Source organism: Cricetulus griseus, chromosome 4 (genome assembly GCF_003668045.3).
Source record: "Cricetulus griseus strain 17A/GY chromosome 4, alternate assembly CriGri-PICRH-1.0, whole genome shotgun sequence".
In the NCBI taxonomy this organism is placed as follows: domain Eukaryota; kingdom Metazoa; phylum Chordata; class Mammalia; order Rodentia; family Cricetidae; genus Cricetulus; species Cricetulus griseus.
The window spans coordinates 114,594,147-114,665,198 of NC_048597.1; the positions used below are offsets into that span (position 1 = coordinate 114,594,147).

General features: G+C 46.4%; 3 protein-coding genes across 4 annotated transcripts in view; 1 reads left to right on the forward strand and 2 right to left on the reverse strand.

Moving 5' to 3' along the window:
- Window positions 1-7,784: 7,784 nt before the first annotated feature.
- Ccl26 (C-C motif chemokine ligand 26) lies at window positions 7,785-10,432 on the reverse strand. Its single transcript, XM_027416269.1, has 2 exons — window positions 10,356-10,432; window positions 7,785-7,911 (listed from the first exon to the last, which is right to left on the reverse strand). Exons 1-2 carry the CDS (start codon window positions 10,430-10,432, stop codon window positions 7,785-7,787), a joined length of 204 nt encoding a protein of 67 aa, XP_027272070.1.
- Window positions 10,433-21,921: 11,489 nt separating this feature from the next.
- On the reverse strand, window positions 21,922-24,057 carry Ccl24 (C-C motif chemokine ligand 24). The gene is made up of 3 exons (XM_027416283.2): window positions 23,985-24,057; window positions 23,684-23,801; window positions 21,922-22,087 (listed from the first exon to the last, which is right to left on the reverse strand). Exons 1-3 carry the CDS (start codon window positions 24,055-24,057, stop codon window positions 21,922-21,924), a joined length of 357 nt encoding a protein of 118 aa, XP_027272084.1.
- A 37,948-nt stretch (window positions 24,058-62,005) lies between these two features.
- Window positions 62,006-71,052, forward strand: part of Rhbdd2 (rhomboid domain containing 2) — an 11,146-nt gene continuing 2,099 nt past the window's right edge. The window contains exons 1-3 of one of the 2 annotated variants that reach the window (XM_027416186.2): window positions 62,006-62,275; window positions 65,370-65,777; window positions 68,611-68,761. In XM_027416186.2, the coding sequence (XP_027271987.1) occupies window positions 62,098-62,275; window positions 65,370-65,777; window positions 68,611-68,761 (737 nt within the window). In that variant the 5' untranslated portion in view covers window positions 62,006-62,097. The remainder of the gene's footprint in view (window positions 62,276-65,369; window positions 65,778-68,610; window positions 68,762-71,052) is intronic. The other variant, XM_027416187.2, reaches the window with a different exon arrangement.

Genomic DNA, 71,052 nt, shown 5'->3' on the forward strand with positions numbered 1-71,052 from the left:
GTAGAGCATGTTGACTGAGGGCTGGTTACATAGACACTAATAATATTGTGGTTTCTGCAGTGGAGTGTTAGTAAGGAATGGTGGCACACTAGGAATAGTGGCCAGAAAGTAGAGTCAAGAGGGTCAAAAGTTCCACACCAGGCTAGGCAAAAGAATAAGACCCTATCTCAAACAAATATTGTTTCAAATTTCCTTTCCTTCCTTTTTCCACTCCCCCTTCCTTCTTCCCATATTTTTTGTAGAGTCTTCCTATGTACGGTTGGCCTGGAATTAGGTATAGTCCAAACTGGCCTCAAACTCAGCATCCTCCTGCTTCAGCCTCTTAAATTCTGGGATTGCAGGCAAAAGCAGTCGCACCAGCGTGCTTATAAAAAGTGGCCGATAGGTGGCAGTGGTTAGCTACTTCTGTCAACACCATAGCGAGTGACCCTGGCCTTTTTCTCACTCTTTACAGGTCTCATTCTGTAGCCCAAGCTGCCCTTGATCTCATAATCCTCCTGCCTCAGCTTCCTGATTACTGGAATCATGGGTGTGTGCTACCATGCTTGACTGGTTTTGTCTTTTCTTGAAAGAGCTTCAGGCTTTGGTAGCAGACAAGAAAGATGTCAAGTCTGGAACTTTCCCAGAACTAAGTGCACACCGGCACCTGGCCACGTGTTCCTCGGCTGAGGGAAGCTGCACAAGTAGAGGCAGCACAGACTTTGGAATGAGCTAACCGGGGGTCCAATGTTAGAATCACGTCTGTATACTTAACATCCATGACCCTCAACATTCTCATTACAGATGGCTGTGAGCTACCATGTGGGTGCTGGGAATTGAACTCAGGACCTCTGGAAGAGCAGCCAGTGCTCTTAACCTCTGAGCCATCTCTCCAGCCCTGACCCTCCACATTCTCATCTGTGATATGGGTATTCAACCCATCTCCACCTCAGTCACCTAGCAGATTAAAGGACATGATGTTGTAACAGATCCATCTTAGTGAGTCTTCTGCTTACATAACAGAACACCAAGGGCTGTGAAATGGAAAAAGCAAAGTTTATTTCTCACAGCTCTGGAAGCTGGGAAGCCCACTATAAAGTGATGGCTCTGATGAGGTGCGTGGCAGCACACTGAGAAGCAGAGTGAGCATGCTAGCTCAAATCTCTTTTCTTGGGAAGCCACTAATACCATGATGGGAAGTCCAGCCTTATGACCTCATCTACCCTCGATTACTTCCTGCATTTGTTATTTTTTATCTTGCTGTAGCAAAATATCGGATGAAAGCAAATTACAGGAGTACATTAGTCAGGGTTCTCTGGAGGAGCCAAACTGACATAATGAATACATGTACACACACATATACATCATATACGTATACACATATACGTACACACATGCATACATACACACAAATGTTGTCTAGATATGTATATGGGATTTATTAGAGTGGCTTACAGGCAGTGGTCCAGCTAATCCAACAATGACTCTCACAGTGGAAAGCCAGGAATCCAGTGGCTGCTCAGCCCATGAGGCTGGCTGTCTCAGCTGGTCTTCAGTGTCCACGGGAACCCTGAAGCAGTGGGCTCTAATGCCTGTGAGTCAGAAGAGCAAGCAGGCAAGGAGCCAGGGTTTCTTCCCTGTGCTTTACACAGACTGTCCTAAGAAGGTGTGGCCCAGCTTTAGGGTGGGTCTTCTGACCTCAAATGACCTGAATTTAAGAAGTGTCTTTCTATTTCAAATGATCCAGCTAAGTAAAAATCCCTCACATGTGTTCCCAGTAATGTGGGTATTCGATTAATTCCGATGTAGTCAAGTTGACAACCAAGAGTAGCCATCACAGGAAGGAAAGGAGTTTATTTGGTGCTCAGTTTGAGGGGCTACAGCCTGCCATATGGGAGCTGCCAGAGTGTGAGGCAGCTGGTGGCATCAACCCTGAAGTCAGGAAGCAGAGAAAGAGGTTCCAGCGTTCACTTTGCTTTCTCTTCTTATTTATTTATTTATTTATTTATTTATTTATTTAATACTTCGAGATAAGGCTGGCCACAAAAGAGGATTTTGAACTCCTGTCCTCTGCCTCTACTTCCCAAGTGCTGGAATTTTAGACAGGAGACTCAATTGAGACCACCTGTCAATGTGTGCCTTGGCTGGCCTGTAACTTGTTTTGTAGAGCCTCTGCGTCATGGGTGCTGGGATTCAAGGTGTGTATTACCATCTCTGGCTCCTTCTTGTTTTTATTCATTCCTGAATCCCAGCCCCTAGAATAGTGCTGCCCACTCCCATCTCATTTAAAGCTCCCCCAGAATTCATCAGTAGCCAATAGTTTAGCATGGAGAGATAGGGTCTCCCCATAAGCTCTCCCACAACCTTGACTATTGACAAGTCCAGTCATGTGCAGTCCCGGGTTTTTGGTGTGTGTGTGTGTGTGTGTGTGTGTGAGAGAGAGAGAGAGAGAGAGAGAGAGAGAGAGAGAGAGACAGAGACAGAGAGACAGAGACAGAGAGACAGAGACAGAGAGACAGAGACAGACAGATGAAGGGAGGGAGAGGGAAAGGGAGGGAGGGAGTTCACTGTGTAGCTCTGTCTGGCCAGGAACTCACTATGTAGACCAGGACTTGAACTAACAGTTCCACTAGTCTTTGCCTCCCAAGTGCTGAGATTTAGCTTTTAGTTATGAGCCACCACATCTGGCTTTGTTTTGTTGTTGTTGTTTGGTTGTTTTTTGTTTTTTTTTTGTATTTTTGTTTTTGGTGTTTGTTTGTTTTTTCAAGATAGGTTGCTTTGGAGCCTGTCCTGGAAATCGCTCTGTAGATCAGGCTGGCTTTGAATTCACCTGCCTGCCTCTGCCTCCCGAGTGCTGGGATTAAAGGCGTGTGCCACCAAAGGCCGGCTGTTTTTGTTTTTTAAGAAAGTGTCTTACTATATAACCTTGTACCCACTACCCTGCCATGGCTCCCAGTGCTGGGTTACAGGTATGCAGTACTGTGCTGAGCTAATCGCTGTTGTTCAGGGGCCGTCCTATGAGGAGTGTGTGTGTGTGTGTGTGTGTGTGTGTGTGTGTGTGTGTGTGCCTATGCGTGACATTCTGTCCATCTCCACCTTATTTTTGAGCTTGCTGAGTTAGCTAGACTGTCCCACCAGAAATTCCCAAGGCACCCCCTGTTTCCACCTCCTCAGGGTAATGATTACAGACATGCACTGCTACCTCAGCTATTTTATGTGCATGCTTGGGACCCCTGTAATACCAGCATTATGGAAGATAGATACATGGAGGTCGCTAGGACTTGCTGGCTGCCAGCCTAGCTCCCAAGTTCAATGAAAGACTCTGTCTCAGAAGAATAAGATGGAACAGGAGACCCAGCACCCCTCTGTGGCCTCTGCTTGTGTATGCTCACATGACACACACCAAGAAAAGAAACAAAACAGGCTGGAGACATCCGTGATACAATGATTACTTAGCATCGGTGAAAGCTTCCACCCCCATGACAGAATAAACTAGGTGTGGTGGCATACACCTGTCATCTCAGGACTGGGGGGATAGAGGCAGGAGAATTTTACAAGTTGGAGTCCAGCCTAGTCTATATAGTAAATTCTAAGCCATCCAAGACTACATTGAGACATTGTTTCAAAAAACAGAAAAACAAAACAAAGAAAGCCATAGGAAACTGCTTATCCATGGAAGAAGCAATTGCTTCATAGCACACAGACAGTAGAAACCAGGCATGCAGAAATAGGGACTCCCTCATTCAAGCCCCCAGGCTTTGATGGGCTTTGCTGGTCAAAAATGGATGAGGCAGCAACACACCGCAACCTGGGAAGGCAGCTGCTGAGCCAACCCAAAGGGCCTCCTTGCCAGCAGTCTCCACTCTAATGCACTGGATAGATGCCGGTTACACCCAAGGGAGCCTTAATGGACTCCTCAGCTTGGCCTCCACTGAACTTAATGGATTCCTAATGGAGGAGACAATGTCGTTACCAAATGGAATGGGGGGGCAGAAACGAAAAGATTTTGGTTTCTCTAGGGAACTAGCAACATTCAGCACATTCTCGGATTTGGGTTGTGGGCAGGGTTTCATATAGCCGGGTCTTAAACTCACTGTGTAGCTGAGGATGACCTTGAACTTGTGACCCTTCTGCCCCAAGTGTGACCCTTCTGCCCTTATGACAAGTGTGCACTAGCATACCTGGCACCAAACCTTGGCTCTTAAATCCCCAACTATTTCTCTTGTGTTCTGGACACGGTCGTGTCTACTGAGGCCTGAGCCCATCTATCTGATTAGGTACCTCATTGCCTGGCATTTGTCATTTTGTTGTGAGGTTTCTTAGTTACTTTTCTCCTTGCTTTGACAAGCTGATAAAAGCCACTTAAAGAAAGAAGGGTTTGTTTGGGCTCATGACAAAGACAAAACAATAAAAGGCAGGACAGTCCATCATGGCGGGGAAGGTGTGTCAGCAATCTTGTGAGTGCCAGTCACACAGCACATGGGCAACATTCCAGATTCATCCTATAACTCCAGTTGACGGGTACACCAGCAAAGGCAGCTTTTAACTGTAATTCCATATATGATGTGCTTGCCAGGCCTGACTGACAGCTCCAATGCATGGCTGGAGAAGGTTTATTGTAAAGATGAGGGAGAAAACAACCAGAGGCATCTGGAAGAGTCCAGAGTGAACAAGGCCATGAAAGAAAAGAGAGAGGGGGAAGGCTGGGGGTGGGGGCAAGCCGACCAAGAGAGATCCAGGAGCAGAGCCAGACAGGATACCAAGAGGCTAAGAGACTGCATAGCCAAAATGGCTGAGTTTCTATAGGAAAGAGAAGCTGGGGTAGGGGAGAAGCCCAGCTCTTGGGAGGGAGATGTTTAGGGCAGGGTAGGGGTGAGAAACGCCAGAAAGGAGCCACAGGTACTGAGTGAGACTTGTTCCAGGTATCTTTGAGACCCAACACTGATTATGACCTAAATAAGCCATCAGCTGTCCATAGTTCCTCAGTTATGGGTCAGCAGTTCTGAACCTCTTCCCACATCATGTCAAAGTGAACTTGAGCAGCTTTTGTGCAGGAAACCACAGCAGCTGTGATGTGGGCTCGTGTGTGCCTTGGCCCTGCCATATCTAGAAGTGCTTCAGCCTGGTCCTCCCTCTCTCTGACTCTTACATTCTTTCTGCCTCCTCTCCACAGGGGTCCCTGACCCGTTCACAGCCAACCACTCCACTGGTGTTTATTTTCCACACTCCGACCAGTAGTCAAGTTCTACATTAATCACCACCCACTGCACAAAGAAATTTTTCTGATAAGACCTGAGAGCTGCACTAATCTATGAGGAGAGAGAGAGAGATTTAGAAGCCAATTTTATACTATGCCCATTTAGCAGAATAATAGTAATAGGTTACCCCTGGGGCCAGTGATCTCCTCATCATGGATTCTTAACCAGGTCAACCGTATCAGGAATGTGTTTCTTCCAATGCTGAAGGGCAATTAAGGAAGTCCACCAACACCCAAATAAAAGAATAATGTATTAATTTGGGGAACATTCATGCAATAAAGGTAAATAGCCACATCGGTCTTCTGACCCTGGAGGTGCAGGATGCTCTTCCTTATAAGTGATCATGTCCACCCACTGAAGCCACACCCGAACTATTGGCAGAATGATTTCCCACCACACAATGCAGCAGGCTTTAAATCTAAGCAGAAAGTGACTGGTTACCCCCACAATGTCTATACCACTATTGCACCTATGGGCATTTACTTTGCTGAAGCAGCATTAGTGTTGTTCATTCAATTCATAGCTGAGTAAGACTGTTGCTAACTTTTCCTCCCCAGCAGGCTACATAGCACATTCCAGTGCCATGAAAGCTAACTCAGCAGGGAGGATGCTTCTAAAAGATTTTTTAAAATTTCCATCTATGTGTATGTGTGCATGTAAGTGCAGGTGCCTGCATAGGCCAGAAGAGGGTAAAATCTGGAGTTACAGTTCATTGTAAGCCACCTGATGTGGGCTCTGGAATCTGAACTCAGGCCACCTAGAACAGCAAGTGGTACATGCTCTTAACCAATAGGGCACATCTCTGGGTCCTCTTGTTTTTTTTCTAATTATTCAGTTTTCAAGGTGTCATGTAGTTCAGGATGGCCTCAGACTCTCTATGTAGCTGAGGATGACTTTGAACTCCTTTTCCATTTAAGTTTTTATTTATTTATTTATGTATATGATTGTTTTACTTGTGTGATCTATGCATGTTCACTACGTGTATGCCTGGTGCCTGTGGAGGTCAGAAGAGAGCATCAGATCTCCTGGAGCTGGAGTTACAGGTGGTTGTAAGCCACCATGTGGGGACTGAGAGGCCCTTGCAAGAGCAAGCACTCTTGACTGCTAAGCTCTCTCTCCAGCCCCAGGGACCTTGAACTCTTGATCTTCCTGCCTCTACCTCCCTAGGTACACCAGTCGCCACATCCATTGTATCTGATTTTGGGGATAGAACAGGGCTTACTGCATGCTGGCAAAGCACTCTACCAGGAGAGTCCATCCTCAGGCACATCGGTTTGGTTTGGTTTGGGTTTGGGTTTGGGTTTTTGACGGTGGGTCTAGTGTGGCCCAGACTGGCTTTGAATTGATGGTGTAGACTTACACTCCTAATCTGTCCACCACCATCTCCCGTAACTTGCCTGTTCACACACATTATTACTTCTTTTCCTTTCTTGTCTCATGTCCCTACTCCCTACTGATGTCCTCTGGATCAATTCCAGAATTTATGATATATAAACTCTTACCTCAATATCCATTTCCATGAAACTCATGTATCTCAGATAAGAACTAGGATCTTGGCCAATAAGTACTTTCTTAAGGCCTAGTGAGAATAGCCGTTATTCATTGTTAGTAAGAGATGCTGAAGAAAACAAACAAATGGAAAGATGTTCCAGGTTCATGGTTCAAGGAACTGGTAGTATTAGTGTTCACACTCTTTGTTTTTGCTGGTTCATTTTATTGCTGTTATTGTTGCTGTGCTCACGTAATTCCAGATGGGCAAGGTGGCCTGCCTAGGATTCCAGGCATAGAAAGTGGATATAGGGAATCCCCGAGCAAGCCATATTGGTAAGCTCTGGGTTTGATTGAGAGACATTTCGTGTGTGTGTGTGTGTGTGTGTGTGTGTGTGTGTGTGTGTGTGTGTATTTGTGCTTGTGTGTGCATATCTGGAGGACAAAGTTTGTGTTCCTATTTTAGTCTCTAAATCATCATCATCATCATCATCTTGAGACAGTATCTTATTTTGAAGTCCTGGAAGACTTGGAACTCACTATATAAACCAAATTGGTCACAAATTCAAAAAGATCTGCCTGTCTCTGTCTTCCAGGTGCCAGCATTAAAGGTGTATGCCACTATGCCTAGTTAGTCAAAATTTTTAATTGCATTTATTTATTCTCTCTCTGTCTCTGTCTCTGTCTCTGTCTCTCTCTCTCTGTCTCTCTGTCTCTCTGTCTCTCTGTCTCTCTCTCTCTCTCTCTCTCTCTGTGTGTGTGTGTGTGTGTGTGTGTGTGTGTGCGCGCGCGCGCACGCACGTGTATGCATGTACCATGATGCACACACAGAGGTCAGAGGTCAACTTTCACGAATTGGTTTTCTCTTTCCATTATGTGGGTTCTCAGGGATTGAACGCAGGTTGTCAGTCTTGGTGGCAAGTGCCTTTACCCACTGAGCCATCTTGCCAGTACTAGTGAAATCAAAGCTTTATTTTAAAAACATGCTCTCCTTCTACCAGGACTATGAACCGTCTAAAGGAATTTGTCAGGCTCTGTGATGACAGAGGAGAAAAGAGCTCAGTTCAAAGATCCTTGAGCAAAACCTCCAGCACGCTTATGGGCTTTCAACATAGAAATGTATCTCTGCACCCACTTGGCCTGTGGTTGGACACAGATTTTCTTCTTACCTCTTTTTGTAGTCAATCTGTGGGAAAGAGATAAGAAGTGAATGTCGACACTCTTGACTTAAGAAGCTATGGAAGAGGAGAGTGAGTTAGTGTGACCAGTATTCTCCCCTGTTCAACACAACAGCTACACTCCCATCCTGTCCCATCTCCTGCTGATCCTGCTTCTCCTTTCCATTTCCCCTGGGATCCACACACTCTCAGGCCCACAGACCCCAGGAATCATGTCTCAGAAGGTCTAGTTGCCAGACAGTAATCTGTATTGTGACCCTACCTTTCCTTTCTATATAACAGAGTTATTGAGACATAATTCACACACACTATGAAGCACACATTTGGCATGATTAGGGATGATGATGATATTATAGCTCAGCTGTAGAGCACCTGCCTAGAATCCCCCACTGAAGGGCTGTGGTGTGGCTCAGTGGTAGAACCCTTGCCTAGAATCCCCCAGTGAGGGGCTGGGGTGTGGCTCAGTGGTAGAGCACCTGCCTAGAATCCCCAGTGAGGGGTTGGGATGTGGCTCTTTGACAGAGCTCCTGCCTAGAATTTTTCAGTAAGGAGCTTTGGTGGAGTTTGCCTCAGTGGTAGTACATTTGCCTAACATGTAGAAAGCCCTAGCTTCAGCCTGTCAGTGGTGGTGTGTACCTTTAATCCCTGAATTGGGGAGGCAGAGGCAGGTAGGTCTCTGTGAGTTTGAGGCCAGTCTACAAAGGGAGTTCCAGGACAGCCTGGGCTGTTACACAAAGAAACCTTGTCACCCCCCCAAAAAAAAAACAAAAAAAAGCCCTAGTTTCAATCCCCAGTAAGGTAAATAAACAAATAAACTTAAGCATCTGCTGGTTAATAGGTCAGTGTAGTGATAGACGAGAGAACTATTTCACCCAGACATTTTTAATCTTTCGTGTGTGTGTGTATGTTCTGAGCGTACAACCCAGAGCTTCATAATAGTAAATAAACCACCAAGTTACACTGCAGCTCTGCACAAGGAATTTTAGAGGACAGAAAGGAACCACATACAAATATGCCACTTCATTTTTTATACTTTTAAATTAAATTTTATTTATTGTAAGGGGGGAACACACTTGCTATAGGGCATATATGGAGTTCAGAGGACAATTTTCAGGGAGTTATCTTTCTGTCTCCCTCACAGGGAACCAGGAGAGTAAACTCAGATGGTTGGATTTGGTTGCCAAATTCATAATTTCTCATTTTTTTGTTTTTTGTTTTTCAAGACAGGATTTCTCTGTATGGCTTTGTAGACCAGGTCTTGAACTCACAGAGATCTGCCTGCCTCTGCCTCCCAAGGGTTGTGATTAAAGGCGTGCACCATCAATACCCAGCTTTTTTGTTTTTTAAACAAGGTCTTACTGTGTAACCCCTGTAGACCTCAAACTCATGATCCTTCTGCCTCAGCCTCCTGAGTTCTGGGATTACAGATTTACACCAATGTGTTCACCTCTTGCTTTTATACCCAGCTCTGAGAGCATGGCCTGCTACGTGGTACAAAAGTCAGAATCTAACTATCTCAACACCACATGTGTTTCTGTAGAGAGAGGGCTCTAACCAGCTTGGCGGTTAGTTTTAATTGTAAAGAAGTCTCTGTGGGGGACTATCTTGAATGTATTAATTGAAGTAGGGAGACTTGCCCACTATTCTTTAGGCAGGGACTCTGAACTGTATAAGAACAGAGAAATAAGGTGAGCATTAAGTCATTGTTCTCTGCTCTTGAATGTGGTTATAGTTGTGAATAGCTGCTTCAAGATCTTGCTACCTTGCCTTCCCAGCAATGATGGATTGTATCTTAGTTTCAGCTTTCAAAGTAGTCATAGCCTGGGGTCATCTAAAAAACCTCAATTAAAGAATTATCTCAATAAGATTGATTTGTGGCCACATCTGTAAAAAATAGTTTTCATTGATTGATGTGGGAGAACCCAGCCAACTATGGGTGGCATTATTCCCTAGACAGCACCATTGTTAGGCAGGTGGGCCTGAACTATATTAGAAAGCTGGCAGAGACCATGAACCACAGAGCAAACCCAGTTGATTTTGGTGATGACAATTATCATAGTGACAGAAAGCCAAGTGGATCAGACTGTAACCTGGAATTTCTTCTTTAAGTTGCTTTCATCCCAGAGACAAGACACAAAACTTAGCTGCTCACTTCCCAGGTTCCCATCCCAAAGTCCAGTCTGGCACTGTGGACATCTACCCAGTCCCTGCCCAATGATGCGGCAGATGTAGCAGGACCTAACACTCACATCAGGACCTTATGGGAACAGCTGTCTTTGTGGAGCTCATAGGAGTGCACCCAGTTCCATGGGATCACTAAGTGGCCGGAATATTGGCAGCAAGGCTTGGATATGTCACTCCCACCTAAAAAACACAAAGGAGAATAACCTTGAAGAGTTCCTTTCAGTGGAGGAGCTTCAGGGGGGAAAGGGGAGAGGGTCCAGCTATGTACATATGTGTGACAGTTCCAAGGTGGACACTGAGGAAGAAGGCCAGGAGAACAATGGGACTCAAAGAGAAGGTCTTCATAGTCCATTGACCTGGGCTCTTCATAGATGTCTTCTGAATCCTTCTTGTCTTGTCTTCTGTGAGGCCGTGCAATACCTGAAGAACATCCCAGAGGATTTTGTGGTTGAAAACAAAATAGCATGAGGGAGGGGAGGAGAGGGAGAGGCCCGAAAAGAGCATTGGATCCTCAGGAATTAGAATTACAGATGGTTGTAAGCCACCCTGTATAGGTCCTAAAAACTGAATTCAGATCCTCTAAAAGACAGTAAATGCACTTAACTGCTGAGGCATCTATCCAGTCCCTCATCTTGGTTTTATTGTTTTGTTTGTTGGTGGGTTTTGTTGTTGTTGTTGTTGTTGTTGTTGTTTTGAGACAGTGTTTCTTTGTGTAGCCGCAGTAGCTGTTCTGGAACTCTCTTTGTAGACCAGGCTGGCCTGGAAATCACAGAGATCCGCCTGCCTCTGCGTTCTACGTGCTGGAATTAAAGGTGTGCACCACGGTGTCTGGCTCCCTCACCTTGTTTTTGTAGGACAAGGCATATCACTGGGGGTTTGAAGCTTGTCAATTAAGCTAGGCTGGCTGGCCAGTGAGCCCCAGGGATGCATTAGTCTCCACCTCCCCAGTGTTGGGGTTACAACTGCATGCCACCAAGGCTGGTATTTTTGAAAACATGAGTTCTGGGGATCTGTCTTACGCTTCTGTGTTCTCGAGGCAAGTGTTTTACTGACTGAGCCATTACCTCGGCCCCAAAGTAGCTTTTTGGAGAACAATTTGCTTCCTAAGAGAAGGAAATATAGACAACTCCCAAATGTATCCCAAGAGGCAGAGGAGCACCACGTCTCTCTTCTTATCAGGTGAATTAACACTGTCTTATTTGAAAATGCAGCAGTATTCTAGAGCTAGGACCTGAATGACCTCACAGGAGAAGCAGTTGTTCATACAGGATGCTGGGCTGATGAGCAAAATGTTGGGAACATTGTTCATTTTGGGTGGCTCAGGACCATATGTAACTGGAGCTTCAGGAGATCCAGCACTCTGTTCTAGTCTCCACAGGCATCTGCACTCACAAGTCCATACCGCCTCTCCGCACACATGCACGGAGTTACAAATATTTAAAATAATCCTTTTCTTAAAATAAAGTTAAGCGATATATAATGTCCCATCTCAAAACATATTTGGTAATGAACACCTGTACCCAGTCTTCAGGATGTTAAGGCAGGAAGATCACAAATGTGAGGCCAGTCTGAGCTACATAAATTTTACCTTAAAAAATAAATAAAGCCCAGCTAGTGTAAAGCCTTGGGTTCAGTTCCCAGGACCCAAAGCAAAGCTTTTCTCTACTTGAAGAACTCCCTCTCAGGTTCTGAGAAGATGATGAACTCTGGGGGAGAGGTTTAACCCAGTATAGATACATCTCAAAAATACTCCCCAATCTATCCATTGGTTTTCTTTTTTTAAAATTTTCCTTTATTTTTATTTTATGTGTATGAATGTTTTGTCTGCTTGTATGTCTGTGTACCACATGCATGCAGTGCCCACTGAAGCCAGAAGAAGTTGGCAGATAACCTGGGACTGGAATTATAGACTATTGTGAGCTGTCCTGAGGGTGCTGGGAATTTTAGACAGGTACTCTGAAGCTAAGCTCCCCTCCTCAGTCTGTCACAGGGGGATTCTAGATAAGCATTCTACCACTGAACCATACCCCTGCTTTTGGTTTAAAAATAATTTACTTCTTTATTTATGTGTGTGCTGTTGTCGTGTGTGTGTGTGTGTGTGTGTGTGTGTGTGTGTGTGTGTGAGAGAGAGAGAGAGAGGAGGAGAGAGAAGAGAGAGAGAGAGAGAGACAGACAGACAGACAGACAGAGAGACTACAAAGCACTTTTGCCTGCTGAGCCATCTTGCCAGCATGGCCTTTGAGCTTTTGAGACAGGATCTCACAGCCTTCCAGCTGACTTTAAACTGCACTTTCCTTCCCCTACCCATGTGCTAGGGTTACATGTGTGCCATCGTTTTACTACGGTTCTGTCTATGGCTGTCCTCCTATGCTTAGTGATCATTGTAATTCCTTTATGAATCAGAACCCTCCGGTGGGTGTGTCCATAAATGGGCTTCTGCTGGAATCTACCTTCTCAGCACTCGTGCACAATGCTCTGTCCAGGGCTTTGAGGTTGTCCTCTTTTCTTTCATTCTTCTCTGTTTGGTGCAGGAGATCCAGCCCAAAGCCTCACACTACACCCTGAGTCCCGAGCACATCCATCATTTCAGTCCCTCTGGGCCCTGTTCTGTTCCCAGCTGCCCCTCCCCTACGGTTAAATTCCCTGCTGCATACCCTCCACGTTGCTGGCTGGGATCGGGCTACATTTGTATGGATGTCCCAGAACCCCCCATCTGGGATGTTTCCCAAGGTCTGGTCAGCCATTTGAACTTCTGCTGCCATGGATACCCTTCTAAAAATTCTTCTGTTGTCATGGTCACAGTGATGGAACAGACTGGCTCACTTGTCCAGGCTTCCTTCCTCATGTCCTTTGTGATGTAGACTGGTATGTTCCCAACCCCCAGATTCATATGTTGAAGCACTAACACCTCAATGGGCCTCTGTTTGGAAATGAGAACTTTAAAGATTCATTTTATTTTTTCAGATAGGGTCTCACTATATCGCCCTGGCTAGCCTGGAACTTACTATATAGACCAAGTTGTGTAGGGAAAAAGATCTAGACAAAGAAACACACCCTGAGCAGAGCCAAAGAGACACACTTTGACCCAGCAACCAGAACCAAAGAAATTCACCCTGACCCTGAAACTAGTGCCAATGAAACACATTTTGTCCCTAGAATCAGAGCCAGTGAAAGAAATACACCCTGGCCAGAAAGCCAAAAAGACCAGTAAAAGAAACACACTTTGGCCCTGAAACTAAAGCTCAATCTGGCCCTAAACCCATGCAGAAAACTAACCAATCCTTGAACAGAGAGCTAGCCAATCAGTTCAGGGATTCAAATTGGACCAATCCCTGCACTCTGGAGAAACTATATAAACCCTGTGTCCCCATGGAACTCTTAGGAGGAGGAGGAGGAGAGGGGTGGCAAGGAGGAGCTGCAGAGAGGGGCAATGGCTGAGAGAAGCTGCAATGTTGTAATGCTTCTGTCAAGGGAAACCTTGACAGAGCAGGGTTGTTACACTCCGGGGGACTGGAGCCGAGACAACTTCACAGGAGAAGCCCTTTTCTGCGGGAGCAGAGCTGACACACTGGGGAAGCCCCCCTTGAAACAGGGCTGTGAGCTGCTATGCTTACTGTGGCCTGTGGTATTCCTTGGCTCCTGAGCTCCAGGATCCCTTTCCAACTGAGCTGTGTAACACTCAGTATCCTGTGACTCCCGAGCTCCAGGATACCTGTCCCAGCTGAACTGCCCAAAACGCCTTACAAGTTGGCCTCAAACTCACAGGTCTATCCACCTCCTCTGTCTCCTGAGCACTGGGATTATAGGTGTGCCCCACCAGGCCTATTTTTATGTTTATTTCTTTTTATTTTAAATTATGTGTATGTGTATGTGCACATGAGTGTAGTTGCCTGTGATGGTCAGAAGAGGGAGTCAGATCCAGCTAGAGTTATAGGAAGTTGTAAGCCTCCTGAGGTGCGTTCTAAGGACTGAACATGGATCGTCTAGAAGAGCAGTAGGTTGGTTCTTAACCACATATTGAGATATCAAAAAGCAAAGACAGAGAAGACGTGTATCCCTACTATGGTCTGGAAAGCCCAACTCTCCATTAAACTTCTTCTTCCAGTTAGGCCCTACCTCCCAAAGGCTTCCCAGATCTCCCCAAAACACCACCAGCCAGGTACCCTGTGTTCAAACGCATGGGTCTGGGGGTGGGGAAGGAGCATCTCACTTTCAAAGCAGCACAGTCCACACACTTGCTTTCTTTGAGTTTGGTTTCACTATTTAGCCCAGGCCGGACTTGAACTCAAGATGCTCTTACTTCAGCCTCTTATGTGTTACCAGATCTAGCTAAAGACAGAAATGGCTCAGCAGTTAAGAGTGCCTGGTGCTCTTGTGGAGGGGCCTGAGTTTGGTTCTCACTTGGGGTGGCTCACAATCGCCTGTAACTCCAATTCCAGGGATCTGGTGTCTCCTTGGCCTCTGTGGGCACTGAAACACACATGCACACACTCAGACATACACATACATATAACATAAAATAATTAAGAAATTTTAATGACAGACCTTGTTTGTTTCTTTCAAGGTACTGTGTGACTCTTCAAAGCAATTCTATGAGGGAGATTGCTATTTTGAAAAACCATTTTATTATTTTGTGCATGTGGGTGTTTTGCCTGCATGTATACTTTGTGCATCAGATGCATTCAGAGCCCAAAAGAGGGTACTGGATCCCCTGGAATGGAGTTACAGATGGTTGTGAGTGGCCATGTGGGTGATGGGAATTCAACCCAGGTCCTTCGAAAGAGCAGCCTGTGCTCTTAACTGCTGAGCCATTGCTCCAGCCCAAGCTTGTAACTTTTTAATCCTTCTTGTCTGTCTGAGAAAATGAAGATCCAGAGAGAAGAACTGATTTATCCAAGGTCAGAGCTAAAGGCTGAATGTGTCATCTGTCTTCTCTCTCATTCTGAAGAGACTCAGGGACAAATCTTTTACTCTGAGAACAAGCCTCCAACTCCATTTCCCCCAGGCTGCATCCACAATGGTAAGTGAGGATACCAGAGCAATGGATACATCACAGTCGAGTAGACAAGAAGAGACACAGTTGAAAACCAGAAAACCATGTCCAAATTTTCAAGAGCCCCAAAGGGGAAATGCAAGTCTAGAGATTGCAACATCCACAGCATGGAAGCATACTGTCAGTTGTCTAGGAGACATGCAACTGTTTTCAACAGACCACTCCGGTTCTGAGACACGATCCCCCAGGCAAATGTGGCAGCCTTGCAATTCCCATGGCCTCCTGGGTATGTAAATGCATTTCACTGGTTTTGAGATTACTTAGGAGTTAAGGCTGGGGATGTGTTTCAGCTGGTGAAGTTTGCCTAGTGTCTTAGTTAGAGTTTCTTTTGCTGTGAGGAAACACCATAACCAAAGGTAAGTTGGGGAGGAAAGGGTTTATTTGGCTCACACTTCTGCATCACCGTTCATCATCGAGGTAAGCCAGGACAGGATCTCAGGCAGGGCAGGAACCCTGAGCAGGAGCTGATGCAGAGGCCATGGAGGGAGCTGCTTATTGGCTTGCTCCTCATGATTTGTTCAGACTACTTTCTCTCAAAACAATGTTTGCTAGCTGGGTGTGGTAGCACACGCCTTTAATCCCAGCCCTTGGGAGGCAGAGGCAGGCAGATCTCTGTGAGTTCAAGGCCAGCCTGGTCTACAAAGTGAGTTCTGGAACAACCAGGACTGTTACACAGAGAAACCCTGTCTCAAAAAACAAACAAAAGCTTATTTTATTTTTTCTGCAAATTGTTGTTTTGCTTGCATGTATGTCTATGTGAAGTTACAGACAGTTGTGAGCTGCCATGACGGTGCTGGGAATTGAACCTAGTCCGCCAATGCTCTTAACCACTGACCCATCTCTCCAGTCCTCTCAGATTTCTTTCTTTTTTAAAATTTTTTCCCATTTTTTATTTAAATTAGAAACAAGATTGTTTTACATGTCAATCCCAGTTCCCTCTCCCTCCCCTCCTCCCCTACCCACCCCCAACACCCTATCCCATACCATTTCTGCTCCCCAAGGAGGGTGAGGCCTTCCATGGGGGCTCTTCAGACTCTGTCATATCCTTTGGGATAGGGCGTAGGCCCACCCCAATGTGGCTAGGCTGAGAGAGTATCCCTCTATGTGGAATGGGCTCCCAAAGTCCATTCCTATGCTAGGGATACTCAGCTTGATTTCTTATGGAAGGCAGTACCACCAGCTCAGGAATGGCCCCACCCACAGTGGAATATGTATGCCAATCCTAATTTTGTTTGCTTATTTTAACATTTATTACTTATTTTATTTACCTGTATGTATGCCAACATACATGTGTGCACCCATTTCTTTTTTTTTCTTTTCTTTCTTTTTTTTTTTTTTTTTTTTTTGGTATTTCGAAACAGGGTTTCTCTGTGGCTTTGGAGGCTGTCCTGGAACTAGCTCTTGTAGACCAGGCTGGTCTCAAACTCACAGATATCTGTCTACCTCTGCCTCCCAAGTGCTGGGACTAAAGGCATGTGCCACCACCACCTGGCGTGTGCAACCAATTCTGAGAGAGCCCCCAGAGGCCAGGAAGAAGCATCTGATGCCCTAAAGCTGGAATTAAAAATAGAGCCACCTGACATGGGTGCTGGGTACTGAACTCAGGTCCTCTGCAAGAGTAGCATATGCTTTTAATCACTGAGTCATCTCTCCAGCCTCGTGTTATTTGTCTAGTGAGAGCCATTCTGATAAGAGTAAGATGGAAACTCACTGTTTGGATTTTCAGTTCCCTGGTGGCTAAATAAAGACATTGAAATTTTTCCATGTGTTTTTTGGCCATTTATACTTCTCCTTTTTAGAACTGCCTTTTCAATTCATTTGCTGGGAACTTCTGTTTTTCTTTTTAACTATTGGAAAATCGCTTTTCCGGGTCACGCAGTTGACATAGATCAATGGAACCCACAGGAATGGTGACTAACTTTGAGAAGTGGCAGGGGCTCAGTCCATTCCTAGTAAGTTGAGCTCTGCCTTCCACTATATCATGTCTTCTTTTTGTCTTTACTTTTATATTCTTTATTTGTTGTATATGTGTGTGTACACATGTGTGAGCATATGTGTGCACAAGTGCACATTCATGTCTCCACCCTAGTATGTGTGAGTGTGTGTAAGTGTGTGTGTGAGTGTATGTGTGTGTGAGAGAGAGTGTGAGTGAGTGTATGTGTGTGAGTGAGAGTGTGAGTGAGTGTGGGTGTGTGAATATGTGAGTGTATGTGAGGGTATGTGTGAGTGAGTGTAAGTGTGAGTGAGTGTGTGTGAGTGTGTGAGTGTATGTGAGAGTGTGAGTGTGTGAGTGTATGTGAGAGTGTAGGTGAGTGTGAGTGTGTGTGTGAGAGTGAGTGTGTGAGAGGGTGAGGGTATGTGTGTGAGTGTGAGTGAGTGAGTATATGTGAGAGGGTGAGTGTGAAAGAGTGTGTGAGTGTGAGTGAGTGTGTGTGAGTGAATGTGTGTGTGTGAGAGTGTGAGTGTGTGTGAGTGTGTGTGTGTGTGTGTGTGTGTGTGTGTGTGTGTGTGTTTATCTTACTCCCTTCAGATAGGATCTCCCACTGAACCAAAGCTCGCCCTTCCACCTGGCATGGCTATCTGGTCAGTTGGCTCCATGGCCAGCCTGCCTTGGCTCCAGCAGAGGCTCCAGGTGCTCCCACCAAGCTTGGCTTTTACGTGGATGCTGGAATTTTTATGTGGAATTTAGTCTCAGGTCCTGTCTTGTTAGGGTCTCTATGTTGTGAAAGACGCCATGACCATGACCACAGCAACTCTTATAAAGGAAAACATTTAATTGGAACTGGTTCACAGTTCAGAGGTTTAATCCATTATCATCAGGGCAGGAAACATGGCAGCACACAGGCAGACATGGTGCTGCAGAGTGGCTGAGAGCTCTACATCTGGATCCTCAGTCTGGCTTGAGCTTCTGAAACCTAAAAGCCCACCCCTAGTGACACACTTCCTCCAACAAGGCCACACCAATTCCAACAAGGCCACACCTCCTGATAGTGCCACTCCCTATGAGTCTATGGGGACCATTTTCATTCAAACTACCACAGGTCCTCATGTTTGAATAGCAAGCACTCTTACCACTGGGCCATCTCTCTACTCCAACACCTTTTTTTTTTTTTTTTTTTTTTTAAACTCAGGGTCTCTTCTGAATCTGGAAATTGACAGCAGGTTAGGCTGCGTGGCTAGTGAATCCTAGGATCCACTTTTTCTACCTCCCCAGTGCTCAGATTGCAGGCTTGTGCAGGGGTTTTTATGTGAGTTCTTGGATTGGACACAAGTGCTTCACCAGCTGAGCCATGCACCCAACCCTGTCTATAATTTTTGAGTTCCTACCGTATTCTCCTGCTGTTGCTCCCTGGGCCACTGTACCCCACCCCACCTGTGATATCACATCTGACTTCATGAGGTCTGTACTTTTGGGGAAACAGCAAAGTTAAAGGGTCTTTGATGGGGAAGTTCTTCTTTATATATGTTTGTCTTATTGGTTGATAAATAAAGTACTGTTGGCCAATAGGGAAGCAAGTTAAGCAGGACTAGGAGTTGAGGAGGATTTTGGGAAATGTAGGATGATGATTCTGGGAAATGTAGTAAAGAGAAGTCTTGTGATCCAGGCAGGAAGTGACATAGCAGGCAGACTCAGAATATAAGCAGGAAATCACTCTCTTCCTCCTCCTCTCTTCTCTGTGGAGCTGCCATGTGATCCCAGGAAGAAGATGCAAGCCGCCAGCGTTCTCCATAGGATAAGTCTTTATAAATATATAGATTTATGGCTATGGTTGATACTTAAGACAGAGCAAGCATATAAGAAATCCTAATTATTGGCCAGCAGCATTGTAATTAATATAAGTCTCTGTGTGTTACTTGGCGCCCTAACGTGGTGGTGGGCGGAACTCAGGCAGCTAGCAGAAAGATTTATCCTTACAGGGCTTGTCCCCATTTTGCAAATGAGTAAAACTGATACTCAAAGAGGTTAAACATTACTCAGCCCAGAGCATACACTTATCCTGGGGATATGGAAGCAGGGGAATTCCAAGTTCAAGGTCACTGTGGGAAACTTAGTGAGATCAAAGTTTACAAAGACACAGTAAGAAGGGCTTGGCAATGTGCATGGGTAAGACACTAGGCACAATGTCCTGGCTTGAAAAGAAAGTATGTGTCATATTAAAGGCAGACTATGGGGAGAGGGCACAGGGGCAGGACGGTGGGTCTGGGAGGAATGGGAAGTATTTTATGAACTTCCCAAATAATTATTAAAATAATATGTTGTGGGCCGGGTGTTGGTGGCGCACGCCTTTAATTCCAGCACTCGGGAGGCAGAGGCAGGTGGATCTCTGTGAGTTCAAGACCAGCCTGGTCTACAAGAACTAGTTCCAGGACAGCCTCCAAAGCCACAGAGAAACCCTGTCTCAAAAAACCAAAATAATAATAATAATAATAATAATAATAATAATAATAATAATAATAATATGTTGCAACAATAAAGGTGGACTGTAAGAAGATCTATATATCTATGTATGTTTGTATGTATATAACCTCTGACCCCAGTTTCTGACACAGAACTTTAAGAATTTCCCAAGAGATGAATGTAAGGAGCCTTTTACACAGAAATCCTAGATTCCTTGAAACTTCCCAAGTCTTTAGTCCAACCACATGACTTTTGTTAGGCTCTTGAATGGCTTATACCACTGGGGGATTCTAGGCAGGTGCTCTACTGCTAAGCCACGTCCCCAGCCCCTCACTGGGGATTCTAGGCAGGTGCTCTACCACTGAGCCACACCCCAGGCCCTCACTGGGGGACTCTGGTCAGATGCTCTACCGCTGAGCTGCATCTCAAGCCCTTCTGATCTTTACTCCAGGGTTCTCAAAGAAATCCATGACCTTTGCAGGATGCTCTGGGCTCTCATCCCCTCCCAGCCACGGAGTGTCACCCAGGAGCCTCTCTGGAGCACTCCTCCTCTCTTCAGAGTCAATCATGTTCCACAGAGAGTTGATGACAGGGAGGGACAGCCACCACAACAGAAGTCACATTTTCCTTGGCTTATCGAGGAAAGTGATGTGCCCAATGTATCTCACATAGTAAGGAAAACACCTTGGGGTTGCTCTCCTCCACCAGTTCCCACATTATCTTCCCTTTATCAAAATGTAGGGAGAGCCCAGTGTTAAAGACACAGCAACTTCTTTTTTAAAAAGATTTATTTATTATATACACAGTGTTCTGTCTACATGTGTCCTTGCAGGCCAGATCTCATTACAGATGATTGTGAGCCCCCATGTGGTTGCTGGGAATTGAACTGAGCTGTCTCTCCAGTCGCTCATAGCAACTTCTTGTCCCCCATAGCAGCAAGGAGCAAGCTGTGTCACCAAGTGGAAGTGAACCCTTATCCTGGCCTTTAGATAGTTTTTTTTGAGACACAGTTTCTCTTTGTAGCCTTGGCTGTCCTAGAACTTACTCTGTAGACCAGGCTGGCCTTAAACTCACAGAGATCCACCTGCCTCTGTAGATACTTTTTAAAACTAAAACTATATATTTTACCTCTTTTTCTTTTCTTACTTTCTTTGTTCCTTCACTTCTCTGTCTGTCTGTCTTTCTTTAAGGTAAGGTCTTGCTATGTAGCCCAGGCTAGTCCTGCCTCAGCCTCCTGAGTGCTGGGTTTATAGGCATGTGCCATTATGCTCAGCTGTATGCTTTTCCCCTTTCCCTCCCCTCCCCTCCATTTCCTTCCTTCCTCCCTGACAAAGTCCCATGTAACCCAGGTTAGCCCCAAATTCACTATGTAGCTAAGGATAGCCCTGAACTTCTTTTTGGGGTGTTGAGGTTTGAGGGAAGGTTTTTCTATGTAGCCCTGGCTGTCCTGGAGCTCAGGATGTAGTTCAGGCTGGCCTTGAATCCAGAGATCCTCTGTCTCTACCTCCTGAATTCTGGGATTAAAAAGGTGTGTGCCACTGTGCCTGGCTAACCTTGAAAATCTGATCTTCTGCCTGGATGCTGGGATTACAGGCATGAACCATCATGCCTCATTTTTACAGTGCTATGGTCAAGACACAATGTCCTAGCCGGGCGTTGGTGGCGCATGCCTTAATCCCAGCACTCGGGAGGCAGAGGCAGGTGGATCTCTGTGAGTTCAAGACCAGCCTGGTCTACAAGAGCTAGTTCCAGGACAGCCTCCAAAGCCACAGAGAAACCCTGTCTCGAAAAACAAAAAACAAAAAACAAAACAAACAAAAAAAGACACAATGTCCTGTGCACAAGGCAAGCACTCCATCAACTGACCTACATGAGATTAAAGATGCCGCCATCGGGTCCTCCATTTCAGTTGAGTTTTTATTTGTTCAAAGTTCTGAGGTGAGACCAGCCTGGATCCAGTACCCCCAACATGCTTGGGAGTTACTACTGTTGACAGAGCTTCACCCACAGGTGGACAGACAGCCTTCCCTCAAGCCCCACCCCAAGACAAGGAGCCCATTGAAGCCAGCAGCAAACAAGGTCACCTGCAGGTACTCGGGTCTTATGCACCTGGGCTCTGATGATGCCTTTGAGCCACCCAAGAGGAGAGCACAGAATGACTAATGCCGTTCTTCTAGATCCTTCTTCCTCAGCACAGGAAACACCAGAACTCTGGCACGCCTGGAGCTCCCTCGGGTTATCACAGAATAAATGCATTCCCTAATAGAAATGCTGAGAATGGCAAAATGAACTCAGGCCTCATCCTAGCTGGTGTGCCAGTCCCATAGCAGCCTGTTAAGGAGTCAAGACCAATGTCCAAGTTCTGGGACAGAGGAGAGGCAATTAAACCCCAGTGCTGTTGCCATGGTGTCTCTGGATGGAAAACTTGCCCAGTGCCTTGGCACCTGCGGAAGGCTGCTTTCTCTTGGCATCCAGGTTCCGTATGTGCCTCTGGACCCACGGCAACTTGGGGTCACCACAGAATTTATGGCCCCTCTTGGTGATGAAGCTGTGGGGGGAAAGGCAAGGGTTGAGTCTGAGGTCTGGCAAAAGTGAGTGTGGGGGACCAGGAGTCTCAGCTGCTCTTCCTTGGTGCTAGGATGCTTTCCCTCTGTGCATTCTGGGTTTTTACCATGGGGGCAGGGGCAGGAGGTCCATAGAGTGTAGGATGCCATGCTCATTCTATGGAGGCCCTGCTTTTGAGTTATGCTGGGTGTGGCAGAAGATGTGGTCTCTATCTAGAGCGAGGAAACTGAGCCAAGAAGACAGCTCTGCTGGAAAAAGTCTGCCTTGAAACTGTGAGAATCCAAGTTCAATCCTCAGTCCCACTTTAAAAAATCTAGGCACAGTAGCGTGTGCTTGTAATCCCAGCACTGGGGAGGCAGAGACAGGTGGGACTTGCCAGCCAGTTAGTCTAGACTACTTGTTGAGTTCCAGGCTAGCGAGAAAGCCAGAGTGATGGCTCAGCAGGTAAAAATGCCTGCTGCCAAGCCTGATAACCTGAGTTCTATCCCTAGGACCCACAGGGTAGAATGAGAGAATTGGCTTCCACAAGTTGTCCTCTGACCCCCACACATGTGCTGTGGCATTTGTGCATGTGTGTGAACATGCACACCTGTGCGCGCACACACACAAATCTTAAAGTGTGTTTTTTTTAAAGACCCTTATCTTGAAAGAGGTACATGACATCCTTGAGGATGACACCAAGATTGGCCTCTGGCCCCCATAGGCATGCACACACACATGTACATGCACACACATATGTGCTCTACACATATACACACCTTTAACATTGTGCATGGAAGCATGTCTCCTGGGCATGCTATAGTTGGGAAGGGAGCCTGGGATGATCCCTTCCATGCCTGCTCTCAGAACCAGTCTGATGCCAGCTGGGGAATATATTAACATTCCCATTGTGCACCATCGCTTGAGACGTAAGGTCATGCTTGTTACCCCAGGTGAAGAGGTGGCTCTGAAGCTATTTGGAATCTAGAAGTTTGGTTGGTCATGTGACCTTGAGCCTCAACTTCTTTCAGTAAAAGGGAGAAGTCTTATGTTCTCTATAAGATTGTTTTTGTTTTTACCATTTTGGGCTTTGTGCATGCTAGGAAAGCACTCTACCACTGAGCCACACCCCAGCCCCTCACTGGGAGATTCTAGGAAGGTGCTCTACCACAGAGCCACACCCCAGCCCCTCACTGGGGGATTCTTCTAGGCAGGTGCTCTCTCACTGAGCCACACCCCAGCCCCTCACCAGGGGATTTCAGGTAGGCTTTCTAGTATTGACTTGTGGAATTGTTAAGATTAGTTAGGATAATGTCATAGCATTATTTCCCTCCATGAACAATGCCTTGCCTGCATTTCGTACTTCATGGATGTTCTCAGCCTTCTGAATGTTGCAATTACTGGCATCTACCATCATGTTCTGGTTGTTATGTGATGCTGGGGATTGAACACCAACTGACTACCTCCCCCTCCCTGCCTCTGTTTCCTCCTAGCTTTATGGGTGAGGAAGCTGAAGTCCAGAGAGGTCTAGTCCACTTTCAAAAATGCCCAGGGCTGAACCTCTTCAGGGACCCTGGCGGTTCCTGGAGTAGATACTCACATTACTCCTGCCTTGGGGCAGACGCTGCCGTTGGCTAACTGGTAGCTAACCACTCGGTTTTCTGGAATTTCCTTGGCAATAAAGGACATACAGCAAGAAAAGGGAATGGTCACAGAGTCTAAAAGGAAAAAGGAAAAATCTGTGTCGGCTTTCAGCCTGCTATGGCTCTTTCTTAGCTGCAATTATACTCCAGGCCACTTAGTGCCTTCCCCAGCCCCAGGCTGCTCGGTTCCCTCACCCTTGATTGTGTCAGTGCCCTTAGAAGCTACCAGAAGCTCCAGGCTGGGCTCAGAAATCTCACCTGTAGGGCAGATGTAGCACATGCAAGCTACCAGGAGTAGAAGGCTGGCTACGATGGTGGTTGGGCTTGCCATGTCTTGGAGATTAGAGGCCTCGGCTCAGAGGTCAAAGCTGGGGTGCAGAAAAGATGGCCTGGAGATATGAGGACACCCCAACCTCCCTCCAACTGGCCTTTATATGACCAGCTCAGGAGATACACACACTGGAGTCCCTCCCTCTCTGCCACAGGCTTCCTCGGAAAAAAAAAAAAAAAAAAAAAAAAAAGCATTCTGTGGTCTAAAAAAGGGGGAAGTTATTGTCCACTTCTCGTCCAGCTGAGTCAGGGATGATCTGGGGCTCTAGCAAGGCTCTAGCTGGGGGAGGTTTGCCATCCTGCCTGGGCCAAGGCCAAGGGCAGATGTTTCAGATGACTTGGTTCTGCTTATCATGCGAGGTCCTGGGGGGGTCACTTAGTTTTCTGAGCCTCTGTTTTTGTAGATGCACAATGGGTAGAGTCGCCATATTGGCCTTCCTTCCATCTGTCCATCTATCCATCAGTCTACCTGTCCATCTGTCCATCCACCCATCGATCTCCCTGTCCATCCATCTGTCCATTCAAAGGAAACTTAGAGGGGCAAAAACAGGCTCCCTGAGATGATGGTTTGTTCCCAGAAGGCACTGGGAGGATAAATGGTGGGAAGTCACAGGGGTGATTATCTAAACAGGACCAATGGGGGCAAGGGGAGGACCCTGCAACCCTAAAATACCCAAGCCAGCATTCATTTAAGGACTTTGAACCTTAGGGTCCCTCACACCCTCAAGGGATAAAGTGGTTACTTTTTCTCTATGGCTTGATTTTTCTGTCTTTCCCTGAAGTTCAGTTTTTTTTTTGTTCATGTGGGTAAACAAACTTGGGGATCCTCTAGATAACTACCACTGACACACACCCATCTGATATATATATATATATATATATATATATATATATATATTATATCCCCCACCCACCCATCCACTGTTCTAACAATCCACTCACCCACCCATTTTTCAATCACCTATTCATTTATTTATCCATCAAACTTTTTTTAGTCTTTTTCAAGACAGGGTTTCTCTTTTTTTCTTGGGGGGGGTAGTTTCAAGGCAGGGTTTCTCTGTGGCTTTGGAGGCTGTCCTGGAACTAGCTCTTGTACACCAGGCTGGTCTCAAGTTCACAGAGATCCGCCTGTCTCTGCCTCCCCAGTGCTGGGATTAAAGGTGCCACCACTGCCAGGCTAAATGCTTCATTTCTATAAGCAGCGAGGCCCTGCAGATGCCACACAGGGAAGCAAACTGAGTGAAGAGATGAGAATGAAAACCCTGTGTATTTGTCAACCTGGATCAGAATTCAGAGAATCTAATACCCCGTGGTTCATTGTCAACATATTTAAAACCCACTACTACTACTAGAACAACTAAAACAACTACTAGAGTTGGGAAAAGGTTTCCAGGCAACAGTCAATCTAATTCCAGGTGCACAATAAAGTTTAAGGTCTGTCTACATAGAGACAGGCTCTTTTACAAAGTACAGGTGACCATAAGGGTGGGTTCTGTAGCTAAAAGACCTAGAGTCTAGTGTGGCCTCAGACCAGCAGCATAGAGGTCAGCAGTACCTAAGGTACATGTGACATCCACCCTAAGTTTAGGTAAGGGTCTAGGGGGGGAAGAGTCTGGGATAATCATTCTGGGGTATTCGGGTGAGGTCTAGCTCCATAGATAACAAAAAGGTCACCAGGTCATTAACAAAATCCACTCCCAGCTTTCTGGATGGAATGCAGGTATTTGGGTTTTACCTCTATCAAGGAGGCACTGTGTATGATTAAAACATTCCTGGTTCTTAGTGCTTCTCTGAGAGTACAAGGAACTCAGTGCCCCCAGTTGCCCATCAAGTGCCCAATGTGCCCAGCATTTTTAGAATCACCCATCATGCACTCGGTGTGTGTGTGTGTGTGTGTGTGTGTGTGTGTGTGTGTGTGTGTGTTGTATGTAGGTGCCTGGGGTTGCCACAAGTTGGCATCAGAGCCCCTGGAACTAGAGTCATAACTGAAAGTGGAGTCATCAAAGAAGTGGAAACTGAACTCAGGGTTTCTGGAAGAGCCGCAAGCCCTGTTCCCTGCTGAGCCATTTCTCCAGCCTAAGCTTTAAAATATTATTATTATTACACTTAGTTAATAATTTAGTTAGGTGTGTGTATGTGTCTGGCTGGCTCTTAAAGCATTTATTTTCCTTTTTTTAGATAGGAATAATTATTTATTGAGTGCACTATGAGAGATGGGAGGGCCGGGCAGCAACTGGGGTGCCTATGATTGTTACCTTTCTGTCTCTGCATACCATGTGAGGTATGTGTGTACTGTTACCTTTCTGTCTCTGTATACCATGTGAGGTACTGTTGGGAACGGGCAAAAAGCACGTTGTCTTAAGTGCTGCCATTCTAACTTCAGACTCCATTTCACCTGTAGGGTGAAACTAAATTCAGGTTCTTAGGCTCTAGGTGAACTGGGAACCTTCCAATAGCTGACCCACCTCCTTAACCTGTACAAATAGTCGTTACACATCGTTAGTTCTCTGGAAACATAATGGGTGTTCCTAACAACAGAAAGAGCAAACAGATCTGATCAGTTGGACTGAAACGCTTGCATTATATGTGTGGCTGACAATCGTGGAACACTAAAGGAAAGCCCCTAATCTTTGATTTCAGATTGGCAAAAAATTGTAGCTGTAACTTGGCAACAAATGTTTGTGACTTTTGTTCTTAAATACTTGCTTTAGCTGGCATTTGGGGTCGCAGTTCAGCTCCGTTCTGCAGCCTCTTCTTTTGTGCTGCCCTGCATTAAATCTTGCCTTGTGGGTCTGCTTGGGTTGATCCGGCACCTCAGCCACAGCAGTGCAATCCAGTGAGTGAACACGGACGGTGGAAGCCAAAGAGATTGATGCTGAGTATCTTTCCCTTATTTCTCTATTTTACTTTTAAATTTTGTGTGTGTGTGTGTGTGTGTGTGTGTGTGTGTGTGTGTGTGTGTGTGTGTGTGTGTGTAAGTGCAGGAACCATCAGGCACCAGAAGAGATCGTCAGATCACCTGGAGGTGGAACTCTCCGCGGTTGTGAGCCGTCCAGCTTGGAGGCTGGGAAGTCCTCTGCAGGAGGAGGCACGCTTCTCCAGCCTCAGGCCACCTAACTTTTGGGGACAGGATTTCTCACAGATCCTGGAGGTCATTGATTTGGCTAGACTGATTAACCGGTGAACTTCAGGGATCCCCTTTCTTTCTGCTCAAGCACTGGGGTTACAAGTTCTCATTGATAAAACCCAGCTTGAAAAACTAGGTTGATTGATTTGTGCACTTGTTGGAGGTAGGAAACCTGTGTGCCATGACACACATGTGAAGGTCACAGAGTAATTTTGTGAGACCCGCTCTCACATCCTGCCCTTGCCTAGGTGCTGGGATGGAACTCAGGTCCTCACACTTGGACAGCAAATGTTTTACCCACCAAGCATCCCCACCCACCCCTATTATCGAATTTCCTAGCATCCACCTCAGCCTTGAGCTGCTTAGCAGTTCTGAGGGGCAAGCCCAGTTGTCACTCTGGGTCTTGATGCAGTAGCGTGTGGCAGGAAGAGGAAGAGGAAAACTGTGAATTTCTGGGGAGAGAAGTGCATGGGTGGGGCAGGGGTGCTCAGGGCCTCATGTTGTAACCCAGTGGGTTAGCAAAGGTCATTAGTGGGAGGCCATAAGGTGGATGGTGCATCCCCGATTACTAACCCTCTAGAGGCCTTGGAAAACCCCTCTAGAGGGTGTTAGTAATCTGGGGTGCACCGTCCACCTCACGGCCTCCCACTAATGACCAGGCCTTAAAATACCACCCAGTCTATTTTCATCGTCCATCCAGGGAATGGTTGTTTTGTTTCTGCATATGTATGTGTCTGTGTCGCATGTCCATAAGTGTATGTGGGCACATGTACCTGTGTGCATGTGTGCCTATGGATGCCAGCAGGGGACAGTAAGTGTCTTTCTCAATCACTCTCCACCTTTTATGTTGTGGCAGGGTTCCTCACTGCGCTCAGAACTCACTGCCTGAGCACTTGCCTCAGGGATCCCCTGTCTTCACTCCCCAAGTGCTGGGATTATAGATGGGCCACCACCCCCATGCGGCATATATGTGGGTGCTGGAGATTTGAACTCAGGTCCTCATGTTTACACATGCATTCGTGGTTTCTTCAACCATAGTTCACAAGAGAATGGAAAGATTATGCAGGGAGATGAACAAGACACTGTCACTGTGCCATTAACCTTGGTTCCCCAAACAGGAACCTGCATCCTTTCTCTCGAAGGGCTGGGATGTGACAGGCAGAGGAGGAAGGTTAAAAGCAAGAGTTAGAAGCAGGGCCTGGTGGCACATGCCTGAAATCCTAGCCATGGGAAGCTGAAGCAGAGAGAGAGAAAAGAAGTTCAGGGCTAGCCTGGGCTAAATGGACTGGTATAGTTCAGCCTGGGCTGTTTAATGAAAACTTGTCTCAAGAAAGGTGAGAAGGTGAGAGGGAGAGAGAAGGAGGGAAGGAGAGGGAGGAGAGAGAGAAGAGAGAGGAGGGATAGGAAATGAAGAGAGGGAAAGGGGAGAGAACAGAAAGAGGGGGGAGAAGGAAAGGGGGGGTCTGGAATCCCGGTGTGAGATGAACCCAGAGCCTGAGGCATGCAGGCCTTGAGTTCACCCTGCTATAGGATAGTTAGAGGTGGGGGTTCTAGGAAAGGAGAGACAGACGGGAAGGGAAAGAAGCAGCAGGCACAGGGAGAAACTTCAGAAGGAGATGGGCAGGAGGCAGGTGACAAATGAAGGCATGGGAAGAAGCATCTCAGAGCTCTAAGACATCCATCCCCCCACCCAGATCCAGCCCTGGGTCCAGCTCGGAACCCCCCATTACCCTGTCTCTGTAGGCCTGGGTGTATCCATTTGAGAAGTGGGGTGCTGGTCAGATCTGACTCAGTGTAAAACCCTACACTGCTACATCTCCAATCCCAGACCATCACAAGCTACAGTTCCAGACTTGGTCTCCAAAATGACTGGAGAGATGGCTCAGTGGTTAAAAGTGCTTACTGCTCCTGCAGAGGATCCGAGTTCAGTTCCTAGCCCCAAACTGGTTGGCTCACAACCACCTTTAACTCCAGCTCCTGGGCTTCTGACTCCCTCTTATTGGCCTCTGTGGATACATACATACATACATACATACATACATACATACATACATACATACATACAAAGAAAATTAAAAACACATTACCTAGACTGTACCATTCAGCTGTATCAACATACACAAAACAGACTAAGACACTGTTAGGGATCTGTTACAAATACCAAAAAACAAAACAAACAAAAAAGACATTTAAAGAAAAAACAAAAAAGGCTGCTGGGTACCATGGCACATACTTCTAATCCCAGCACTCGGGAGGTGGAGGCAGGCAGATCTCTGTGAGTTCAAGGCCAGCCTGGTCTGCATAGTGAGTTCCAGGACAGTCTGAGGTGAAGCTGAGCATCACGACTGTGGGATCATGTGGGATCACAGAGCAAGGTTGTTCACTTCACAGTAGCCAGGAAGTAGAGGAACATAGGAAGGGGTGAAGCCAGATGCTATTGAATGATGCCCAGAGACCTACTTTTTCCATGGGTCACCACATCCTATAGTCTACTTAAGTCTTTTAGGTTTTTGTTTTTTTGAAGTTTTATTTGGGTCTCATTATGTAACACTGACTTTCCTGGAATTCACTCTGTAGTCCAGGCTGGCCTTGAACTCACAGAGATTCATCTCCCTCTGCTTCCCAAGTGCTGGCTAGGATTTAAGATGTGCACCACACTACACCCAGCTTTGAGCTTTCTTTTAAATATTCATTTATTTAGTTAGTTGTTTGCTTGTTGTGTATTGGAGTTCATGATACACGTGCCATTGTGTGTGGAGGTCAGAGGACAACTTACAAGTGTCAGTTCTCTCCTTCCACCTTGTGGGTCAGGCGTATCAGCAAACACCCTTACCTGCTGAGCTGTCTCGCTGACCCCTGTACTCAACAACTAGTCCATTAATGGCTCTACAACTGAGCTACATCCCCAGCCCTTCATTTACGCGAAATACCCCCCAATAATCCAACAGTAGAATCTGGCTGTTAGGGGCTGAGGATAGGTGCGCAGTCCGATGGATGCAGGGTTCTTTTGAAAACAGTTCTGGAGTTAGAAGATCTGTTGCAACATCATGGGAGTGGCGATGTTACTGAATTGAGGGCAAACATACATGGACATTGGTTTGGTTACTACAATGAAATGGTAATGGAAAGTAACAAATGCTATCAAGGAACTGGAAACTTCCTTGCTTCATTGCTAGTTGGAATATAAATCTCATGACCACTGTGGAAAAGTTCAGCAGTTCCTCAGAGTTAAGCATAGAACTACGGTATGACTCGACAATTTCACTCTGTGTGAAATGAAAAACAGACATTCACACGAGAACACTAATATTCCTAGCTGCATTTTTCATAATTGGTAAAAAAAAGAGAATGGGGAAAACTGGTCAACATCTATGCTGTGGGATATTATTCAGTTGCAAAAAGGGGACTGCAGTGCTGATAGATGCTACAATGTGTGGGAATCTGGAGAGCATCACATTAAATGACAAAAGTCAGATGTGAAAGCCACACTGTTCCATTTGTAAGATATGATTTGATTAATCACTTCTCAGCCTTTTTGGCTCAGGGCAATTGAAAGGACAGGAAAATCCATAGGGATAAACCAAGACCTGGGAGGTAGGGGAATTGGGGACAGGGTTTCTTTTTAGGGGTGATGAAATGTTCTGTAATTCCACCATGGTTGTATGTTTACAGTTTGTAACTATTCCATTCAATATATACTAGTTTATCTTTCTTATTTTTTAAAGATTTATTTATTATGTATACAGTGTTCTGACTGCACGTATGCCTGCAGGCCAGAAGAAGGCACCAGATCTCATTACAGGTGGTTGTGAGCAACCGTGTGGTTGCTGGGAAGTGAACTCAGGACCTCTGGTATATCAACCAGTGCTCTTAACCGCTGAGCCATCTCTCCAGCCCTGCCTCTTCCAGCTTTTTTTTTCTTTCTGTTTTTCCAGACAGGGTTTCTCTGTGTAACAGTCCTGGCTGTCCTGGAATTAGCGCTATAAACCAGGTTGGCCTCGAACTCACAGAGATCCGCCTGCCTCTGCCTCCCAAGTGCTGGGATTAAAGGAATGCAGCACCACCACCCAGACCTATTTTGTCTTTCCAGATGTTTTCTTTTATCTTATTTATTTTGTCCGTGTGGGGGTTAGGGGACATGCATGTCATGTTACAGGTGCGGACATCAGAGGACAACTTGCAGAAGTTAATTCTCTCTCTTATTTTCCCCCTGTTTGTTTGAGACAGGGTCTCACTATGTAACCCTGGCTATGCAGGAACTCTGTAGTCCAGGCAGGCCTTGAACTTAGAAATCTGCCTACCTCTGCCTCTGCCTCCTGAATGCTGGGTTTAAAGGTGTGCAACACTATGCCTGGCTCCTCAATTCTCACATTCTATCATGTGGGGCTGAAGGATTGAACTCAGGCTTGATGGCAAGTGCCTTTACCTGAGCCATCTTGCTAGCCCCAACTTACCCTTTTAGAAGATCCTTTCTGTTGGTGGAAAGGGTGCTGGGGATTGAACCCAGGGCAATTTTCCATCACCAAGCTATACTTACACCCTTCAACTTATACTGTAAAAAGGATAAAATGGTGAATTCAATGTTCATGGATTTTATTTTAATTAGAAAAAAGAATAGAAAAAGATAGGATGCTGAAGTGGTTTTCAAAATATGTATGTAAATAGCTGTACCTTAAAGGCTTTATTCAGGCCACACCCAAAGCCAAAGAGCTGGTATGTCCCCTCAGGTGACCCAGCATTGAACCAACAGTCTGGTTTATCAGTTGGAACCTAGCACAGCCCAGGAAGATGGGGAGCATGGGGATTTTTCCTCATCCTCTCCAAAGCATAAATAGGGCCCTGGCAGAGGAGGAAACTTCTAGCAAAAGATACCATGGCAGAGTCCTCAACAAAGCCAACTCCAGCCAGCACCCCTTCTCTTGTCCGTCTCCCTCTCTCACACTCCTCCCCTCTGTTTTGTGAGATGGAGTCTATATATGCATTCCAGCATATGATCCTCCTGCCTCAGCCTCCTGATTGCTGTAACTACAAGTGCATAAGTGTCCCACCTGGCCCTGTCTCTTTTGAGTCCCTTGTGGTCTTCCTTAGGCTGCGGGCCCTCTTATTATCTCTGGCAAATATTATATCAAACCCCACTCTATGAAAGGAAATGAGAGCTGGGGGTGTGGCTCAGTAGTAGAGCACCTGCCTAGAATCCCCCAATGAGGGCCTGGGGTGTGGCTCTGTGGTAGAGCACCTGCCTAGAATCCCCCAGTGAGGGGCTGGGGTGTGACACAGTGTAGAGCACCTGCCTAGAATCCTCCAGTGAGGGGCTGGGGTGTGGCTCAGTGGTAGAGCACCTGCCTAGAATCCTCATGAGATGTAGGAAGATTGTGAATTCTTGGCCCAAATAGCATACATCGAGTTCCAAGCCAATCTGGGCCTTGACTCAAAAAATTAAAACAAAAGAGAAAATGGCCAATCCAGCCCTCAGGTGGGGAGAGTAGAGACTGGGATATCTTTGTATGCTAGAAAGAGCCAAACGGACCTTACTAAGAGCTGAGAGCCAGATCATAGGAGCATGCACTGGCCAAATCCAGAACAATTTGGTCAGCAATAGGTCAGTGATGCACTGAATAAAACATAAGGGTTCCTGCATGTGCAGATGAATGAGGATGGAATTCTGTGTTTTCTCTAACTGTGTGCAAAATGCTGGAATGCTGACTTTCAGAACTTTGGCTGGGCTTTAAATTTGAAGGCACAATCTTTGCAGATGATAAAGTTAAAATAGGCTCATCTGGATGGGCCCAAAGCCAACATGATTAGTGCTCTTTTCTTTCTCTGTTTGGTTTTTCTTTCTCTGTTTGGTAGATCTGGCTGTCCTGGAACTAGCTCTGTAGACCAGGCTGGCCTCGAACTCACAGAGATCCCCCTGCCTCTGCCTCTGCCTCTGCCTCTGCCTCCCGAGTGCTGGGATTAAAGGCGTGCGTCACCACTGCAATGATTAGTGCTGTTTTCTATTTGGTTCAGTTGGGATTTATTTGTTTGCTTGGCTGTTTTTTGAGAATCTCAATAGGTAACCCATCTGGTCTCAAATTCAGGATTCTCTTGCCTCAGCCTCAGCCTCCCACATACTGGGATTAAAGGTGTGTACCATTTTGCCCAGGTGAATATCAGTCCTCCATTCACCTCCTCTCATCTCTTGGTGATGATGAAAATGGAATCCAGGGCTTCCTTCCTGCTAGGCAAATGTCCTACAACTGAGCTACATCCCTAGCCCCTCACTGGGGAATTCTAGGCAATCATTCCTCTGCTGAACTACACCATCCAGCCCTATCAATGGTTTTCTTATAGAAAAGGGGAATTTGAACACATAGACAGATTTAGACAGAGGAGAAAGATGTGAAAACAGAGGGAAAAAAAGAAAAGGTCATTTATACAGGAGGAGACTGACCTGGAGCAGAGCCCTTTGCTCAGCCCATGCCTCAGTCTCATGCTCCAGCCTCCAAGACTAGGATATAGTGAATGCTGCTGCTAAAGCCATTGAGCCAATTGTGCCGTGTGGTGGCAGTAGTCCAGTAAATGGTCTCAGTACCACCCATAGAGTGTCAAGTGACACAGGAGGAACGAGTTAGGAGATCTTCAACAGCTGTTCAAATCAGCAAAGAGAATGATTGCAAGTGTGGCACAGTGAGCCCGCAGAGCAGGTGCAGACCTGTGATCCTACCCTTGGGAGACAGGCAGTAGTGCTGGGGATTCTAGACCTGGCTTTGCTGCAGAGGAAAGCACTGTCTCAAAAACAAATAAATTAAGTAAGCCCAGTATGGCGATTCATGCCCATAATCTCCGCACTTGGGGCGGGGGCAGTGTGTTTCAGGACAGTGGATTTCCATGAGTTAGACAACAACCTGGACTACAGAGTGACACTCTGTCTTGAAAATGTCAAAACAGGGACTGAAAATATAGCTGAGTTGGTAGAACACTTGTCTACTTCATTAAGCTCCGGGTTCCATCCACAGCACTGCAGAAACTGGGTGTGGCAGTCCCACACTGAAATGGGGTATGTGTTCCCTCATATCCCATTTCAGACCTATACAAGCTTTTTCCAGTGTCCTTCAAGGTTCCTGTGTATGGCGGTGGACCCATCCTCTGATTCTAGGACAGCCAAACAGCCCAAGAGTGAAACATTCTGTCCTTGAGACCAGCTAGGATGTGAACCATTCCCAACAGACATTACTATTGTCTGTCCTCTAGAACAAAGCTTTCTGCTGAGAGTTCAGTCGACTGCCGAGACTTCCCCAGTTGTTTTCTGCTGGATGTTTTGAGTACGGGATTTGATGATACTTTTTATCACTCTGCCTGTCTACTCATCTTTCACCTATCTGCCTACCTACCAACATCTATTATCTATCTTTCATCTATCATTTATCTATTTAGCTATCTACTATTTATCTATCTAGCTGTCTTCCATTTATTTAACTATCTTCAATGTCTAACATCTATCTATCATTATATCTCTTGCTGTTTATTCTTTAACTTTGGCTTGCTATGAATGTAATAAATTCACTCATTCAAAACCACCTGTGTAACTATTGTAGATTATTCTCAGGGTGGTACAAAACACCCACCAACAAAGTTGATGCTTGAAAATGACCAAAATGGGCTAGATGGTGCTAGTCCACACCTTTAATCCCAACACTCAGGAGGCAGAGACTGGCGAATTTATGTCTGAGTTTGAGGTCAGCCTGGTCTAGACAGTGAGTTCTAGGACAGCCAGGGCTATACAGAGAAACCCTGTCTTGAAATCCAGGGGAAAAATGACCAAAATGTTTTGAGTTACCAAAAAAAAAAAAAATAATAGCAAAAAAGTTCTAATAATGTTTAAAGTATATTTATCCTTTTGTGTTGGGCCTGATTCATAGCTATCCTGGGAAGTATGTGGCTCATGACCACAGGATACACCTGTGATGCAAACACATTAATACAATTTAATCAAATTGATCATTCACTTACACAGCCATGATATCAACACTGTATCCCTTCAGTGGTTGTTCCCCTAGATCAGGGGTCAAATGACTCTTTCACAGGGGTCACTTAAGATCATTGGAAAATACAGATAGTTACATTATAATTCATAAAAGTTATAAAGTAGCAACAAAACATTCATAAACAGCAGTTATAAAGTAGCAATGAAAATAATTTTATGGTTGGGGGTCACCACAGCATGAGGGTGGCAGCATTAAAAACCACTGCTCTAGGTCCTACCTGACTCCTCTGAACTTTACATGGAATTTAGAGCCTTGCATATATTAGGCAGGCACTTTATCACTGAGCCATGCTTCCAGCCCCTCACTGGGGCATTCTAGGCAAATGCTCTACCACTGAGTCACACCCCAGCCCCTCACTGGGGCATTCTAGGCAGGGGCTCTACCACTGAGCCACACCCCAGCCCCTCACTGGGGGATTCTAGGCAGAGGCTCTACCACTGAGACACACCCCAGCCCCTCACTGGAGGATTCTAAGCAGGTGCTCTACCACTGAGACACACCCCAGCCCCTCACTGGAGGATTCTAAGCAGGTGCTCTACCACTGAGACACACCCCAGCTCCTCACTGGGGGATTCTAGGCAGGGGCTCTACCACTGAGCCACACCCCAACCCCTCACTGGGGGATTCTAGGCAGGGGCTCTACCACTGAGACACACCCCAGCCCCTCACTGGGGGATTCTAGGCAGGGGCTCTACCACTGAGACACACCCCAGCCCCTCACTGGGGATTCTAGGCAGGGGCTCTACCACTGAGACACACCCCAACCCCTCACTGGGGGATTCTAAGCAGGTGCTCTACCAGTGATCTACAGCTATAATCATCCTCCGAACTTTTATCTGGTCCTTGTATTATCCCTATTTCACCAGGGAGAAAACTAAGACATAGAGATTTTGATGCCTTGCCCAAGAGCCCTCTGCTGGGATAGAGCAGTGCCTATGCACTCTGCTGAGTGGTACCCATTCCACATCATGGGTTCTTCTCCAGTCTTTCCCTTCCTTTTAAAATTGAAGATATATTGATTTATGTGTACGAGTATTTTCCCTGTATGCATATCCATGCAACACATTCCTGTGGGGAATTCTGGTCTCTGGTCCCAAGCATCTGGAGTTACTGAGGATTATGAAACCATGCGGGGGCTGGGAATTGATCCTCGGACCTCTGGAAGAGCAGCCAGTGCTCTAACCTCTCAGCTATCGCTCCAGGTCCTGGCCCTTCCTTTGACCTTCACTGTTGTCATCATCACCCACCATCCTTAGGTCCCTTTTGGTTCCTGTCCCAGCCTTCTCTCTCAGAGTTAGCAGGACATCTGGGGTTTAAAGTAAGAGGAAGAAGTCTCAGGAAGGTGCTAGGAACTTGGACAGGGCTGAGGTAGGGAAGCATGGAAGATTTAGGAGATACTGGTGTCACAACAGCTTGTGATGTCCGCTTTTCTTGCTATCAGTCATTCAGACACACAGACTGACAGACCAACTCACTTAAAGACAGACACACACACACACACACACACACACACACACACACACACACACACACACTCCATGGGTACTGGGCACAGGGAGTCTTAAGAACCCCTTACCTGAAGGTTACACTGTGACAGCTCAAACACCAAGTTGAGAAATGGTCTTCCCCTTGACTTACACAGATCCAGAGGTGCAGGAGAAGGAGAGGGGCCTTTCTAGGAGTGGGTGGAGGAGAAGGAGTCAGCAATGGATTTCACCCCACTTGGCTTTGCAAAATTGGAAGCTTGCAAGGACTTTCAAGATGTTGTCTGGCCCACAACAAATGGCTGAATGGAGTGAGAGGTACTCTCATCAGGGGGTGCACACTGAGCCAACCTAGAGATGAACTTCTACCCCACATACCCAAGCCCAATCCAGGAAAGGGTGTGGCCTAAGACAGAGGCAGGGAGGGGACCCAGGCAGCCGCTATGGAGTGTCTTGCCCTTCGGTTTCTCTATGGGAGAATTGTCAAGGGCTCACCTTGAACATGAGCAAGAAGCCCAGATAGCGAGCAAATTTAGTGGTATCTCTAGCCAGCCAGCCGGAATGTGCAAAGAGACAGCTGCAGCTCAAGGGACCCTTTTGTCCATTTCAGTATTGTGATTTCATCTCTCCTTGAAGGTCCAAGCATGACAGAGGAGATATGCAGAGGTCAAGTTCAAAGAGAAGGAAGACAGCTGGGGAAAGCAAAGCCATCTAAAGACAGGAGGAGCAACCTTGAGTGATAGAGGAGAATGCAAGGGTATGTAGAGCAGTTTTGTGAAGTGCACACATCCATGTGTAAATGTGCACGCACTTGTATATACGAGAGTGTGTGCATATTTTGGGGTGTATATGGAAATCAAGGTCAACCTCAGGTGTCATGCCTCAGGAGCCATTCACCCAGTTTTAAATTTGACATTTTTTACTTTTGCTTGTGTGCGTGTGTATGCCCAAGAGCATTCTACCATTCAAGCATGCAGTCTCTCTCAAATGCAAGGCATAGTGCATATGAGGAGGTCAGAGGACAACTGTGGGAGTCAGCTTTCTCCTTCCTCCATGTGGGTCTAGTGATGGGACTTGGGTCCTCAGGCTTAGCTGTATGTACCTTTACTCCCTGAGCCCCACCTTGTTTTTTGAGATAGGACCGCTCAGTGGGCATGGGACTTACTAATTCAGCTAGACTGGTTGGCCAGTGAGCCCCAGGAGTTCACCAGTCCCCTCTCTCCAGTGCTGGGATTACAAGTGTATACACAGTGGCACACTGTGCCTGGCTTTTCTACATGCGTTCGAACCCTTGAATGACAAGTACTTCACAAATCATGCCCTCTCCCTAACCCCACAAAATACTCTTTGTAAGTCTCCAAGTAGACAATTCACCTCAGAGACGGGACCCAAGCTGCCCCCTGAGGACCCACTTCTTTGCTTCCCTCCCAACTCCCTCCCTCCCCCTTTCCACTCATTACTTTTTAAGTTACAATTCCTTAAGTGTGTGTGTTTGCACATGCACGTTCCATAGACACATTCCCCGGCATGCCCATGGAGAGCAGAAGGCAACTTGAAGGAGTCCATTTTCCTCTCCTACCGTGTCTTTTTTGGATCCTGAGGCTAAACTTAGGCCACCAGCCTTGACAGCAAGCAAGTGAGTGAGCCAGCCCCTCACTCCTCTCATTCTTTAATTCTTTCTTTGTTTCTACAGTTCCTATCTTTTTAGTCACTCACACAATTCCTTATCTTCTAGTTTGTTGAAGCAGTCGGGCAGACAACATGGGCCACAGCAATATCTGTCAGTGTGCCTGGCCATGAGAACTCAGCACCCATTCATCCAAAGCACACTCACTGGGTTTGCCATTTTCGTCCTTATAGGATGTCAGGCCAGCTGGCAGACCTTTCTTTCTCTTTTGATTTTTTTTTTTACAAGACAGAGTGTCTCTGTGTAACAATGCTGGCTGTCCTGGAACTTGCTCTGTAGACCAGGCTGGCCTCAGACTCAGAGATCTGCCTGCCTCTGCCTCCCGAGTGTTGGGATTAAAGGCTAAAGGCAAACGCCACCACACCAGGTCACTTCTCCCTTCTTTTAGCATGAAATCTCAACACATGATAGAAGGGGGATTCTTTCAAATGTCATAGTCAAAGTGTGGTCATTTCCAGTTGCTTACAAGCAAAGACCATGCCTTGCTCTCAGGAGGAATTTCTCCTTCACCCTGGACCTCTGTGGTTACATTTTCTATAATGTCTAAGGGCTCAGCCTTGAGCATGATGTTGTGGTGATGGAAAAGCTTTCTTGCTCTTTTTTGTGTCCTTCCTTCTTCCTTCCCCCTCTCTCTTCCCCTCCTTGCCTCTCCCCTCTATCTTTGATACAGGGTCTTTTCATGTAACGTTGGGAACTCACACTCTCCCACCTCAGCCTCCAGAATGCTGGGATCGTGTTTGCAGCACCAAGACACCCAGCCTGGTCCTGAAACAACCATTTCAGACAAAATACCGTAAGACCCTGTTGTCCACTGGACAAACAAACCATGAATAAGTAATAGCAGCAGAGCATGATAAAGTCCCCACAGCAGGGCCAAGCAGGGCTGCTTCAGATCTTGGCTCTGCCAGCCACGGGGTTATTATCATTATCTGGAGAGATGAAACCCTTCCTCCCTGCGATTTATCCAGGGGGCAAAGAGTGAACTGCTGTTTATTGAGTTCCTGGCTCTGTGCCTGGGTGCAGTAAATGTTAATGAGGGTACTGTGTGCCTCCAAGTACAAAGGACTCTTCAGAAGAGGAGGCAGATCCAGGAAGCTTGAGAAAAGGGCAATGAAGGTGATCAAGGTACTCCAAGACAAGCATGGCAGAAGAGCCTGGAGAACAGAGCTTCTAGAAGGGGAGAGAAGAGTTTGGGATATTAGGGGTAGAAAGTGTAGGTCATCATCACCAAGTGTCTCGTGCTGTCTGCTCCAAATGCAACTAGAATATCACTGCTTGAAGTTCTTCTACTTTTAAGTACCTTTAATCCCAGCAGCTGCGAGGCAGAAACAAGAGGGTTAGGAGTTCAAGGTCATGTATAGCTACTTACTGAGTTCAAGACCACCCTGGGATACATGAGACCCTGTCTCAAAAAGTAATTATTACACCACAATTCCTGGCAAATGCCTGGGTAGGTCTTGGTTGACAGACAGATGAGATGGGCAAAGCATCAGTGCCTAAAAAAAAAGACAGAATCATGAAGAGTAAAGTGGGGCTGGAAACATGGCTCAGCTGGTAAGAGCACATACCGATCCTCAGAGGAGCCAAGTTCAGTTCCCAGCACCCATGTCAAGCAGCTTACAACCACCTGTAACTCCAGCTCCAGGGGTTCTGATGCTCTCTTCTGGTCTCTGTGGATACTCATCCCCCCCCCACATACATATGCACTCATGCACACACAAAAAACTAAGTGCAAGGGAGATGACTTCTGTGGGGCTCAGATTCCTAGAACATGAACAACCATCTGGTTGAAGAGGAGAGATGACTGGGGAATGGGATGTGTTGCAGGAATAAAATGGGGTGATTTGGGAGCAATACCAGGCTCCACATTTGTTTGGGGGCAATGATGGGAGCTTTCCAGATACCACACTGATAGTCCTGAACAGACGTTGCAAAAGCTACTGCCTGATAGTGTTGACTCTGATGTCTCCATGTCTCCATAAGTCAAATGAGTATCTCAATTCCTCTCATCTTTGGTTCCTTCAGCCTAAAAAGGGAAGGAGAGTGATTAGATAAACTTTTGGTTGATCAGCCTTATCTCACCAGGGTTTTGGTTCTTGTTTTTTAGGGAAACAGAGAGGCTAAAAGAGTCTCTTGTAGCCTACTCAGACTAGCCCCAAATTCCCTAGACAGCCAAGGGTGACCTTGAACTCCTACCTCCGGCTCCCAAGTGCAGGGTCACAAGCATGCACCATCCCACCTGGTTTATGCCATGCTGGGGGTGGAACCCAGGGCCTCGTGGATATAGGTGAGCACTGTGCACACTGACGCCCCCACTCCTCTGGCCCCGGTGAATGAGTAGCTTTATGCGAAATGCTGTTTAAACAAAACACTTGGCATGTCTCTGTGCAAAGCAGAATTGAAATTTGGTCCAAAGCTTCAAGTCATTAAAGAGGATCAGGAATAAACATGGAGGCAGGGATATGAAGTTTCCGCCTGTGCTTTGGCTGCCACCAGGCATCTGAGGAGCCAAGTGAAGGATGTAAACTAAGTAAAATAGCCCCTAGGTCCCCAGTATGGGAGGAGGCTGTGGACGTGAGGTGTGTAGAGGCTGCGGTTGAGGAGATCTGGGGTCTCGTTCTCTGGAAGTCATGGGGCACATCACCCTACACTTGATCCTGCACCGTCGGAATGTGATTCTCCAAGCCCGTGATTATTCTTTGTCAATCGCAGAGGAAACAGGAGCCTCTTGCCAGCAAAGAACATGACTTTAAAAAAATTCTGTGATGAGGTCTCTCTGTGTCATCCTGAAATGCTATGTAGACCAGGCTGGCCTCAAACTCACACAGATCCCCCTACCTCTGCCCCTCAAGTGCTGGGGTTAAAGATGTGGAGTACCTTCACAAGCTCAAGAATTTAATTATCTTGAGTCTTTTTTTTTTTTGAGGCAGAGTCTCTTGTAACCTAGGCTAGCCTCAAACTTGGTATGTAGCCAAGGATGACCTTGGACTTCCGACCCTCCCACCCCCACCATCTGAGTGCTGGGACTCCGGGTACGAGCCACTACACCAAGTTTATGCAGCCCTGGGGAAAAACACTCAACCAATGAGCTACATCTCCAGTCCAACTAAAAATGTTCTTTTTTAAACATATATGTAAATCTTCCACGTATGTTTTGCCTGCATGTGTATACATCACATGTATGCAGTGCCTGTGGAGACAGAAAAAAAGGCATTAGGCATCAGATTGCCTGGAAGCAGAGTTGCAGGTGGTTTGTGAGCCACCTTATGAGAACTGGGAACTAAACCTGGGCCCTCTGAAAGAGCAGCCAGTTCTCTTAACCATGGAGACCAGACCTAACTCTTCAGTTTTTAACTCTTATCTAGGCTGTCAGATTGACTAGCCCAGTTACTGTTCTCATCAGCACAGAAAGAGATCAACAACATTATTAGCAAAAATAGGAAAGTTACCACAATGCCTTGTCATGAAGTTGCCAGCAATGGTACTTTGGTACTTTGGGTAAATCAAGTGCCTTAAGGGTTGTTTCTTGAACACGAGCATTACAGAATCATGATGGTGACTCTTCACTGTCAACTAGAGAATTTAGAATCACCTAGGAGACTGGTGAGACACCCCTGTGGTGTGTCTGTGACAGACTCCAGAGAGGGCTGGCTGAAGTCGGGAGACCCACCTTGAATGTCGATGGCATCATCCTACCAGCTGGAAGTAGGGACAGAATTAAAAAAAAAAAATACTGGTGAGACAGAGAAGTGGCACAGTGGGTCTAGGCACCTGCCGGCAAGAGTGGTGGACTGGATTCCATCCCTGGGCTCCCCACATGACTCCAGAAAGCTGTTCTCTGACCTCCACATGTGCGCTGGTAATCAAGAAAGCTAAGTATTAAAGAGTGGATAGCACATACACTGTGGATACACTGGCTGTCTTAAGCTTTCTATTGCAACATGGGATAAAAGGGTTTATTGGACCTTACAACTCTCATGGTCCATCACTGAGTCCTGAGTTCCATCCCTAGGGCCCACATGGTAGAAGGAGAGAACTGGCTCCCAAAAAGCTGACCTCTGACGTCCACACATGTGTACCTTGGCATATATTCTCCCTCATACCACAGCCACACAAATAAATAATGCAATAAATCATTTTTAAATGAAAGATGAGTCTTCCCACTTGGGTTAACATAATCAAAACAATTCCCCACAGGCACACCCAGAAGCCCAGCTCCCAGATGATTCTAGATTCTGTGAAGTCAATAATTACCTATAGCCATCATCTGCAGAGCAAGGTAGCACATGCCTTTAACCCCAGTACTCTGGAGACAGAGGCAGATAGATCTCTGTCAAGTCAAGGCCAGCCTGGTCTACATAGAGTTCCAGGCCAGCCAGGGCAACACAGTGAGACACACACACACACACACACACACACACACAGAGAGAGAGAGAGAGAGAGAGAGAGAGAGAGAAGAGAGAGGAGAGAGGGAGGAAGGGGAGGGAGGGAGGGAGGAGGAAGGAAGGAAGGAAGGAAGGAAGGAAGGAAGGAAGGAAGGAAGGAAGGAAGGAAGAAAAAAGAAACCTTAACAGAACCTATCTGTGGGAATGAAGAAGCCACCACCCCAGAGGCGCCAACACTTGCCCACTAGACTCTTTGTCAGGAGTTAAATGCACACAGGCCCTGCTCCCTGATGATTGCCAGCTTCCAAACCCTGAGGAAAAATAAACCTTCTTAGCCATCAATCCCCTCATCTCTAGTGTTCTGTAATAGCAATAAAAATAATGGACTAAGGCTGACATAATACCTATGCATTATTCTGCATGTCTTTTGTTTGGAATAAATGCTTTTAATTCTGAGTAATCCACTCACTGGGTCAGAATCCCCATGATTTAATTAGATATGCAAATACCCTCAAAAGTACACTCAGACATGTGCTGTAATAATCCACTAGGCACTTATTCTTTTTTTTGGTTTCTCAAGACAGGGTTTCTCTGTGTAGCTTTGTAGACCAGACTGGCCTAGAACTCACAGAGATCCACCTGCCTCTGACTCCAGAGTGTTGGGATTAAAGGTCTATGCCACCACTGCCCAGTGGAACTTACTCTTTGTAAAGAGATTTAGCTTTTAGAATTAAGTGTATGTGTGTATAACTCTCTGTGTGTCTCTCTGCCATCTCTCTCTCTCTCCTCTCTCTCTCTCCTCTCTCTCTCTCTCTCTCTCTCTCTCTCTCTCTCTCTCACTCACTTGTGTGTGTGTGTGTGTGTGTGTGTGTGTGTGTGTGTGTGTGTTCGAGAGCATGTAAATGCTCTTGAGTGAGTGCAGAAGAAATTGGACCCCCTCCTACCAGAGTTCGGTTGTTTGTGAGGGGATTAATGTGAGTGCAGGAAACTACACCTGGGTCTTCTGAAGACACAGAAGTGCTCTTACCTGCTGAGCCATGCGTCCAGTCCCTGCTCATTTTCTTATATTGTTGTTTTGAGTTTGGTTTGCTTTTGTTTTTGTTTTTTCTTTGAGATGGGGTCTCACTGTATAGGGTAAGAAGCCTCACACCTGTAATCTTCCAGCCTGAGCATCCTGAGTGCTGGGATCCCAAGTGTGCACAGCAGTGCTTGACTGCTTCACTAACATTGGCCTTCACAGAGATATATCTCCCTCTGATTGCTGCTTTGACTGCATTCCATAGTCCTAATGTTTTGTTTTCAGTTTAGATGTTTTCTACTTTGCAGAGTCTGTTCTCCTCTGACCCACTGGCTGTTAGAGGTGCATTGCAGGGCTAGGAATTGAATTCAGGGGGTAAAAGCTTGCTTGTTCAATCATTAGAACCTGAATTCAAATGGCAACATTGATGTTCTTTGCTTTCCATGTACCTAAGAATTCCCCATACTTCCTTCTGTTCTTAATTTCTAATCCACTGTGGTCAGAGCAAATACTTTGATTTTCATTCTTTCCCATTGGTTGACATGGGTCCTGTCTATCCTGAAGAGTATCCGTGGGTCCTTGGGAAACTCACATGGTCTTATCTTGTTGGCTGGGGTGTCCTGCATGTGACTTACAGGTTGGTCCACAGTGCCATTCGTGTTTTCTATTTAGAAGACTCCATTCTGCGTATGATGTGGTGAACCCCAGATGAACCTTGGTTACTCCACAAACACTGTCCCTTGGGACAGGAAGGGAGGTGCATCTGCTGTGAGTCATAAAAAAAAAAAGAAAGTGTCATCTAGGGAGAAAGCTCCGTGGGTCAAGCACTTGCCAAACCACATGGGGACATGTGTCTGACCCCCAGAGCTCATTACAGAGACTCTGGCCCAGTGGCACACATTTGTAATGTCAGCCCTGGGGAGCAGAGATGGAAAATCCCTGGGTCTCATCAGCCAGGCAGCCTCACCAGACTGCAGAGTTCCGGGTGAAAGTGAGAGGCTTCATCTCAAAAGGAGGTGGGCACACGCCTTTAATCCCAGCCACTGGGAAGCCAGGCCAAGTGGCTCTCTGTGAGTTCAAGGCCAGCCTAGTCTACATTTCACGTTCTAGCCTAGAAGGAATACACAGTGAGGCATTATCAGAGACAGAGAGAGAGAAGGGCAAGATGGATGATTTTCTGAAGTCCTCTGGCCTCCCTACACACACACACACACACACACACACACACACACACACACACCTCACCAGTTACGCCTCAGAATAATATATTTAACTGCACATAAGAGATGCTTTCAGAGCTGGAGAGATGGCTCAGAGGTTAAGAGCACTGACTGTTCTTCCAGAGGCCCTGAGTTCAATTCCCAGCAACCACATGGTGGCTCACAACCATCTGTAATGAAATCTGGTGCCCTCTGCTGGTGTGCAGGCAGAAGACTGTATACATACAGTCTTACATACATGGTCCACAGTGCCATTCGTGTTTTCTATTTAGAAGACTCCATTCTGCGTATGATGTGGTGAACCCCAGATGAACCTTGGTTACTCCACAAACACTGTCCCTTGGGACAGGAAGGGAGGTGCATCTGCTGTGAGTCATAAAAAAAAAAGAAAGTGTCATCTAGGGAGAAAGCTCCGTGGGTCAAGCACTTGCCAAACCACATGGGGACATGTGTCTGACCCCCAGAGCTCATTACAGAGAGTAAATAAATAAAATCTTAAAAGAGAGAGAGAGAGAGAGAGAGAGAGAGAGAGAGAGAGAGAGAGATGCTTTCATGGGGACTAGGGAGATGGTTAGGTGGTTAAGAGCAAATACCACAAAGACCAGAGTTCAGATCCCTGAACCCACCACCTAGCAAGCAGAGTGTGTAACCCCAGCTATAAAACTAGACTCTAACCAGGTGCAGTGGTGCACACCTTTGATCCCAGCACTCAGGAAGCAGAGGCAGAGGCAGGCAGATCTCTGTGAGTTTGAGGTCAGCCTGCTACAGAGCAAGTTTCAGGACAGCCAGGGCAATACAGAGAAACCCTTGTCTCAAAACAAAACAAAGCAACAACAACAAAGACTGTTTCAAACACACACACAAGAGACTGAGGAGATGGCTTAGCTGTTGAAGTGCTTGCTGCTCAATCATGAGGAACTGAGTTTCAATCCCAGAACCCACATAAAAATCCAGGCATGGATTTTAACCCTAGCACCACAGAGACAGATCCTGAGGGGTTCTTGGCAAGCCAGTCTAGAAATCAGTAAAGTTTGGCATTATTGAATGATCCCATCTTTAAAAATCAACTGGCCTGGTATGATACACACTTAATCCCAGTTCTCAAGAAGCAAAGCAGGCAGATCTCTATGAGTTCAAGGCCTGCCTGGTCTATCTATGTATGGAGTTCCAGGCCAGTCAGATCTACATAGTGAGACCTTGCTTTGGAAGGTAATAATGATAAAAATTTTAAAACAAGAGGGCTGACTGGATGGCTCAGCAGGTAAAGGTGCTTGCCATCAAGCCTGACAACCTGAGTTCAGTCCCTAAAACCTATGTGGTAAAACAAGGAACCTGACTCCCACAGGCCTCCACCTGTATTATGGAATATTAGTTTAAGATGTGTTACATTCTTTTATGCTGTGAAATATTTGTTTAATGATGCAAAGATGTGTTGCATTTGTTTAACTCTGAAGCTGTGTTATGCTGCCTGTCTAAAACACCTGATTGGTTTAATAAAGAGCTGAGCAGCCAGTATTGAGGAAGAATAGGGATAGTTGTGGCTGCCAGGCAGAGAGAATGAACAGGAGGAGAAAAAGAGAAGAGGGAGGAGAGAGAAAAGGAAAAGGAGAGGAGGATGCTAGGGGCCAGCTACCTAGCCACATAACCAGCCATGGAATAAGAAGGAAAGGAAGGTATATAGAATAGAGACCAGTAAAAGCCCAGAGGCAAAAGGTAGATGGGATAATTTAAGTTAAGTAAAGCTGGCTAGAAATAAACCAAGCTAAGGCCAAGCATTCCTAAGTAAGAAAAGTCTCCATGTGTTTATTTGGGAGCTGGGTGGAGGGTCCCCCAAAGAGTAAAGAGTAAAAAAACCAACTACATGCCTGTACACTGTGTCACACATGTGTGTACATACACACAAATAGATAAATAAGTGGAATAAAAAATAAAGTGGAGAGCAATGGAGGAAGATACCTGACACTGGCCTCTGGCCCTTACAAGCACGCACGCACGCACGCACGCACGCTATGTTTGGCAACATAGTAAGTTCAAGCTTAGCCAAGGGCACAAAAAGGAGGAATAAAACTGTTTTTGGTCTTCAACTGTTATAGAATATTGAGATGTGTTACATTTGTTTATGCTGTGGAATATTTTTTACTAATGCAAATATGTGTTGCATCCTTTTATGTTATATTTGTTTAACTCTGTGAAGCCATGTTACTTTGCCTGTCTAAAATACTTGATTGGTCTAATAAGGAGCCAAAAACACAATAGCAAGGCAGGAGAAAGAATAGGTGTGGCTGGCAGGCAGAGATAATAAATAGGAGGAGAGGAAAGATCAAAGATGGAGAAGAGATGCCGGGCGTTGGTGGCACACGCCTTTAATCCCAGCACTTAGGAGGCAGAGGCAGGTGGATCTCTGTAAGTTCGAGACCAGCCTGGTCTACAAGAGCTAGTACCAGGACAGCCTCCAAAGCCACAGAGAAACCCTGTCTGGAAAAAAAAAAAAAGATGGAGACGAGAAGGGCCAGCCACCCAGCCACATATCCGACCACGGAGCAAGAAGTAAAGAAAGGTATACAGAAAGAGAGAAAGGTAAAAACCCAGAGGCAAAAAGTATATGGGATAATTTATGTTAGAAAAACTGGCTAGAAACAAGCCAAGCTAAGGCTGGGCATTCATAAAAAAGAATAAGCTGCCATCTATTTTTCTGGGAGCTGGGTGGTGGACCTCCCAAAGAATAAAGAGGAAAAACAAGACAAAACAAAAAAAAAAACAACTACATTCAACTTTCCAGGAGGTAAACTTAAAGCCTTCATGATACAAATATGAACTATCAGGCTGGAGAGGTGGCTCAGTGGTTAAGAGCACTGACTGTTCTTCCAGAAGACAAAAGTTCAATTCCCAGCAACCACATGGTGGCTCACACTGTCTGTAACTCCAGCCACCAGACTTCTAACACCCTCTTCTGGCTTCTGAGGATACTGTACACAAATGGTACACAGATAATACATTTAGGCGAGCACATAAAAATAAAATCTAGGGGCTGGAGAGATGGAACAGAGGTTAAGAGCGCCGACTGCTCTTCCAGAGGTCCTGAGTTCAATTCCCAGCAACCACATGGTGGCTCACAACCATTCATTATGAGATCTGGTGCCCTCTTCTGGTGTGCAGATATACATGGAAGCAGAATGTTATATACATAATAAATAAATAAAATCTTTTAAAAAAAAGAAATTTTAAAATAAAATCTAGCCAGGGAGGCAGAGGCAGGAGGATCTCTGTGAGTTCGAGACCAGCCTAGTCTACAAGAGCTAGTACCAGGACAGCCTCCAAAGCCACAGAGAAACCCTGTCTTGAAAAACTATAAAAAATTAGGTTTAAAATACATATCTACATGCCAGGTGTTAGTACTCAGTACTCAGTACTCAGGAGGCAGAGGCGGGCAGATCTCTGTGAGTTTGAGGCCAGCCTGGTCTCCAGAGCGAGTGCCAGGATAGTCTCCAAAGCTACACAGAGAAACCCTGTCTCGAAAAACCAAAAAACAAACAAACAAACAAAAACACCATATCTACAAAAGCTTCCCAGTTTCAGGAGGTCACATTTATTAATTGTCAATCTCAGTGTCTGTGCTACTGGTGTCATGTTTACTAAGCATTCTCCTGTACCAATTAGTTCAAGGATACTTCCCACTTTCTCTTCTAGGAGGTTCAGTGTGGCTGGATTTATGTTGAGGTCTTTGATCCATTTGGACTTAAGTTTTGTGCATGGTGATAGATACGGATCTATCTGCAATCTTCTACTTGCCAGCGTCCAGTTATGCCAGCATCATTTGTTGGAAATGCTTTCTTTTTTTTTCCACTGTATAGTTTTAGCTTCTTTGTCAAAGATCAGGTGTTCATAGGTGTGTGGGTTAATATCAGGGTTTTCAATTCGATTCCATTGGTCTGCCTGTCTGGTTTTGTGCCAATACCAAGCTGTTTTCATTACTATAGTTCTATAATAGAGCTTGAAGTCAGGGATGGTGATGCCTCCAGAAGGTCCTTTATTGTACAGGGTTGTTTTGGCTATCCTGGGTCTTTTGTTTTTCCATATAAAGTTGAGAATTGTCCTTTCAAGGTCTGTGAAGAATTGTGTTGAGATTTTGATGGGGATTGCATTGAATCTGTAGATTGCTTTTGGCAAGATTGCCATTCTTACTATGTTGATCCTACCTATCCAAGAGCATGGGAGATCTTTCCATTTTCTGATATCTTCTTTAATTTCTTTCTTTAAAGACTCAAAGTTCTTGTCATACAGGTCTTTCACTTGTTTGGTTAGAGTTACCCCAAGATATTTTATGTTGTTTGTGGCAATTGTAAAGGGTGATGTTTCTCTGATTTCTTTCTCAGCCCCTTTATTGTCTTTATATAGTAGGGCTACTGAGTTTTTTGAGTTAATCTTGTATCCTGCCACTTTGCTGAAGGTGTTTATCAGCTGTAGGAGTTCCCTAGTAGAATTTATTTTTTTTGCAAATAGTGAGAGTTTGACTTCTTCCTTTCCAATTTGTATCCCCTTGATCTTCTTTTGTTGTCTTATTGCTCTAGCAAGAACTTCAAGTACAATATTGAAGAGGTATGAAGAGAGTAGACAACCTTGTCTTGTTCCTGATTTTAGAGGAATCGAGTTGAGTTTCTCTCCATTTAGTTTGATGTTGGCTGTCAGTTTGCTGTATATTGCTTTTATTATGTTTAGGTATGTTCCTGTTATCCCCGATCTCTCCATCCTGAGTGAGGTAACCCAGTCACAAAAAGACAAACATGGTATGTACTCACTCATATGTGGATTTTAGACATGGAGCAGGGGATTGCCAGCCTACAATCTCACCGCCAGAGAGTCTGGGAAACAGGGAGGACCTTAAGAGAGACATGCATGGTACCCCAGAGAAGGGGAATGTTACAGGATCTCCTGAGCAAATTAGGGGCATGGGAGAGGGGAGAGGGAGCTGGGAGAAAGAGAAGGGGAGAAGAGGAGAGGAGAAGAGGACATGGGGAGCAGGAAGGTTGAGTCAAGGAAAGAATAGATGAGAGCAAGATAAGACATATCATAATAGAGGGAGCCATTATAGGTTTAGAGAGAAATCTGCCACTAGGGAGATGTCCAGAAATCTACAAGGATGACACCAACTGACAATCTAAGCAATAGTGAAGAGGCTACCTTAAATACCCTTCCTCGACAATGAGATTGATGACTACCTTATAGGCCATCCTAGAGCCTTCATCCAGTAGCTGATGGAAGCAGAAGCAGACACCCACAGCTAAACACTGAACTGAACTGGAAATCCAGTTGCAGAGAGGGAGGAGTGATGAGCAAAGGGGTCAAGACCGGGCTAGTGAAACCCACAGAAACAGCTAACCTGAACTAGGGGGAGCTCAGGGACCCCAGACTGATGGCTGAGAGGCCAGCATGGGACTGATCCAGACCCCCTGAATCAGTGGTGTCAGTGAGGTGTCAGTGAGGAGGCCTCGGCAATCTATGGGGCCTCGGGTAGTAGACCAGTATTTATCCCTGGCACACAAATGGACTTTGGGAGCCCATTCCACATGGAGAAATGCTCTCTCAGTCTGGGCACATGGGGGAGGGCCTAGGCCCTGCCTGGGATGATATGACAGACTTTGAAGATTCCCCTGTGGAGGGCCTCACCGTCCCTGGGGAGCAGAAGGGGGATGAGATGGGGGTTTGAGGGGATTGGTGGGGGGTGGGAGAGGAGGTGAGGGAGAGGGAGCTGGGATTGACATGTGAAGTAAGCTTGTTACCAATTAAAAAAATAAAAAAATAAATTAAAAAATACACATCTATTATGTATATATATGAAATGCCCATACTCTGGTTACTAAATCAGATATAATAGGAGCCCCCACCCTCCCACACACATTTCTTTATAAAAAGCTAAGTACTGCCTGCCAAAATCAGGGAAGTAGAACTATACAGAGCCGGAGTCCATGGGGGCCTATGAAGCTATGGCCTAACTTAAGGGCTTCTGGTATTGTAGGGGGGACTATGGATCCATCACAGTTAGGTGAATGGGCCTGGGTTCTGGTTTTTCTGTTAAATGGCTTTGTGCTCTCTGAACTTTAAGATTCTCTTTAAAATGGAGTAAGGGGTGTGCTGGATAGATGGCTCAGAAGTTATGAACAAACACTGGCTGCTCCTCCAGAGAGCCTGGGTCCAGCACCCTCATAATGGACTCACACTGTATTTAACTCCAGTTCTGAGGAACCCAACATCCTCTTTAGGTCTCCAAAGGCTCAAGGCACACATGTGATGGTGCACAGACATATATGCATCAAAACACCCACACACATACATAACAAAATAATGAGTGGATGGGCTACAGAGATGGCTCATCAGGTAAAGGGATTACTCCTAAGCCAGTCCTGATACCCACAGCAGAAGGACAGAACTGACTCCTCCACAGGCATGTCTATAACCCCAGCACCCTGGGGGCAGAGGCAGGATGGCTGCTATAAATTTGAGGCCAGCCAGCCAGAGATACATAGAAAGATTTTGTCTCCAAATGTGCTAGAGAAACAACTCAGTTGATAAAGTGTTTTCTGGAAAGGAAGAAGGCCTGATGTTAAGTCTCAGCACCCATATAAAAGGCATGTAGTAGCATGTGCCCAAGTATGGTGGAGTGTACCTGCAGTTCTTCTTTTTTAATGAGCATTGGTGTTTTGTCTGTGTGAGGGTGCCAGGTCCCCTGGAAGTGGAGTTATAAGCAGTTATGAGCTTCCATATGGGTGCTGGGAATTGAACTCAGTTTCTCTGGAAGAGCAGCCAGTGCTCTTAACTGCTGAGCCATCTCTCCAGGCCGCCTCCAGTTCTTTTTGATGGCGAGGTGGAAACAGGTGGATCCCTGGGACTCACTGGCCAGCTAGTCTAGTCAAACTGGCAAGCTCCGAGCCAGTAAGCGACCTTGTCTCAAAAGCCAAGGTAAAAAGTCACTAAGGAAGTACCCAGCAGTTAATCTCTAATATCAGTGAAGATTTCTGTGCACAAACACAGAAAATACAGTTAAAATGTCACATTGTATTCTCACAGAGATGTGAACTCCCCTGTGTCGGCCTCCCAAGTCCTAGGATTAAAGTCATTGGCAACCACTCCCAGACCATGTATGTTATTTTTTTGAGACTAGTCAAGCCAGACCCAAATTTAGGGTCCTCCTGCTTTAGTTTCCTTTTTTTCTTAAATCCTTTAATCCCAGCGCATGGGAGGCAAAGGCAGGCAGATCTCTGACTTTGAGGCCAGCCTGGTCTACAGAGTAAGTTCCAGGACAACCAGGGCTACACAGCTACACAGTAAAACCCTGTCGTGAAACAAACAAACAAAACAAAGCAAAAAGGGTGTCTAGAAGTAGCCTGGGAACAGAGTGGGTGGACTAGCACAAAGAAGGGAAGGCCAAGACCCATTTCCTCCTTCCCATTCCTGAACCTGGATAACAACAGCTCAAGTTCCCCTTCCTATCTCCAGCCTCTGTGCCAGTCTCCTGAATCATATTTTGCTTTCTGTTAAGTAAAACCTTAATCACTGTTCAGGTTCATTGCTGCATCATCATTAGTGTTAGTTTAGCTATCTGTGATCAGTGAGGATGGTGTTGTACCCAGTCATCCCAGCGCTTGGAGGTAGAAGAAGGATCAGGACTTCAAGGCCATCCTTGGATATGTAGTGGGTTTGAGGTCATCCTGGGTTCCCGGGCTCCAGGAAACACACACACACACACACACGCACGCACGCACGCACGCACGCACGCACGCACGCACGCACGCACGCACGTTGAACTTCCATTTCTGTGGGTTTTACACCCAAAGATACAGCCAACAGTACACGGAAAGTATTCAGCATCCTGACTTAATGGTCTAGACCTGTAATCTCAGCACTAAGGAGGTAGAGACAGGAAGGTCAGGAATTCAAGGTCACCCTTTACTACACACAGAATTTGATGGCAACCTGAGATTCAGGTGACGCTATCTCAAATTCCTCTTCTTCCTCAATCCAAAAAAGCCAAAGAGAATATTTGTGGGGGAGGGATTGTGTCTTGACTGAACATGTAGAGACTTTTTGGTTTTTTTCCAGACAGTTTTCTCTGTGTAGCCCTGGCTGTCCTGAAACTCACTCAGTAGACCAGGCTGGCCTTGAACTCACATAGATTCATCTGCCTCTGCCTCCCAGGTGCTGGGATTAAAGTTGTGTGCTTCCACCGCCTGGAGACTTTTTTTCTTCTTAAAAAAAAAAAAAAGACGATTTTATTGTTTATTTGAGTGGCATGGTATGGGGGAGCAGGGTCAGAAGACATACGTGTAGTGCCCACAGAGTCCAGAAGAAGGCATCAGTTCCAAATCACATGTGGTTGTGAGCCTCCTGACATGGGTGCTGAAAACTGAACTGAACCAGGGTCCTCTGCAAGAGCAGCAGGCACTCTTACCTCTGAACAACCTCTCCAGCATCTCAGACTTTTTCTGATCAATTGTCCCTTAATAATCCTATGGAACAGTATTGGCTAATGCCACCGTCCTGCATTTGGGCTGCATTAGCCATTACAAGTATTCTAGAGAATATTTAAAGCATGCTAGGATGTACACAGGTTCCAGGCTAATGCTACATTATTTTCTATGAAGAACTTGCATGGTCTTGGGGTTAGTATAGTCAGAGGTGCCTAGAACAATCCCTGTGGATACTGAGGGATGACTACATAGCATAACCCATATGAATATGACCTGTAATTGCTACAATGGCAGCTGGAGGTATGGAAAGTTCCCTCCCCTTAACTTTTTCCCCATTTCCTTCCCAGAGACCTCCTTCAGTCCATTACAGGATGACACCATGAGCAGCAGAAGTAGATATCCCATTGAGCCCTCCTTTGCCACAGTCTCCATCAACCCACTAGCCAGCAGGAGATACGTGAATGGCCCACACAAACCAGCATAAATAAAGGCCAACTGAGCACTGCCCAAAGCGATGACTAATGGAGTCGGGAGAAAGAGCATGAGGACTATGATGCAAGTGGGGTGTGGGGTGTGGGGTGTGGGGTGTGGGGTGTGAGGTAGAAACACGGGAGGACTGTCTTGTCAAGACACAACCTCAAACCAGACATAAAGACACATGCTTGAATTCCCAGCACTCAGGATGCATGTGGGGACAGAGGATCATGAGTACACGGCCAGCCTTAGTTACATGAGAAGTGCCTCAAAGAAAAAACTTTAAATAATTTAACTTTATGTACATTGGCATAAAGGTGTCACATTCCCTGGAACTGGAGTTACAGACAGTTGTGAGCTGCCATGTGGGTGCTGGGAATTAAACCCGGGTCCTCCAGAAAAACAGCCAATGCTCTTAATGCTGAGCCATCTCTCCAGCCCAGGAATATTTTTTAAATAAGAAAAATATTCGAGCGGGATAGTAGTGCCACATGCCTTTAATTCCAGTACTCAGGAGGCAGAGGCAGGTGGATTTCTGTGAGTTCAAGGCCAGCCTGGTCTACAGAGCAAGTTCCAGGACAGCCAAGGCTACACAGAGAAACCCTGTCTCAAAAATCAAATAAATAGATAAAATAAATATTTAAAATCAAATTTAAGCTGAGGATGAGGGGTATATGTCAATGGTAGAGCATTGCCTATCATATGCTCTGGGTTCAGACCTCAGTACAACCTAAAAAGGGGGGGTACATAGGCACATGACTGTAGTCCTAGCATTGGGGAAGCCAAGGTAGAGGATGGATCACTTGACCCAAAGAATTAGAGACAAATCAACTTGGACAGCAGTGAAATCCAATCCAATCACACACACACACACACACACACACACACACACACACACACACACACACACACACACACACGTGCACACGTGTTTAGGTGGAACCTACCTCACCTCAGCCCCCCTCTCTCCCTCTCTCCCCCCCCTCAAGACCCCGCCTTCAGAAAGACTGGCAAGCGGTGGCTCCTCCCCCTAACATGCTCAGGTCCATGCCTACAGGGTATTTAAGACCCAGGCCCCTAGACCTGCAGGATTTCTCTCCTGCCTCCCCCAAGAGTCACCCAGGAGTTGCTTTGCTGTTTATTAAACCTGGTTTTATTGATTCGACTGGATTTGGCTTATTGCATCGGTGGAGAAACCCACAACTGGGGACCCAAAAATACTTATTAATACACACACACACACACACACACACACACACACACACACAGAGTGGGAAAATGTATAGTGGCTAGAGAGACGGCTCAGTGGTCACAAGCACTGACTGCTCTTCCAGAGGACCTAGAGTCAATTCCCAGCAATCACATGGAAGCTCACAAATGCCTGTAACTCCATTTCCAGAGGATCCGCTGCAAGCATGCAGCCACAGACACACATGCAAGCAAAACACCGCACATAAAATAAAAACAAATACATTTTTTTAAATGTTTTTAGTTGTGGGGCTGGGAATGTGGTTCAGTCGATAGAGTGCTGTTTTATCCTGAAGCCCTGAGTTCTATCTCCGGCACTCGGCAAACTGGAATTCCAATACCAGTGAGGTGGAGGGAAGAGGTTATGAATTCAAGATCATCCGTGGCTATGTAGTGAGTTTGAGGCCAGCCTCGCTGCAGGGGACTCAATCTCAAAACAAAACAAAAAGGGCACAGTGCTTTCTGTGTTCTGAAAGCAGTTGATGGGCTGTGGTGCACGCTCCAGTGGCTGGCCCATAGGAATCCAGCAAGGGTTCCTTCTCAGAACGGTATATGATTCTAGAAGTGCAAGGTGACGGTCTTTCCAGGAACAGCATATCGGCTGGCTGAAGGATTGAATCCCTAGTCCTCCAGACCCGCAGGAACTGCCTAGCTGTGGGAGCATGAGGCTGCGAGCAGTAGGATGCTTGAGAATGAGACTGAGGTAGATTGGCCAGGGGTGCCTGGGGGAGGGATGGGGTTGGGGATGAGTCCAACAGAGAAGAATTGAGTGAAGTGTATTGCAAGGTTAAGAACAATAAAGAAATAAGGTGAAGAATTCAGAGACTGGCAGTGAACCCTGGCCTGGAGGAGAAAGGGCAGGAATGCTGGCGCCGCATGTAGTGGACCGGAAGCTGAGGAAGGAGACTAAATGGCAGTATCGGAACTCAGAAGCTGTGCGAGCATTATGCAAAGCAGGACTGGGTTAAATCCTCGAGAGGAATGGACAGCATCTAAGTGCTGGGCATAGAAGACAGAGACCCTTGTGTTTCAGAGGGGAGACCTACACATTAACCCTGTACTTTCACTTCCCTTTAGTTGACTTCAAGTTACTAATCTCGGAGGTCACACCGTGAGGCAATAATAGTTTTTGTATCGTCTGGTCTTCGTTTCTCCTGGTTGGTTTGAGAATCACCTAGGAGACACACTTCTGGGTTCTTCTGTGATGGTACTTCCGACAAGGCTCAACTGAGCTGGAAAGAGCACCCCGAATGTGGCCAGCACCATCCCCTGGGCCAGGACTTCCAGGCTGAAGAAAAAGTGGACAGTGGTCAGCTCTGCATTCATCTCTGCTTTCTGACTGTGGCTGCAATCTGCTTCCCTGAAAGTTAGAACACAGGCCTCACCTTTAGGGCCAGGTCCCAGAGGCTGACCCAAGCCAAACCTCCCTGTGGCTTTCTCTGGAATAGAGAGTGAGAGACAGATTGTGCTGGGCAGTGACAGATCCCAATTTATTTTTTTGCTTTGTTTTGTTTTTGGAGACAGGGTTTCTGTGTAGGCCAGGCTGGCCCTGAACTCATTGAGATCCACCTGCCTCTGCCTCCAAGTGCTGGGATTTCAGGCATGCGCCACCACTGTCCCACCACAGCTCCCAATTCACATCCCTGGCTCCTCCACATTCTCTGTCACCCACAGTGTGTTGACCTAAATCACTTGTTATGGATAAGCGAGTGGTGAACCTTGGTGGATTCCATGGCCAGCGAGGTTGACCAAGGCGGAGGAACAAACACGCCAGGCAGACAGAGCTTAAGTGAGAAGTTTTATTAGAAAGGGAAGGGGGATGGAAAAATATCAGATTTAAAGAGACATAGAGAGAGGACAGAGGAGAAGAGGAAGACAGGAAAAGTCCTGTCTGCCCCAGAGGAACAGCAGGAAAGAGAGAGCAGAAAGTGAATGGGAAAGAGCGGGTAAGTGGGCAGGAGTCTTTTTAAAGGGTCCTTTGCTCCTTTGTGCAGACTACACAATCATGGAACCCTGGGCTGACTAGGGTACTACTGCCTGAGTGCATTCTGCCAGGTGAGACGGGCATAATGCCTGAATCCTTACACTTCCTGCTACCCCAAAAAAAGGTATAAATAAGACTTTTCTTCAGTTTGGGGAATCAGTCCAGAGAGACTCCTTCAGGGGGGTTGCTGGGAGTTCACTCTGAAGGCTACTCTCTGAAGAGCTCCTCTGCCCCCTCTGCTCGAACCCTCAGTTTCTCCACTCCTCAATCCCCCCTGTGACACCTGCCATGTGTCTGCCTGTGTGTGTCGGTCTCTCAGGGTCTCTGTCACTCTCACATCTCTGTAATTCTTAGTGAAGCTATGGTTTCTGTCTAATGCTCTCCCCACTCCCACTTCAAGGTCCAGTCACAGCTCCGAGTCTTCATTCTCATGAGGCTTAAGGAGTTGGGTCTGTTTCTTTTCCAAACTGAAAGCTGCAGTTCAGCTTCTAGTTTGCTTCCCACCTGCCACCATGGGCTGTAACCTCACTCTCTGAGCCAGAACAAGTCCTTCCTTCCTTCCTTAAGTTGTTACTGTCACAATGTCAAGAAAAGTGAGGAACAGTCAGGCAGTGGTGGTGAGAGTCTGTAATCCCAGCATTCGGGAGGCAGAGGCAGGCGGATCTCCTAGTTGGAGGCCAGCCTGGTCTCCAGAGCAAGTTCCAAGACAATCAAGGCTACACAGAGATTCTGTCTGAAAAACCAGACAGATAAATAAATAAATAAATAAATAAATAAATAAATAAAGACAAATAAATAAAGGTATGGAATGTAGTGCCCACCAGCTTTGCAATAGGTGACACCTTTTTTGTGTGGGTCACAATACAAATGTTTAGGTTACTTTGCAAGGACCCAAACGCCTTGGGTCTACAGATGTCTCAGTGGGAGACCAAAACGGGGTGAGACGCTTGTCCTACCTCTATTTGTATTACATCCGACTCTTTTGCTGTGTCAACTTTAGCAAGGGGCTCTACTCGCCTCTGTGTGGAGACATGTTTTGTTGGAAGAAATAACATAAGGTCAACATGAATAGACTTCCCTTCAAGGCTATCTTCCAGACACCATCACTGGAAATAGTGTGAGCATGCATCAGGAGAGAGTTGGGAGAGAAACAGGGTTAACATGGGAGATAGGGAGGATGGAGCTGGTGACCAAGCCTGCTGACCTCAGTTTGATTCCTAAGACTCACAGGTGGAGAGCAAGAACTGACCACAAGTTGTCCACCTACTCCCACACATGTGCCCTAGCATGAGTCCCCACTGCTGTCCCACCCAGTAAATGGCAAATAAATAAAAGTTTCACAAAACATGTGAAAGAGAAACACTGTAAACACCCTCACCTGGGCTTCATCTAGCTAATGGGGCAGCCACAGAAACCCCCTTGATGTCCGAATGGGAGAGGGAAGTCCTCCACTTTCACAGAGCTTCTTGTCTCGCTTAGTAGCCCACGTCCACTCTCTGGAGTGTCTTCTTCTTTTTTAAATCACTTTTTACATATTTGTGAGCTCATGTATGTGGCATCCTCGCCACCACTAAGCCCAAGTATCCAGTGAAAGCCTGGAGATTTAGTTAAAAGCAGAGATGTCCGGCTGCTTGTGCTATGTGTGTCTTTCCATCTTTATTCATCTGCCGTTTTCCAGGGAGAGAACAGCCTTATATACACTTACAGCACAGTGGAAAAGCCCCAGATGTAATAGCTCGTAGAGAGACTCCAGGTATAAGAGCTCGTTTTTGATGCCAGTGGGCAAGGCCGGGGCTGTAAGCCAGGACTAGAAAACAGGACGCACCTGTGGTTATTGGCTGGCAAGCAATTCACAGAGACCCCGGTAGGGGCTGGGACCCAACACATATACATGTCCAGGGACAATTTGTGGGAGTTGGTGCTCTTCCATCAGAAGGGTCTCAGGGATTGAACCCTAGTTTTCAGGCTTGACAGCAAGTACCTTAACCCACAGAGGCCTCTCACTATTCTTCCTTCTATTTTTTTAGAAGATATTTATTTTTATTTGATTTAATCGTGTGTGTGTGTGTGTGTGTGTGTGTACATGGGTGAAGGGCCTGTGGAGGCCTGGAACTGAAAATTACAGGCAGTTGTGAGCCAGCCTATGCAAGTGCTGGGACAAAGCTCATGTCCTCTGCGTGAATAGTACCCACTCTTAACATCCGTGACCCTGATGGTCACAACAATGTATCTAAAAAAAGTTTTATGTCCTTTTTGTTATTGTTGCATAGCTATTAGAACTTGATGAAACCATTTCTATATTTAGCTGAAGAATAAACTCTTTGAAATGAGAGCTGTGGTTTGTGTGGAAAGGCCAGGCTTATCCCCCGCCCCCTTTTGGTTTTTCATTCTATTGTGTTCATTTGTTTATTTGTGGAATCTTCCTATCTTCTGTCTGTAACCCTTGCTGCCCCCTAGTGGTAAATGTTATGTGAGCAACGCTATTGTTTCTTTGGGGGGGCTGTATTCGTTGGGCTTATCAAGTGGACGGTTTCTGGGTTACATCTGATTATTTTTCAGGAGTATTTTTTTTGTTGTTTGTCTCTTTTTCGATACAGGGTTTTGTTTCTGTGTAGACTTTTAGGCATGTGCCACCACCAACTGGCTTCAGGAGTCCATATGCTAATATTGGGAAGAATGGCTGGGACTGTGTGGCGCAGTGGTAGAGCACTTCTCTCTCATGCATAAGGCTGTAGGCGCAATGCCCAGTACTGCTAAACATACTTGGAAGGAATATCTGAAGTTGCCCCTAGGACACAGCAAACTGGGATTCAATTCCTTCTCTCTCTCTCTCTCTCTCTCTCTCTCTCTCTCTCTCTCTCTCTCTCTCCACCAGTGACTTCATTGGGAGGTGACCTCACTTGTTAAAACACTTATAGCACAGAGAGGGTACTCCAGTTGTCCACCTGAAATAGGTTTTCTCTGCAGGAAGCGCTGTTCTACCTGTAAAAGGCTAAAAAGCAGATCTCAGTAAAGCATCCTAGCGCATATGTAACTCTTGAGTCCCTTCCATTGACTGCCTATCCCACCTCCAATCCAGCTCCAGAAGGTATCCGCACTGTCTTCTTGGCCAATTCTGGTGGGAAGACCCAAGTTCTAATCCTCTCTTTGCTACTTAACTGTATCACCCAGGGACCCTACGAGACTCAGTTTCCCCTTTAGCACAACAGAGTCAAACACAAGTGGTGTATGTGTGTGAGAATAGCACTCTGTGGACCACAAGACAGACGTCATAATCATTAGAGTTGTCCAGGCTGAGAATGCAGTTTAGTTGGTAGCAGACTCGAGCCCCTGGGTTCGAGCCCCAGTACTCTATAAACTAAGGGAGGTGGTAGATCAGAAGTTCAAAGTTGACTTTGTCTACACGGTGAGTCCAGGCTAGCCTGGCTACATGAGACCGTCGAAAGAAAGAAAGAAAGAAAGAAAGAAAGAAAGAAAGAAAGAAAGAAAGAAAGAAAGAAAGAAAAGCAGGGTTTGGGTACCTCATTCAGGATGGCTTTTTCTAGTTCCCTCCATTTGCCTTCAAATTTCAAGATGCTGTTGTTTTTTACCGCTGAGTAGTAATCTGTTGTGTAAATGTGCCACATTTTCCTTATCCATTCTTCAGTTGAGGGACATCTGGGTTGTTTCCAGGTTCTGGCTATTACAAATAATGCTGTTATGAACATAGCAGACAAGATCTCCTGAGTAAATTGAAAGCATGGGGGACGGGGAGGGGGTGGAAGAGGAGAGGGGAGGAGAGAAGGGGAGTGGGGGGAAATGTATAGCTCAATAAAAATAATTAAAAAACAAAAGCAGGAGGGCGTGGCTCTCAAGGCCCCACCCCCTCTCTGAGGATCTACTGGCAGTTAATGGTTGCTGGGAGAGGAAGAGACATTTTCTCCAGTGGTGTAACTACTGGTTAGGTGCCCATGCTCCGTAAATAACCTTCACCCTGCTCCTGTAAGCGACATTAATGAAATTCACTGGGTCACAGACACACACACACACACACACACACACACACACACAGAGAGAGAGAGAGAGAGAGAGAGAGAGAGAGAGAGAGAGAGAGAGAGGAAGGAAATTAGGTGGGAAGATCAGAGATGATAATGAAATGATCAAATATGATCAAAATACATTTATACACTTGTATGACATTACCATAATGAGCTGGGGTTGGTGGCGCACACCTTTAATCCCAGCACTTGGGAGGCAGAGGCAGGAGGATCTCTGTGAGTTCGAGGCAAGCCTGGTCTACAGGGTGAGTGCCTGGACAGCCAGGGTTACACAGAGAAACCCTGTCTCAGAAAACAAAGGAGGGGGTGTCCTCAAGATGGTTGACAGTAAGAGTGCATGTGTATTTACCTACACACGCTCTCTCACGAGTTAATAACAAATAAAGTCTTAAAAATGAGTGAAAATTAAAAGGGGTAACGAGATAGTTCAGAGGGTAAAGGCTCATGCTGCTAAGTCTAATAACCCAAATTCAATGCCCAGGACCCACAGGTGGAAGAAAACCAACTCCCTGAAGTTGTCGACTGTTCTCTAGACGCGTTGCACGCATGTGCCCCTCGCCCACACTCAAACAAATAAACAGATGTAACTAAATTTAAAAAAATAAATAAGTAAAGAGAGAAAGAGTAGAAGGAAACTGAAGCCTGGGCAAGAATACTTCTGAGGAGGGAGCCTGCGCAGCCGCAGAGGGCTCGCTGAAACTACAACTCCCGGCCTCCTTTGGGCGGGTAAATGCGGATGGCCCTCACGGGATTGGTCCTTTCTTCGTGGGGCGGGGCTTGAGGAGAGGCCCGCTTTCCACAGTTGCCCGTGGAGACCGCCGCAGGTAGGCGGAAATTGCCGAGGCTGGCGGCCAGTGCCGAGGCGGCGCGCGGGAAGGTCTGGCGGCCATGGCGGCCCCAGGGCCCGCGAGTCGCTTCTGGTGCTCATGTCCCGAAGTGCCCTCCGCCACGTTCTTCACCGCCCTGCTCTCGCTGCTGGTGTCGGGGCCCCGCCTGTTCCTGCTGCAGTCGCCTCTGGCGCCTTCGGGGCTGTCGCTGCGCTCCGAGGCCCTGCGCAACTGGCAAGGTGAGCAGCGCCCGGGTGGGGATGGCGCGCGTCCCCAGCCCGGGGAGCCCAGCTGTCCCCCACTGCCAGCCGGCCCCAGCCTCCGTGCTCTTCAGAGTTCTCCCCACTTTGAGCCCATCCTCGTTCTCGCCAGCTCCTTCCCTTGCACGTGGCCGCGGGTCCATTCACCCTCCAGTTTATAAATACAGACCCTCACCTGCTGCAGGCCTGGTCCCCTCAGGAGCAAAGCAAACGTCTCACCTCCATCGTGACAACGGACTAAGTCACCAGTCACCCCAATGGTTGGGTTTTCCTCAGGAGACTAGAATTATTCTGCTGAGTCTTTACCTTAATCCTGACTCTCAATTCCAGCTCGCGGAAGGAGGAAAGGGGCCGTGTTCTGCCCTTGATAAAGTATTTGTTTTCTCAGAGGAGAGACATTTCTCAGAGCAATTAAGTCTGTAATCATCCTTTTGTAAAAGACAGCATTCCTAGTCTTTATTTCTTTCTCATTCTTTCCTGGGAAATTCCTGTTTCTCCCAATGTAACAGGCCTGTGCATTCATTGCGAGTAACCCTCACAGCGATTTCATGACAGGCCATATTAAATTGCCTCTATTTACCAGAAATTGAGGCTGAATACAGAGAGTCACGGAGCTGATACATCATGATATTGAGAGAGTGACCAGCTTTTTGTTTTTAGTATGCTGTTTAGAACTAGGGTTTGGATATATGATTCCCACGTTCTTTTTTTTTTTTTTTTTTTTAAGATTTTATTTATTTATTTATTATGTATACAGTCTTCTGCCAGCAGAGGGCACCAGATCTCATTCAAGATGGTTGTGAGCTACCATGTGGTTGCCAGGAATTGAACTCAGGACCTCTGGAAGAGCAGTCAGTGCTCTTAACCGCCGAGCCATCTCTCAGCCCCGATTCCCACGTTCTTACATAGATGTATACATATGTGGGTCATTTAATTTGTGATCCATGGTGTAATGTCGCCTCTAGCCCCAGCACTTGGGAGGCAGAGACGGTTGAATCTCTGAGTTCAAGACTAGCCAGGACTACACAGAGAAACCTTGTCTTGAAAGAACAAAATTTCAATTTGGAAAATATCCAGCAAATAATGGCTGCTGCAAGAGAAAGTGTGACTGGGGTATTACGGTTTCCTGCTTAAAGCTAACACTTTTTGATTTGTGTTGGATACATGTAGCACTTTTTTGGGGGTGGGGGGGTGTTTCGAGAAAGGGTTTCTCTGTGGCTTTGGAGCCTGTCCTGGAACTTGCTCTTGTAGACCAGGCTGGTCTCAAACTCACAGAGATCCTCCTGCCTCTACCTCCCGAGTGCTGGAACTAAAGTTGAGTGTCACTACCACCCGGCCATGTAGCACTTCTTACAGTCGCTAAGTGCCAGTCTAGATAAGGCATACACCCTCTTTTTTTTTTTTTTTTTAACCTTTGAAACAGGGTCTCACAATTTTTTTAGACCAGAATGGCCATACTCCCTGTGTAGCACAGGCTGGCCTCAAGCCTCAGCCTTCAGAGTACTAGGACACAGACATGCATCACATCACATGCTTGCTTAACCCTGTTTGTGCCAATGTGGGATTCATTAGAACTGTAGTTTGGTCCCTGGAACCTACCTGGTGTAATGAACTCCTACAGGTTTTCCTCTGGGCTCCACAGGGTGCCATGGCACTCGAGCACTCCCGAATACCCACAAATAAATAAAGATAAGTTTTTTAAAATCATGCATGTTAGTAATAACTTTTATTTAGAAAAAGTAAAGGTATAGACCAAATTGGATGGCAGACACTTGTAGTCCCAGCTCTGAGGCTGAGGCCTGGCCAGCCTCGGCTACATATCAAAACCTTATCTCAAAAAAATAAAAAAGAAAAGAAAGGAAAGGAAAAGGACAAAGAAAGGCCAAGTATGGTGACTTACAGCTATAATCCCAGCCTTCAGGAAATAGGAGCCAGCCTGGTCTCTATAGCAATTATAGACCAGATAGGGCTACATAATGAAACCTTGTCTCACAACAGAGAGAGAGAGAGAGAGAGACAAGGACTATACTATCTCATGGCATATAAATCTTAGCTCCACCTGTAAAACTGGAAAAGTGCTCTTAGAGAGGACTTGTAATTTATGTATATTATCAATGGTAAAGCCATTGTCCTTATAAACCACAAAAATTATTCATGATTACTGTTTTCATCCCTTGAACAACCTCTGGAAGGACAGGGAGGAGTCAAGCATTCTCTATTAAGTGACACCCACTCAGTCTATCCCAAAGCTGTTTCAATTAATTAACCCTCAGACTGCCCAGTGAGGTAGGTCAGTGTTAAAAGCTAAAGACAGAAGATTGGAGACATGGCTTAGCAGTTAAGAAAGCTTGCTGCTCTTACAGAGGACCCAAGTTTGGTTCCCAGCACTCCACATGGGGCACCTGACAACTGCCTGGAACTCCAGCTCCAGGGGATCCAACACCCTCTCCTGGCCTCCACAGGCACCTACACACAGGTGGCATATGCGGACACAAAAAAATAAAAACAGATCTCTAAAAGAAACCTAAAATAATGTTATAAAGCATTCGACAAGTTCAGAAAAAGTTATCTTTTTCACACATAGAAACTAGTTTTGACAATCTTTGGTCCAGGGCCAGGAAAGAATGGAGACTACATTATATGCACATACACGCTTTGAATCATGGGTATTGCTCTTGATAACCCTTGCTGCAGGGCCAGGAAGGAACAGAGATTATATTATATCCTTACGCCTTGAATGGTGGACACTACTGTTCACTTTTCTGTTCTGTTTTTATTTTATTTTTGAGACACAGCTGGCTTCAAACTCACAGTGTAGCCAAAAAAGACCTTGAACTCCTGATCTTCCTGTCTATCTCCTGAGTGCTGGGCTCATAAGTTGCACCTCCACTTCCTGTGTGTGGTATATGTGGTGCTAGAAATGGAACCTGGGGCTTTGTGCACACTAGGCAAGTGCCCTACCAACTGAGCTACAGTTTCAGCTTCAAGGCTCCTTTCCCAAGCTTGCTTGGAACTTAGTTGCCCCTGGTTGGAACAGCGCTGCATTGGACTATTAACTGAAGCCCATCTTCAGTTTACAGGTTGGTGACCTACATCTTCGTCTATGAGAACCCCATCTCCCTGCTCTGTGGCGCCATCATCATTTGGCGCTTTGCTGGCAACTTTGAGAGGACCGTGGGCACTGTCCGCCATTGCTTCTTCACCTTGATCTTTACCATCTTCTCTGCCATCATCTACCTGTCGTTCGAGTCTGTATCATCGCTGTCCAAGCTGGGTGAGGTGGAGGATGCCAGAGGGTTTACCCCTGTGGCTTTTGCCATGCTGGGAGTCACCTCCGTCCGCTCTCGGATGAGGCGGGCCCTGGTGTTTGGTGTGGTGGTGCCTTCAGTCCTCGTGCCCTGGCTGCTGCTGTGTGCCTCCTGGCTCATTCCTCAGACCTCCTTCCTGAGTAATGTCTCTGGCCTTTTGATTGGCCTGTCATGTATCCTTTCTGGAAGGGAACTGCAGGGTGAAGCTACACCAGAGGGCAAACCCACTTGAAGGTTGTGGGATGTCAGGTACACAGCCTTAGGCTCCTACACAAGCAGTCTGGGTTTGGTTCCAGCTTGGAAAACCTCGGAGCCTTGGGCAGCTCTCCTCCCCTCCCTGGACCAGAACTCATCAAGAAAATACAAATATGGTTGCCTGCCCAGACCAGCTCAGCACAGCCTGTTAGCAGTTTAAGCTTAATTATACTGGCCTGACTTTTTTATCCTTATAAACTGAGGTGTAATCTACTCAGCTAACTTTAGTGTGAAGCTTCATGGGAAGCTTGAGAACAAAAGTCATAGCCCTGGAACTCAAACATGGATTCTTGTGCTGAAAAGGTGGACACAGGTAAATCCCTAAGGCTCACTGGCCCACCAGCCTCGCCTCCTTTGGTAAGTTCCAGATCAAGTGAGAGACCCTAATTCCTGAGGATCAACACCTGGCCTCCACACATAGGCGCTCACACAGTGTTCATTGGAAGAGATGCCCATCACCTGGAGATGTTCATGGAAGGGTTAAGAAACAGATCTGGGCTTGTTGAGATTTTGTTCTATTTTAGTTTGGGTTGTTTTTTGTTTTTGTTTTTTTTTCCTGGGTTTTTTCGAGACAGGGTTTCTCTGTGGCTTTGGAGGCTGTCCTGGAACTAGCTCTTGTAGACCAGGCTGGTCTCAAACTTACAGACATCCACCTGCCTCTGCCTCCCGAGTGCTAGGTATTAAAGATGTGTGCTGCCACCATCCATCGAGATTTTGTCCTATTTTTGCTGGCTTTAGCGTATCAAGCTCAGAGCTAAAAGGCACTCTAATACCGAGCTACACCCCAGCCCCTAATTTTCTTTTTTCTCAGAGGGAAAGGAGTTGTAACAGGGTCTTGCTATATGGCCCAGGCTAGCCTCAGACTCAAGACTCACCTCAGTTTCCTAAATGCTAAGATTACTGTCTCTAGCTACCATATCTGGTTCCACACCCCAATTATAAATTTCATCGTGTGCACTTTTTTTTTAGATTTATTCTTATTTATGGATAAGTCTGTGGATATGTGCACCTGCATGCTGGCACTTGAGGAAGCCAGAAGAGGGTGGCAAGTCCCCTGGAACTGGAGTTACAACATGTGGGTGTTGGGAACTGAACTTGGGTCTTCTAGAAGAGCAATTTGCACACCTAACTATGAACCTATCTTTAGATTCCCCTACCCTCTAAAGGTAACTTCTTTTTTGAGACAGGGTCTCACTATGTAGTCCTAGATGTCCTGAACTCCACTCTGTAGATCAGGCTGGCTTCAAACTCAGAGATCCACCTGCCTCTGCCTCCTGAGTGCTGCGATCAAAGGTGTGGGTGTGTGCAGCACACCCAGCTTGCCTCTTGCAGTTTTGAGGCAAGGTGTAAGGCAGTTGGGTCTGGAGCTGACTGAGTCAGAAGATTGAAGTCAACCCTCCAGCTTCTAGAGTAGTTGGGATTATAGCCTGATTATTAGCATAACCATGCATTTTATGCTGGGCTGGGGATCCAATGTGGGCCCTGTGAAAAATCAGCCTGCTTAAGTCCCCACTGAGCTACAAGGTCAGGGTTACTCTTATCTAGGGATAGGGATTGAGCCCCCTTAATTTAGGAATTCTGAGATCCAGAATTCTTCAAAATCTGAAATGTTTTCAACATTAACAGAACACAAATGGACATTCTGCACCTGGCCTGACTATAATTGAAGTAAGAACATGTATGCACCCAAAATACTATGTAAAATCACCTCAGGCTGTGTGAGGTACCGGTGAAGCAGAAGTGGGTTTTGTCATGCATATGCAAGTGTTCAAATAACCCTGTAAAACCTGAGATATTTCACCCAAACTGTTTTGGTTAGGAATACTCAACCTGTACTTACCCCCTTGCTGCAGGCATAAAAATAGATGCTTGATATTTACCGAAGGGTGGCTATTAAGGTGGCCCGATGGGTAAAAGTGATTGCTGCTAACCCTGACAAGCTGAATTCCATTCCTGGGACCTTTGTGGTGGAAGGAGAGTTGATTCCAACTCCATAAACTTGTTCTCCAAACCCTTCCACTCTCCCCACCACACACACACATACACTGTGGCACACTTGCGCCCATGTGCATGTACACACATACAGAAGAAATATTTGCTGAAGGATATATGGAACAGGCTATAACCGTTGTAGCTATGCAGGCAGTGGTGGACCAAAACAAAGATGGTAACTACATGGAGAAAATGCTTCCAGAGACTCCATATTGAAGCTTGCCATGGTGGTCCATGCCTCATAATCCCAGCACTCAGGAGGCAGAGGCAGATGGATCTCTGAGTTCAGAGACCAGCCTGGTCTACAGAGCCACACAGAGAAATCCTGTCTCAAAAAGCCAAAAGAGAATTACTAGTGACCAATGGCAATGGTTGGAAGACCCAGGAGGTACATGTACATTGTGAATTCTTGTTTTTGTTTTTGTTTTTGTTTTTTCGAGACAGGGTTTCCCCGTGACTTTGGAGCCTGTCCTGGAACTAGCTCTTGTAGACCAGGCTGGTCTTGAACTCACAGAGATCCGCCTGCCTCTGCCTCCCAAGTGCTGGGATTAAAGGCGTGCGCCACCACCACCGCCCGGCTACATTGTGAATTCTAAAGCACACCACGCATTGTTCCCTGTGAGGTGTGTGGCTGGGGATGTTCAGCTCTCTGCAGAGACTGATGCACACACCTGTGCCTCCCAGGAGCTAGGTCTTCAAGGGGCGTATCAGCTGCCTCTGTCCTGCTGCCTTCAATTTTACTTAATACACCCACCTCAGATGGCCTCACCTACTGCTACTCCCTCGACCTCTCTGAGCGAGTAGCCCTGAAGCTTGATCAGAAGTTCCCCTTCAGTGCCATGAGGAGGATTCCCCTGTTCAAGTATATCTCAGGTTCTTCTGCGGAAAGAAGAGCAGCACAGAGCCGAAAGTAAGTGATGACTCCCCTCTCCTGTTTGGTTTCATGGTTGGTGTCAGTGCTGGGCGTCCAACCCAAGGCCTTTCCCATGCTAGTCAGGTGCTCTTATCACTGTGCTACCACCCACCCCTGCCTTAGGTTTTTTGAATCAGAAACCCAGGGTCGGCTTTGAACTTGGGAGGCTCTTGTCTGTTCTTCTCAGATAGCAGGCTGTAGATTTAATCCCACAGCTGGCTCTCAGTCTCATTCCAAGAGCAACTGTAGAGCATGGTAAAGGGTGTGGTTCATCTTGGAGGGTAAAGGAAGGGGAGCATAGTTTTTCAGCTCTCTGCAGTGAAAGGTTGTGGTTGTAGTTCAGCACCTGCCTAGAATCCCCCAGTGAGGAGCTGGGGTGTAGCTAAGTGGTAGAGCCCCCGCCTAGAATCCCCAGTGAGGGGCTGGGGGTGTGGCTCAGTGGTAGAGCCCCTGCCTAGAATCCCCCAGTGAGGGGCTGGGTGTGGCTCAGTGGTAGAGCACTTAACCCAATTCACAGGAGGCCTTGGGTTCCAGCACTGCAAATAAGGAAAGAAAATCCGTGCACAAATATCTTCTGAACTCTGCTGCTGCCCTGTGTGAAAAGGAACCAAGTGTGAGTGGCTAAAGACAGATACTTGCATGTAATTCTTAGTGATTTGTGGAGAGAATAGTCTTAACATTGCTTAGTCAGCAAATATTCTTCAGGTGTTACTGGGCTATGGCAGTTAGCCATGCTTGGACATTCTGCTTAGTAGGTGACAGGGCAGGAAGACCTGAAAGGAGTTTCTTGGCTCCCCCAAAGGAGAGTTTCTTGGCTCCCTAATAAGAGCAGGTGAGGCTGACATTTTTCCCAGTCGTGGCTTGTGTTAAAAACTGCTAGGCAAGCCGCCAGGACTTATGGATCCTCACACCTTCTTTATAGAGGAGGCCAAAGAGGACGCATGTTCCCATGTGACAGTCCAAGGAACAGCCTGCTGTACCTTAGGGTTTCCTACCTGCAAGTCCTTTCCCATACTGCCTCTGTCAGTTGTGTTCTTTCCAGCCTGTGTTCCTTGGAGACTACACAATTCCAGCACTTCCCTTCTGTGGTGCCTCCCAGAGAAGGGCCTTGCTGAAAGACAAGGGCCCAGCACTGGCTGTGGGGTGTGTTTTCCCTCCACTCCCAATGTCCGTTGTAACAAGCTTTGTTGAACTGGAATAACTTGGTTTGGGCTCTGTGCTAGTGTGTGTGTGTGTGTGTGTGTGTGTGTGTGTGTGTGTGTGTGTGTGTGTTGTTTATTTATGGACAGAGTCTCCGTAGCCCAGTCCTTCCTCAATAGTTATTTAGCCAAAAAGACCCTGAACTTCTGGTGCTGCTGCTTGCATTTCATTGCTAGGGATTACAGGCATGCACCACCATGCCCAGCTTATGTAGTGCTGGGGGTGGAATCAAGGGCTTATTCCTTTTGAGCAGTTTTTAAAGCCAAGGAAGAAGCAAGGCATGGTCCCACCTGTAATCTCAGCACTTGGGAGGCTCTTCTGAAGCAGGAGGATTTGGAGTTGGAGGTCAGTCTGAGCTACAAAGTGAAATCCTGCCTCAGCTCACCACATCTGAAGAAGACAAGGGTTATGGACATGGCTCAGTGATAGTGTGTGTGCCTAGCATGCAAGAGTCTCCTAGCGACTTGACAGGCTTGAGAGGTACAGACTCTCCCCTCAGGGAGTCCCCCTGTGTGGCACAATGGAGTGTGGTCACAAGTTCCAACTCACACACTTCTGGTGAGTGCAGCTGCCTCAGCTGCCTCTACTCTGAGTTGCACTTGCCTACTGGGAAGCTCTGTCACCTGGTCCCAGTCTGACCCTGACAGGTGGGGTGGGTGACCAGAGGTAGCTGGCTGCCAAGATTGGCTGCAGGGGTCAGAACAGAACATGATGTTTCAGGTGTCCTAACAGGGTCACCAAGAGTATTACGACAGGACACGTGAGCTGCTGTGCGGGGTGTTTGTCTCTGGGACTGCTCTTGTTTGAAAAGTTGGTTTGGTGTAAAGTTTGGGTAGTTTGTTACAATAAAAATAGAGACAGCTTATTAAAAACAGGAACAGAGGCCAGCAGGATGACTTAGCTATAAGGACATCTGCCAGCAAATCTGAGAACCTGAGGTACATCCCTGGGACCCACATGGTAGAAAGAAAGAACTAACTCCTGAATGTTCTCTGACACACGCACCACACACCCCCAAACACACACAAACTACACACACAAGCACACATAAATGGAAATTCATTTTAATAAGAAGGTAATATATATCT

Coding starts and splice junctions, on each gene's coding strand:
- Ccl26 (XM_027416269.1), bottom strand. CDS start 10,432: ATGAAGACCTTCTCTTTGAGTCCCATTGTTCTCCTGGCCTTCTTCCTC. Junction 7,912..10,355: donor CTTGGAACTGTCACACATAT/GTACATAGCTGG, acceptor TCTTTCCCACAG/ATTGACTACAAAAAGAGGTA.
- Ccl24 (XM_027416283.2), bottom strand. CDS start 24,057: ATGGCAAGCCCAACCACCATCGTAGCCAGCCTTCTACTCCTGGTAGCT. Junction 23,802..23,984: donor GTGCTACATCTGCCCTACAG/GTGAGATTTCTG, acceptor TTTTCCTTTTAG/ACTCTGTGACCATTCCCTTT. Junction 22,088..23,683: donor TGCCCCAAGGCAGGAGTAAT/GTGAGTATCTAC, acceptor TTCCCCCCACAG/CTTCATCACCAAGAGGGGCC.